Raw genomic sequence first — 72089 nt, 5'->3', positions numbered from 1 at the left:
TTGTGCACCCTCATTCTAAACCTGTATGACTTTCTATTAAAAAAAATACATTACTTAAAATATACTTTGTTCTACATAAGAAAGTCATATACGATTTAGAACCAGTATTAGCTTCCATATCGTTTGCTCATGGTGAATTGTCAGCTATTTAGTTCTTTTCTGTAATGTGATCCTTTGTGTTTGGGAGATGGAACCATTTTGGACTTTAACACTTTATTCACAAAGTTCAACATTTCAGCGATTTATTTACTGAGCTGTAGACATTTGGGTGGGACTGCTTTTATATGTAAAATGAAACCAGGGTCCATATGGGATCGCTTTGAGAATGACATTTTAATGTTGACGAGAGACTGAATATTTAATCCACACACAGATGCAAAAAGTAGGTTTCACACCAGCCAAACAAAAGTGGATTTAGAGAGCAAACTCTGAATCACAATCATTACCAAATGTGTTAGCAGATGATTTTAGGAAACACTCAGAAAAATATATTTGTAGAAATTCTCCTCAATAGCAGATTTTTACACAATGCTCCTGACAAATTTACAGAATTTATCTTAAAAGGTTATACATTCAACACATCATACATTTTTAACCAGTGTTTAATTTTGGATTTCTTGCATTTGAATAGATTTAACCTCTTGTTCCCTTTCAGTCGGTCACGTTCGACGTTACGAATGGGATCTCGCCCGAGAGCCCAATCACCTTCGAGTGGTACAAAACGAGCCAATGGTACACAAAGTACCTTGGTCTGCGGGATTTGCATCACGAGCTCCGCCCCGCAGAGCGGGTATATAAGGAACAACGCGAGCAACTCGCATTCAAGCTTTCGCTTCGGAGCCGAGCACATCGTGTGCTGCTTTCACCGGAGTGCTACAAGCAAGAGCTGGTGTTGGTGTGACGGCGTGATTCAGCGGTTCGTCTGGGTTTCCTGCGACAGCTCCCGCGTTCCCCTGAGCGCTTCAACACCTCTGAAAGAGCAAATTCTTTCACAAAGAGAAACGGGCCGATTTGCGTCTTTATAAAGATGTCATTTCGCCCGTGTGTTTCTGGGTGCGGTCGATACATCTCTACTCGTGACGGCCACGATCGTTGTGTCACGTATCTGGGCTTCCAGCACGCTGAGACTGCTTTCGTGGATGGCTCATGTTCTCATTGCGGGGACATGACCATCTCGCCATTGAGATCGAGACTCGATTACCTTAAAAGGTATAGAGTCCCCTCTGCCACACCCCGTTCTAGCTCTTCTTCTCGTAAGAGGGCTACTTCGGCTGGTGGCCAGGGTGATCTGAGGGTTACTGTGTGGGCTTCCCCGACGAGCCAACCTCCTCGGGCCACACCCCCCTCACATACGTCGCAGCCGGTCGAGTTTCCGGATGAGTTTGCTGGGCCCTCTCAGGCTCCTGACATCTCATTCGGGGCTCGCGAAGAGGACCGTATGTCGATCGCCGCATCACAAGGCGGGCTTGAGTCCTCGGGAGATGAGGATTCGGTTGTGTTGCCTCCCTAGGGAGTGCCAGCGTTGTCCGAGTCCGATCCCGAGCTGATGGCCGTGCTTTTACTTCCTCTGCCTTCACTGCCCTCGATAGTGGGGCGGCCAAGGAGTATGCTGGGATTCCCCCGGTGGAGCGTTCTGTTGCGATGCAACTGTGTCCACAGAGCACCTCCGCTTGGCGTGGCGGTCCCAAGCTGCCCTCCAAGGCCTGTAAGTTCTCATCAACGCTTGTGACCAAGGCTTACAGAGCTGTGGGCCAGGCTGCTTCTGCCCTGCATGGCATGGCCTCATTTCAGGTCTATCAGGCCAAGCTGCTACGGCAGCTGCAAGAGGGCAGTGCTGACCTAGGGGTTTTGCAAGAGGCGCGCACTGCTACCGACTTCGCTCTCCGTGCGACAAAGGTCACTGCGCGCTCCTTGGGTCAGGTGATGTCCACTTTGGTGGTCCAGGAGCGCAGCCTATGGCTGAACCTGGTAGACATGAGGGAGTCTGATCGGGCTCAGCTCCTCAACTCCCCGGTCTCCCAGGACGGCCTCTTCAGCGACGTGGTAGAGAGCTTTGCCCAGCAGTTCTCTGCCACCCAGAAGCTGTCTCCACCCTGCCGCCGGCGCAGCCGCCTCAGCCTGCTCGTCGCTGAGGGCGCCCCCCTAAGGGATGCTATGCCTCCCATGCCGGGGCTGTCTGCTCCACCATGCTGCCCCATTGTGGGTACGCCTGTAGTCCCCTTGACCCCGCTGGTTCGGTTCCTGGGAGCCTGGCTAGAGGTCCCCAGGCCTTCCCGCTGTCTCATCCGGATGCTCATGCTCGGTTACACGATTCAGTTCGCCCGGTGTCCCCCCAGGTTTGGGGTGTCCACGCGACAATGGTGGGCAAAGATGCCCCTGTCATGCACGCGGAGGTCGGTCCCTTCAGCCAACATGAAGTCCGGCTTTTACAGCCCTTACTTCATAGTACTCAAGAAGACAGGTGGGTTACGGCCAATCCTGGACTTGCGTGCCTTGAACCGAGCTCTGCACAGACTCCCGTTCAAGATGCTAACGCCCAAGCGCATTTTCGAATGCATTCGTCTGATGGATTGGTTTGCAGCGATCGACCTGAAGGACGCATACTTTCATGTCTCCATTCTTCCGTGACACAGACCGTTTCTTCGATTTGCTTTTGAGGGGCAGGCATATCAGTACAAAGTTCTCCCATTCGGGTTGGCCCTGTCTCCCCGCGTCTTTACGAAGGTCGCGGAGGGAGCCCTGGCTCCTCTCAGGGAACAAGGTGTCCATATCCTCAACAACCTTGACAACTGGCTGATCGTAGCTCACTCTCGAGAGCGGTTGTGCGAGCACAGGGATCTGGTGCTCAGACACCTCGCCCTAATGGGTCTTCAGGTCAACTGGGAAAAGAGCAAGCTCTCCCTTGTGCAGAGGATCTCTTTTCTCGGTATGGAAATAGACTCGGTCGGCATGTTGGCACGGCTTACGAACGAGCGCACACAGTCACTGCTGAATTGCCTGAGACAATTCGAGAGCAAGAGAGTGGTTCCACTGAAACTGTTTGAGAGGCTCCTGGGGCATATGGCATCCACGGCGGCGGTCATACTGCTCATATGGCTACTCCATATGAGACCGCTTCAGCACAGGCTTCACGACAGAGTCCCGAGATGGGCATGGCAACAGGGCACGCTCCGAGTGACCATCACTCCGGCCTACCATCGATACTTCACACCGTGGTTGGACCCCTCATTTCTACGATCCGGCGTGCCCCTAGAACCGGTGTCCAGACATTTTGTTATGTCAACAGATGCCTCTGCCACGGCTGGGGTGCCATGTGCAACGGGCATGCTGCGTCAGGCTCCTGGACAGGACCCCAACTTCAATGGCATGTCAATTGCCTCGAGTTGCTAGCAGTACGGCTTGCTCTGCACCGCTTCAGGGCCCTGCTGAAGGACAAGCATGTTCTGGTCCGTACGGACAACACTGTGACCGTAGCATACATCAACCGTCAGGGTGGTCTACGCTCCCGCTGCATGTCGCAACTTGCTCGCCATCTCCTCTTGTGGAGTCACAAGCATCTGAGGTCGCTTCATGCCATTCACATTCTGGGCAGGCTCAATCATGCAGCCGACGAGCTCTCACGGCAGCAGTCTCGCCCCGGGGAATGGAGACTCCACCCCCAGTCGGTTCAGCTGATTTGGGAACAATTTGGAGATGCTCAGGTAGACCTTTTTGCCTCTCCAGAAAATTCCCACTGCCAGTTGTTTTACTCCCTGACTGAGGGCACTCTCGGCACGGACGCCCTGGCGCACAGCTGGCCGCTGGGCCATACTTGCCTGCGCAAGTATGCGTTTCCCCCAGTGAGCCTTCTTGCGCAGACGTTGTGCAAGATCAGGGAGGACGAGGAGCAGGTCCTCATGGTTGCGCCTTTTTGGCCCAGCCGGACTTGGTTCTTCGAACTTGTACTCCTCGCGACAGCCCCTCCCTGGCCAATTCCTCTGAGGAAGAACCTTCTTTCTCAGAGATGGGGCACCCTCTGGCACCCACGTCCCGATCTGTGGAACCTACATGTGTGGGTCCTGGACGGGTCACAGAAGGTTTAGGTACCTTGCCACCACAGGTGGTAGCTACCATCACTTCAGCTAGAGCCGTGTCCACCAGACACGCCTATGCTTTGAAGTGGAACCTCTTCATCACTTTGTGTTCTTCACGGCGTGAGGACCCCTAGAAATGTCCGATTGAGTCAGTGCTTTCCTTTCTTCAGGAGGGGTTGGAACGAAGGCTGTCTCCTTCCACCCCTCAAGGTCTATGTGGCCGCCATTTCGGGCTCACCATGACGCTGTTGAAGGTAAGTCTCTGGGGAGGCACGATCTGATCATCAGGTTCCTGAGAGGAGCAAGGAGGCTCAATCCGCTTCGCCCTCAGCAAGTCCCCTCTTGGGACCTCGCAGTGGTTCTATCGGCACTGCAGAGGGCTCCCTTCGAACCCTTGCTCTCAGTTGAGCTAAAGTTTTTATCTTTGAAAACTGCGCTCCTGACGGCTTTGGCTTCGGTGAAGAGGGTCGGGGACCTGCAGGCATTTTCAGTTGACAAAGCGTGCCTGGAATTCGGGCCGGCTAACCCTCACGTTATCTTGAGACCCCGGCCTGGGTATGTGCCCAAAGTTCCCACCACTCCTTTTAGGGATCAGGTGGTGAACTTGCAAGCGCTGCCCCTGGAGGAGGCAGACCCAGCCGTGGCGCTGCTCTGTCCAGTACGTGCGCTCCGCACCTACATGGACAGAACTCAGTGCCTTAGGGCCTCAGACCAGCTCTTTGTCTGTTACGGAGGCCAGCAGAAGGGAAAGGCTTTCTCCAAGCAGAGGTTATCCCACTGGATAGTGGATGCTATTGCCCTGGCTTATCAGGCTCAAGACCTGCCATGCCCCCTAGGGGTGAGAGCTCACTCAACTAGGAGTGTAGCTTCCTCCTGGGCGCTGGCGCATGGCACCTCGGTAACAGACATCTGTAGAGCTGCGTGCTGGACGACACCTAACATATTCGCGAAATTTTATAATCTCCGTGTAGAGCCCGTGTCCTCCTGGGTACTCGCCCCTTCGGGCCAGTAAGGACCTGCTCGCTGTCAATCCGCTTGCTGCGCCATTCCACTCCGCTGACTGGATGCGTGCGCTATTCCCCTCAGGTGAGTTCCTCAGTCAGAACCCTGGGTTCCTCCAGCACTGTTAATGTCCAACACTTGTGTACATGCCCTTTGGTCAGCCCTGTGTGGGACTAGGTGCCTCCATGTGTTGTGATTCCCCTTTCTGGGCAATCCCACGTGTGTATGTCCACAGTAAGTCTCTCCGCAGCATGTGTCTTTCCCTTGGCAAGCCCCTTGCCAGCTCTTTCATTGAAACTTCCACCCTGCGGACTGGGTACCTAAGAGTTCTTATGTATCACCACCTTGGTGGATACCTGCCTTCTGTAAGTCCTCCCACGGGCAGGCAGCCTGCTAGCATACGTCCAGCTGGTATATACTTCCCAGTGTATTCTGTGTAAGTTATGGGCCCTCACTCGTGCTGGCCTCACGACAGGGTGCTATCACTCACACAAGTCGCTGGAAGACAGCCATGTGGCGTTTTGTAAGGGACCCCATTCGTAACGTCGAATGTGACCGACTGAAAGGGAACGTCTTGGTTACATATGTAACCCTCGTTCCCTGAAGGAGGGAACGGAGACGTTACGTCCCCTTGCCACATTGCTGTTCCGCTGAACGGCCGGGTCACTGGCTCGGCTCCTCAGCGAAGACTTGAATGCGAGTTGCTCGCGTTGCTCCTTATATACCCACTCTGCGGGACGGAGCTCGCGTTGCAAATCCCCCAGACCAAGGTACTTTGTGTACCATTGGCTCATTTCGTTTCGTTTCATAATTGCAATAACATAATTTTAAAAGCATCCTAAAACATCTACTTTAATAGATAATCAGAAACCCAGATAAAAATAAATAAATAAATAAATAAAATAAAAAAGATAGTGTATCCACTAGAGCATTTAACTCATGTTTACAAATGTATTACTTTTCTGTCAGGATACACACAAACATAATTTACAAATTATGTCTGTCTCTCCCAACTGTAAATGATCTGTGTGTGTGAGAAAAAGAGAGCAAATGAAATTAGACTTCGAGATGTCAGGCATAACTCGTAAATATTTACAATGTGCAAATTTCCCAAAGGAACATTTAAACACATCACAGTTTGGAAGATTTTGTTTAACTGTGGAAGGTTTTTCATAATGTGTTTACTATCGCACAGAGGTTTATAGATTTTAAAGATGGAAACTCTTACTTTCTATAACTGATTATAAATATGTGTATATATTGTGTTAGATGGAGAGATGGATGGATGGATAGATAGATAAATTATAACAGAATTATTGAAAATCAAGATGCACAGTCACTTCTAAAAAGCAGCATCCATGTCATTTGGGTCTCAAACTGTATTTATATAGCTGTTAGTGCATCTGCTTACTGTGTCATTTACTAGACTAAATCGGTCTAAGAGACTTCTGCCTGGCTCAGAACCGTGAACTAATTTGAAATTATATTTATTCAGTCTATGACAGACATGTTATTATGAGTCTTCTAAATAAGTGTTTGTATGTATGTTTGCAGTCAGATGTGTATTTGAAAGAACGAGTGTGTGTGTGTGTGTGTGTGTGTGTGTGTGTGTGTGTGTGTGTGTGTGTGTGTGTGTGTGTGTGTGTGTGTGTGTGTGAGGAAGAGTGTGTGGTTACATGTTGCTCTCTATTGGGATGCCACGTGGGCGATTCTAAGACAAGTCACATCTCGCAGACAGGCTGTGTTTGTGGAGAAGCCAATGCATGTGTGTGAATACTCACACACACACACACGCACGCACGCACGCCGAGAGCTGTGATATTTCTTCATGCAGTCCAACTGACATGGGCGGAATGTAACATTCTCTCTTTCTCTGTGTTGTTAACACAGCTGTGTGAAATAGGCTGGAACTGAGGCGTAATGTGGACAGCTGCTCTTTTCCTACAGTCCTAATGAGAACACACACATGCACTTGCACTCACTCACACACACACACACACATTGAGATTAATTTGCAGCAGTATTCATAATTGTAATTCATTGTAATTGTGCATAAAGCTTCATGAGATGATAGAAATTCAATAGTTAATCAATAATTAATTTATGTCATACTGGTCTGTGGTTATTAAATAAAAACTTAATACAGTAATGATACAGTGTGTTACTTCTAGAGTGCCCCAGTTCAATCAATCAGCAAACACACACTCTCGCAGCATAACAGATGAACATGCTGGATTTGATTTAGAAACCACAGCATGAATACAGAGGAAAGGAATCTGAATTGCTCTGTATCTTTCTCTCTCTCTCCCTTTAGTCATTATGGGCTCAGTTCAAAATGAAACAAAAGAATATAGAGAAGAAAAAAACCCACAAATAATGCACGTTGGCAGTCTCAGCCTCAGCAACGGAATGCTAATTATTCAGAGTAACCTGAATTTGTCTAAATCGAAACAATGACCTGAAGCTTCCTTTTGTGAAATACCCATATTTCACAAAAGAAATGTTTGGGTTACTTACAATAAGGTAAACATGGTGAATTTGGTCTAAATCATGGTCTGTTACTGTAACACACCCTGACATGTCTTCATATGTCTATTACTTTTTGTGGCATGGTGAAAAAAAGTATGTATACTCTCTCTCTCTCTCTCTCTCTCTCTAACACACACACACACACACATACACACACACCAACACACACACACACACAGTATCATTATAGTCTCTTGTGCTCACCATCCATAAATGTATTTGATACAAAATACCGGTATAAATAAAATGTAACATAAAATGTAAAGTTTTAGGTAACTATTTTTTATTGTAATATGTTTTCAAATGTCAATTATTCCTCTGTCAGAGATGAATTTTCAACAGCCATTGCTTAAATGCTAAATGATCCTTCAGAAATCATTTTAAAATGCTGATTAACATTTCACATTATTATTAACAGCGGCTTAATATTCTAGTGGAAACTGTAATACATTTTCAATCAAGATTCTTTTATGAATAGCATTTTTTTATGGTTTTTGTTACATATTTTTTTCTGTAATTTCTGATAAATGTAATGAATCTTTTCTGAATAAGATAAAATAAAAAACTTACTGGCCATTTAAACGGTAGTGTACAGTATATACAATAGATGTTCTAGCTTTATATTATTTTTAAAATAAAAAATAAAATAATTTAATGATTATAATTGTATTTTTAAATCATAATAATATATTAATACAGTTAATGTTTTGTTCTATGCTGGAGTCAGACTAAGTATAAATAATATGATTGTTCAGACTAGCTTGTCCATGTTATTCTATGGGTGTTAATATCTGTTAGATCCTTCAACAATAGGAGGTTAATTTGTAATGTGAAATATGTATGACCTTAAGATCAGTAGAGGAAACCTTTCATCTCACATCTCCCAAAGATCCTGGTGATCACACGTCAGACATTTTTGCGTAAGCGATTTTCAGATGCTACATTAAAGGTTCTCAGCATTTTCCTTAACAATCCTTTAGCACATCAATGAGCAAAAATCATTGTTATCCTTTAGATTTCATGGTATTTGCACACTGCAGTCCAAATACATGAAGGACAATTCAAAAAGGCATAAAACACTCTCTTACTGAGACGAAACGGTTATTTTCCCACTGAGAGGATTTTTGGTCCACTGTGTGTAAGGTGATTCCCTAACGCATAGCCAGTGGTGTGTGTGTGTGTGTGTGTGTGTGTGTGTGTGTGTGTGTGTGTAATTCCTGACAGGAAATTGTTCTCTGTGGAAATGAAACCACTCTATCGCTGCTCTCAGTGAGGAATGTGAGGCTTATGGAAGACTTCCTCTCCAATCTTTCTCACTTCGCACCCATCGTGGACATGTGGTAAAGTATGTGAATGTCTTTGTGTAAACTGTCCCCATCAGGGTATGAGATACATGTTAGACATCCTCATTGTCCATGTCTGTGTATGTTAGTGTCTGTGTATACATTTACATGTGCAAGCTGTCATCAGCAATATATTAAAGTTACCAGCTTGTGTGTGTGTGTGACCCCTCTGGTCGATTTAGTGTTGTGATAGCACCCTATGGAGTGCCGTGAAGTTTATGGCCATACTGAAGAAAAACACGTCTATATTATAGCCTCTGAAGATTGACAGGTGACATGATATGCCTGTGTGTGTGTATGTTAATATAATTGTTCAAAGAAGTGAAACTGTGCGTCTTTTTAAGCATGTGTTTGCATTGGCCAGTTGAAATGACTCCCTTGAGTGTGTTGTATCCTATGTGACTAGAATCTACTCATCTGTGGTGTAGTGAGGAGAGAAAGGTCTCAATTTAGTGGTGTTATTTCTGACAAGAGAGCATTTTAATGAAAGGACTCATCTTTGAACATTTCTATATGTTGGTTTATCCAGCGTTGCCAACTCTCACACATTTGGCGTGAGACACACATTCAGCCTCTGGCTGCATCTGAAACAGCATACTTCCTTGCTATACAGGAGGCGAAAACAGTATGTGACAAAAAAAAAAAAGTATGTCCAAATTCACAGTACTCTTGAAAGAGTTGGCAAAAAGTACACCAGATGACTTAATACTTCTAGAGTGATTCTGAAGTGTGCATAGTAGGCTACGTCCGGATTAAATTTATGACTACCTAATCAGATTACATTTATAAGTAACTACTCAGCTGAGTATGTGATTTTGGACACAGCCTCTGTCTCACACTCTCACGCTACCCAAGCAAATCAATATCATATTGAGTCGCGAAGAAAATTCGTTGATAACGATATGCTCTGGACATTTTTGACACAATATGGATTAATCTAACAGTACAAATAAATGTGACAACAACCAGTCACTTTTTGTTGCTTTTAGACTAGGTCATTGCACTCTGAGTCCCAAATTTTTGTCTAAATGACCTCACGTTGTGTCAATCACGTTAACACACTGCCTCCAAAACATTTGTCCGTAATAAAAAAAATTTGGATCAGTTTCGATTTTCTGCGTTTTCGCATCAGTAGCAAGCATTTTGATAGGAAAAGATGACGAATATGGAAAATACTTAAAACTCAAACGGGAATTTCGGACTCGGTGTGCAAGGACCTTACCTCTGCATGTTCCGCGTGTCTCTGTGTGAATGAATGGCACAGTTTCGTCTGATACACAAACACACACAGCCCTGACATTGACTTCATTGTCTGCATCTCAATATATGAGGACATGAACACATTAACTTAATTTCCAGTTACTTAAGCAGCTTGATAGCGTTTACTTTGAGAAAAACCACCAAGACACACTGAAACTGAAAGTAAAACTGAAAGAACTTCACGACAACACGTCAAAATGAAATTCTGATTTAACTTGGAGAAATTATGACAGAAATATATTACTGTTGTTGTATACTAATATGTAATTCTCAAGTAATAATAATAATACAAAAAAATTGTAAGGAATATATACAACCAAGGTATTTTTTTGTTAAAGCCTTGTTTTCACACTGCATGTTGATCCCGGAAAATTGCCGGAACATTGCAGGACTGCCTTCTGTGTGAACAAAAGCCAGAAACAATGCCGTAAAGAGTGTGTTGTAGTGATGACGCATTTTATCGTGCAACTCTTTTACGGGTGTTTTGAAGATAGACAACGTTCGCGATGAAAAAATATGTGCAAAAAAAAAATAATACAATTGCCAGGACACATTACCCAAAATTCTTTCATTAATTTATAGTTATAAATATGTATAGTGCTGTTGTTCAGCATCTTATTTAACAAAAAATGAAAATGAAATGTTTTGTTATGAATAAATTAAGTTTTCAATACAATTTAAAAGATTGATTAAATTGTTAAAGTTTTATTAATTTAATTAGACATTCATTTTTTTATGATACATTTGTATTGAATCATAAAACACAGAATCCAGAAAAACTAAATTAAATAAAAGGGAAAACAGAAATGAGGGAAAAATGTAATAGATTACATGGGCCCTAAATTAAAAGTTAGCTCCGTGTCAATTCACTGTCAATTGTGTGGGCTAAGTAATGTCACTTACAGTAGGGTTTGTACTGCATGAGAGAAAAGGCGCACTAATTAGTTTTTAAAAAGTGCATCTAGTACCACATTGATCATATGGATCCAGCCAGGAATATTTGATTCAGTGACTAAAATCTCACTCCAGCTGAGCAACCAAAGCTGGCAACCCTGGTTTATCCTCCAAGCTCCTCAGTCTGTCATGAATTTGATCCTTTTTCTCTTTCACATCTACAAGAAATTATAACCCATCTTAGGCCTACAATTTGTTCATTAGACATTATTCCACCTCGTAGTTTAATACAACTTTTTGACACATTAGGACCAAGTTTACTCACCATTGTAAATAAATCACTTAGCTTAGGGATCTTTCCAGCTGATCTCAAAAATGCCTTAGTACTTCCATCAATCAAGGAACCAGATCTTGATCCTGCTGTTTTGAATAACTATAGGCCTATCTCTAATTTGCCTTTTATTTCAAAAATTCTAGAAAAAGTTGTATCAAATCAACTACATTCTTATTTAAATTTACATGCTATATATGAGAAGTTTCAATCCGGCTTTCGAGCACTCCACAGTACCGAATCAGCACTACTGAAGGTTTTTAATGACATCTATCTGACAACAGATGCTGGAGATTCTATCATTTTAATGCTCTTAGATCTTAGCCTTTCTTTTGATATGGTGGACCATGATATTCTTTTGTTGAGACTCGAATATGATGTGGGGCTGAAAGGAACAGTATTAAATTGGTTTAGTTCATATTTAAGCGATCGAAGATTCTCTGTCCGTTTTGGCTCCTCTGTGTCCTCTGTTGCTCACCTTCGATGGGGGGTCCCCCAGGGCTCAATCCTGGCCCCTACGCTCTTTTCCCTATATATGCTCCCTTTGGGATCCATATTTAAAAAATATGATGTGTCGTTTCACTGCTATGCAGATGACATTCAGATTTATGTCCCTATTAAACGGGCAGAAAAAAAAATTCATTTGAGCACCTGTTGGCTTGCCTAGACGAAATAAAGGAGTGGATGTCTGCAAATTTCCTAAAATTAAATGAAAATAAAACTGAACTTATACTCTTTGGTCCTTCTAAAAGTAGTTTAAACCACCTCCCTGAAGCATATACACTTTCTTTGCCGGTAAATACCTGTGTGAAAAATCTTGTTAGATAGTTTGTTGAAACTGGATAAGCAAGTGAATTCTGTTGTCAGATCTTGTTTTTTCCATCTACATATGCTGACTAAAGTTAACCTTTTCTATGTCCCCAAGCTTTTAAATGGGTGATACATGCATTCCTGTCATCTGGACTGGACTACTGTAATTCTCTATACTATGGAATAAATTCAACAACTCTAACACGTCTTCAAATAGTCCAAAATGCAGCAGCGAGACTTTTAAAAGGCATTCGCAAACGTGAACATATTACCCCGATCTTAGCATCCCTTCACTGGTTGCCGGTTCACTTTAGGGTCAATTTTAAAATTCTTTTATTTGTCTATAAATGCCTAAATAACCTAGCTCCCCTCTATCTATCTGAGCTCCTAGATCATTACAATCCTTCCAGAGATCTTAGGTCAGGTACACAGAAACTTTTATCTATACCACGGTACAGGTTAAAACACAGAGGTTATCGTGCCTTTGCCATTGCGGGCCTAATCATGTTCGCTCTGCACCTGACTTGTCAGTTTTCAAGTCACGCTTGAAAACACACTTTTATTCAATTGCTTTTAATAACTTGTAACTTGTCTTTTAATTTTTATGGCTCTGTCTGTCGTGTGATATTTTATTGTTTTGTAAAGCACATTGGTCAGCTTGTCTGTATAAATGGTGCTATATAAATAAATTTTGACTTGACTTGACTCTTTCTGCACAAGGCTGTGGTGAGCTAAACATACTTCAGTGAAAGGTTAAGTTTTTACCTTCACATTTAACTATACTTAAGTGTTTAAATAAAGTTAATCTGATATAGTATTTAAAATTACAAATATACACTAAATCTAGGGTCAGTTATATTGTATATGTTCTTTATTTAGCACTGTAACTACTGTAAGCATTAAATTGATCAAAAGTTACACTAAGGGCATTTATACTGTTATAAGGGCATTTAAACGTTTTAAAGCTCAAATAAATTATTTTCTTTTGAATTACATATTTACCAAGGCATGACAAAAAAGTATCATGATTTCAAAAAAAATATTTAGCAACTCTTACGCAATACAGATCTATCCCCTATCCGTTCCCGAGGAGAAGGCCATGGAGGATTACATCAGGGAGGCGCTGGCTCAAGGATACATCCGCCCATCTACCTCCCCTGCTGCTTCGAGTTTCTTCTTCGTGGCCAAGAAGGATGGAGGTTTGCGGCCATGTATCGACTACAGAGCCCTGAATAAAATTACTCAGAAGTTTCGCTATCCTCTTCCCCTTGTCCCAGCGGCCCTAGAACATCTCCGTGGTGCCACTGTATTCTCCAAGTTGGACCTCCGCAGCGCGTATAACCTCATCCGGATACGCGAAGGGGACGAGTGGAAGACCGCCTTCATCACCCCTACTGGCCACTACGAGTACTGCGTGATGCCGTATGGGCTAGTAAACGCCCCCTCCGTATTCCATGATTTCATGCATGAGGTGCTCCGGGATTTCCTCCATCAATTCGTCCTAGTGTATATCGATGACATCCTGATATATTCCCGGAGCCAGGCCGAACATCGACGCCACGTTGCGGAGGTCCTGCAACGCCTGAGGGACTTCCAGCTCTACCTAAAAGCAGAGAAGTGCTCATTCCATCAGCCCTCGGTGCAGTTCCTTGGCTATACCATCGACCGCAGTGGCATCCGGATAGACGAGGGGAAGGTAAGCGCCGTCCGGGATTGGCCCGTTCCTACCACCATCAAGGAACTACAGCGATTCCTTGGCTTCGCAAACTTCTACAGACGATTCATTCAGAACTTTAGTACCATCACCAGTCCTCTAACCAACCTCCTTTGTCAGAAGCCCAAGTCCCTGTCTTGGACTCCAGCCGACACCGAAGCCTTCCAGGCCCTGAAGCTGGCCTTTACGACCGCCCCACTCCTCGTACATCCTAACCCTGATTTACCATTCGTCGTGGAGGTGGACGCCTCTACCACCGGAGTGGGTGCGATCCTGTCTCAGCAGCAGGGGACACCCAGCCGCCTCCGTCCATGTGCCTTCTTCTCCAGGAAGCTCAACCCGGCGGAGGTAAACTACGACATTGGCAACAGGGAGCTACTTGCTATCAAGCTTGCCCTGGAGGAGTGGAGACATTGGCTGGAGGGAGCCAAACACCCCTTTCAGGTTCTCACTGACGATAAAAACCTGGAATACTTTAGGGCAGCCAAGAGACTCAACCCCAGACAAGCCCGCTGGGCGCTATTCTTCACCCGCTTCCAGTTCTCCATCACTTACCGCCCTGGGGCAAAGAATGTCGAGGCCGATGCTCTGTCCAGATGTTACTCACCCGAAGAGAGGTCTGAGAACCCCGAACCCATCCTCCCAGACAAAGTTATTGTTGCCCCCATCACTTGGTCTGCCGAAACCCTACCTCCAGCCGAAATTCCTGCCAACGCTCCGCCGGGTTGCCCACCAGGACACCAGTACATCCCTAGGACACGTCGCACTCCTCTCATCCACGCCACCCATACATCACTTGGCACTGGTCACCCGGGGGTCAATGAAACCCTCTCTTTGCTACGGGAATGCTTCTGGTGGCCCAACATGGCCTCGGATGTCAGAAGGTACGTGAGTGGATGTAACAGCTGCGTCATGTCCAAGAGTCCTCACCATCTATCATCTGGCAAACTCCATCCTCTGCCCGTCCCCAACCGCCCGTGGTCACACCTGGGAGTGGATTTCATGACCGACCTTCCTCCCTCTGATAATAACACATGTATTCTGATTGTTGTGGATAGATTTTCTAAAGCATGTCATCTTCTTCCTCTGAAGGGTCTCCCCACTGCCATGGAAACGGCAGAACTGATGTTTAACCATGTCTTCAGGTACTTCGGCATTCCAGAGGACATAGTGTCGGATCGGGGCCCCCAATTCATCTCCCGGGTATGGAAAGCATTTCACTCCCTCCTAGGTGTGGCCATCAGCCTGTCCTCCGGCTACCACCCGCAGTCCAATGGGCAGACGGAAAGGAAAGTCCAGGAGATCGGACGCTTCCTCCGTACCTTCTGTCACGGCCACCAGAACTCCTGGAACCAATTCCTGGGGTGGGCCGAGTACGCACAGAACTCCTTCCGTCAACCCACCACTGGACTCACACCCTTCCAGTGCGTACTCGGCTACCAGCCACCCCTGTTTCCCTGGTCTGGAGAGCCCTCTGACGTTCCCGCGGTCGACTATTGGTTCCGGGAGAGCGAGAGTGTCTGGGACGCGGCCCATCACCAACTTCAACGGGCGCTCCGTAGACGCAGGACGGCAGCCGACCTTCGCCGTTCCGAGGCTCCCCAGTACCAACCCGGTCAGAAGGTCTGGCTGTCTACCCGGGACATCCGCCTGCGTCTACCCTGCCGCAAGCTTAGTCCCAGATTCATTGGCCCGTTCACTATCACTCAGCAGATCAATCCGGTCACCTACAAACTGCAACTTCCTCCCGAGTACCGGATTCACCCCACATTCCATGTCTCACTCCTGAAACCTCACCACCCTTCTGTTCTTCCCTCCACAGAACCTGGCGAGATGGAAGCCCCCCCTCCTCTCCTCCTAGATGACAGCGCAGCCTACTCGGTCAAGGACATCCTGGACTCCCGGCGGCGTGGTGGGCAGCTGGAGTACCTAGTGGACTGGGAAGGATACGGTCCAGAGGAACGCTCCTGGGTCCCACGCAACGACATCTTGGACCCCTCCTTGCTGGATACCTTCCACTCAAGACACCCCAACCGACCAGCTCCCAGGGGTAGAGGACGCCCACCACGACGTCGGGGTCCCCGGCCCAGGAGTGGGCCCTGGGGAGGGGGTTCTGTCACAAACACGCCAGGTTCCTCCTCCACACAATCACGGCGCACACCCTCACCTGAGTACTAATCATCACCACCTGATCCGCATCACCTATCATCCACCTCAGCACCACAAAAGCCACACACACGCACCCAGTCATTGTCCGGTCACGTTCGCGACAAGATCATTCCTGCGCTATTAGGACTAACTCCTCTTTACCTTCTCTCCAAGGATAACCTCCGAAGTCTCTTCTTCCGTCTTCTCTCCAAGGATTACCTCCAAGATCCTCCTAAGGACTCCACGGTGCGGGTGTGTGGTACCCTCCTTCCCGGCACGGATCCCAACACCCATCCACTCCTCACTTCCCGCTCCTCTGCTTGTGTCCATTTAATAAACTACATCTTTCATCTGTTACTCCTCTGTCTCCGAGTGATCCGTAACACCTATACAATAATATTATTTGACATTGTAATTATTTAATTGTTAATATTTGGCATGCTTGTGTGCTGCTGTGCGTCCCTGTGTGTAATAAGCAGTATAAGTATGTGCATTGTGGACCCGCCTATACTAACGCGCTCTTTAAATAACAAAGAAAAAACATTGCTTTAGACCAGGTTTGAGTTGATCTGTTGCACAGTCTATTTTAGTTCCACAAAATAACAACTCACTAATAATGTGCATGAACATACCTCGTTTTCAGACCAGCACACCGCTGAGTGCACAAATGCATTTGCTATTTAAGCAAAGAGGCGCTGGACAGGAAAATGAGAACTGTGTCAGGATAAAACTAGCAAAAACACTTGCACCGTGCCTTGCGCCGCATTGATAGTGGCCATATTGTTCAAATTGGGATCTAGGTTTTAAAAAGTATTTTCTGCTCAGCAATATATTAATAAAAAAAAATTTAATTGTGCTTTGTTGGTATAATGTCTGCTAGAATGTAAAAAAAATGTTCAATGTTAAATATTTTTACATTGTTGTTTTGTCATTTATTTTTATTTGAAAAGTAGGACAAAACAGTTGGCAATTTCATTAATGGAACTGAAAAAAAAAGGCAAAATAGGGGGCCTACATGGAAAAAAAAACATGTTCGGTATTCGGCCTTCGGCCCAGTGTTTCATTTTGTTCGGCTTCGGCCAAGAATTTTAATTTTGGTGCATTCCTATTTGTTATGTCCATTCATCTTCAGCATTGTCTTCAATTAAAATGTCTTACTTGACTGATGTTATGTCTCTTCAAAATGACAAATGAGTGTAGCTTTTTCCTAGTAGAACTTGCAGTTAATTGAATGTCATTGGCTATAATTTCAGCTGGGAGTGTAATTAGATTTGTTTATTAGTTCAGTAAAATTGACAAAAAGAGATTCAAGTCATGTAGAACTTCAAAGAACGTACTATGTACTGTACTTTGGAGGTTTTGGAAATTGTAAAGAAGTTGTATCATGTTGGCCTTGGAAATATAATTGAGCAGAATACAGAGTACTTCAGGAACAGGCCTACTTGAGTCAAGTACATTCTCCAAAATATAACTGAAGGAATAATGAGGTACAATTATTCAAGCACTTCGCACTCCTGCTTGTTCACAAATCTTTCTGAATGTTTGTGCTGACTTTATTGTTCGTGTTTGTTTATTTTTAGTTCATGGTTTCTTTGCTAGTCAGCAAACTGGACTTCCTGGGTAGTGGCCCACACACACTCCCACACACCGGCTCTGTTCCAAAAACCTTGTGTGTTGCCCTCACTGTCTACTGCCTATAGCTGCCTTCTAGGGCAGCATACTAACTGAAATGGAACCTCACAAATGACCTATTTGGAGCATACTACATAAACAGCAGCAGTACTTCATGCAAATAGCGCTTTTGACACTTCCAGTAGAGTTTGTCATGCTAAAAACGTGAAACTCTACTAAGCACAGATATACAAATTTTGAGTGAAATTGTAATTTTTTTAATAAGACCAAAATATTTTTATAGGTAATTTTCGGTATTGAATGAATTCCAAGTATGTCTATGACATTTCCCTGCAATTTTGGATGGATCTTTTTAACTGCAATGCCTAATGCATTTTTATAAAGTGCTTAATTCTTAATTTAATTCTTAATTCTAAGTCTAATGGAGTTATCTCTGAAGCCTGCCTAACTTTGGTATGAGCCTTTATGTCTAAAGCGTTCCCATGATGCCTTAAAGCGCTGCCTACACAGGCAGCAAGCTGAGTTTTGGAACAGAGCCATATGCACATACCTATTATGCATGAACAGTTTAAAACATCCTGCATTTACAAGGGCTAATGGTAATTCATAACACAACCAAAACCTAACCCCAGCCCTCTGGCTGCTGGCTCAGCCCTACATGAAACAGAGCCTACAACCTTTGAGTTAGCTGTCCAGACCCTTCACCTTCAAATCACCTTGACCCACAGCTCTAACAGCTGTTTGCTTTCTGCTAAAGTAACAATGGTGTCATAAAGTCCGCATCCTGATTTCTGTTTTACTAGTGGTCTCTGGGACAGTTAACATCTTTGTTCCTGTAGAAACCATTGAAACGGGGGGTAGGGATGTAACCAAATGAGAGAGAGCATAAACATTAAAGAAAACATCTTGCAGGGTTAGGCAAGTTTTCTTTGGCTGTAGTGGTCAGCACTTGCTGAGAGCAGTAAGCCCCCACATAGAGGCTGGACAGGCTCTTTCTCCCTTGCTATTTCTCTCCCTCTTCCCTTCTTTATTTCTGTCAGCTCTTCTCTTCACAATCCCAGTGTTTTGCCCATCCAAACACATAAAGTCCCTACACAAACAGAAGTTGTGGCAGAGCAGGACTGCATTTCTGGAGATGAATGAGAGTTGTATGCACAAACGTCTGTCCATGTGCGCTCTCACAGTGAACCCTGACAGATTAATGTTGTTTTCCTGCAGTAAATAGCGGCGATGGCCTTAGGGTCTGTGTTTGATGAGGACTGAAATAGATGGGTCAAAATATTTGATTTTATAATATTATTAAAGGCATAATATCACAAGGGAAAGATTTATATCAGAGTTTAATTTTGACTAATAAAATATGTCATCCTCACTGATACTCTAAGATGTGAGTGAATTCTTCTAATTTCATATCATTAGGATTCTTCGTCTATGTCCGCGGGAGACCGGACAGAGAGCGGTTATATCACTGTCCCACCACAGAGATTTAAAATGCCTTTAGCATCTTGCACGAGTGTGTACGTGTGTGTGTGTGTGTGTGTGTGTGTGTGTGTGTGTGTGTCACATATGTTCGCAATAACTCTGTGGCAAAGCAAACAGTCTAAAGCCTCTCATGCTCCGTGAAATCTCACTCCCATTTCTTAGGCATGCAATGGCCACCTTCGGCTCAGTGAGGACCCTTAGGGGCCTCTGACCAAGACTCATATACACACTCTCAGCGCTTTGATCCGCTAGTCCACATTATAAATGTGGAGGGGAGCCAGTGACCGACGGCTTAGAGCCGGAATGGATCTGTCCGGATTCCAGTTTCTCTGAGCTCAATTGCGTTGGCAGGAAAACGAGAGTGAATATAGTGAGCTGAGGTGATTCGTTCTTTATGAACTGAATTGGGCCAAGTGTTTTATACAATACACCTAGCCATCCATCCATCCATCCTTCCTTCTTTCTGTCATTTAATCTGTCTCCTCCTGTGACATGGTTATGAACAGTAACTCTTCGGGGCTACCACCATTATCGAAACCGAAATTTAGTTCATCCATGTTGATTCATAACAGGGATGATAATGTGCTGCGTAATATCTCTTTATGCCCATTTAGACATCAGAGAGCAAGAGAATGGGGGCTGATTGCTTTGTTAACTTATATGCCTGAAGGCAGATGGGGTTTTTTTTCTGTCGCTGTGCTAAACGCTAAAGCAGTTTAAACGTTACTGAATCCAGAACCCGGGAGAGAGAAAGAAATTATCATATTAGAAATGAGCTGCATTTTTCATGGGCTACTAATGAATGCATAGATTTCTTCCTCTACTCGTCAGGCTTGAGTGCCTTGTAGAATTAAATTTACAGTGGATTTTAAATTCTATCTCAATTCCTGAATTTGAATTGAATTTGAATTGTGCTGGTAGTAAACAGGATTGAGAAGAGTAATTTGAATTTAAAGGGGTCATGAACTGCCTTTTTTATTATTTTGTACTGTTCTCTGACTTACGATATTATCAAGATTTTTCATTAAAAAAAAAAACATTATAATTTAGAAGTAATTAAGGCTATTTTCTGTCCTGTTTTGACGCCCCTCATCGAAACGCTCCGTTTGAATAGGCGTAGACTCGGTAGTAAACGCCCACCGCTATGATTGGCTAACAGTTGTATATGTTTGACAGCCTACATCCAGCCTACATCATAAAGTGGCACATTGCACAAGCTTTCATTTTGACAGATTGGCTTCAATATAAGCTGTTTTTAGACTAACAAGAAAGTTTTGAGTTCTGAAACTTACAGGGTGTTTTTAATAGTACAATGACCTCTAATATGTCAAATGATTAAGTGAATTTTGATTTCTTAGTTTATGTTAAAATGTCAAATATATTCAAATACAGGAAATGTATTTAATAATAATGCACGTTATACCTGCTCATTGGCTGGTCTAGCGTTTAAAATAAACTTTATTAACACTATTTGAGTATTACAACATTCATGGGGCAGTTAATTTCAAATTTGTTGCTGATTTAAACTATGTAATTTAATTGCGACTTCAGCAAGCAGTTTTTGAGAGTTCAGGATCCCCCATCCATTTAGATAGGACTTGGTCTTGTTTGAACTACCCAGAGGCATTGCAAATATTGCTGCCATGGCATGCTATGCTGAAAGGGACTTTGTTCTTAATTCAATTCTTAAGGCACACAATCCTGTCTCCCTGTTTTAGCTTGTACTTTACTTAATAATGTTTGAAACTTGTTGCCTCCTTAGGATGAAACACTTGTTATATTCTTCATCTGCTAAATGAATAAATGTAAATTCTGGATTTTGCATTATATCTGGAATATCACAGAATTAATGCACTACTTGTTTATTATTGGTACACTTTAGTGGTATATTGCACAATATGTTATGTGATGGAAATTGTTTAGTACTGGAAAAATATGCATTTTGATGGTTTTGACGGGATTTAATTTAGTTTTAAGAAACAGCACAAATCAGTTGAGAAAAAAAACATATTCTAAATATTAAAATGAATATGAAAAAAAATCATTTTTGTTTTGCATTGCTGTTTAATTTCAGTTTTAGTTAATCTTCATATTTTTAACTTATTTATTTTTTTAATCTATTGGTTATTAACCACAAATTTATTTCTCATAATACCCGTTTTTTTAAATAGTAGTAAGTAAAGTAAGTAAAATTTATTCATATAGCACTTTTCACAGATAGAAATCACAAAATGCTTCACAATAAAATGTAATACAATAACAATTTAAATACATTCAACAAAAAAATTCAAAACGAAAACATAACAAAGAACCATAAAAACCCTCGACTAACCAAAAGCCTGCTTGAAGAACAAAGTCTTTTGTTGTTAAAAAAATTCAAATAGGCCTAGTTTTTGTTAACATTTAAATTATTGGTACATATCAGGGATTATTTAAATGGGCATAATGAGTCAAAATGAACCAGTCAGTAAATGTTGCATCTGGCCATTGAGATGCCATTCTGATTTAACATCTTGTGAGGTCAGTTCACATAATATTTAAAGTCATGAACTGAAAGGAAGCCAGTTATTCAGTTCTGGATGTTGGCCGCCCCTGTTGTGTGTACAGACGGTTAATTAAACATACCATACCTTTTTATGCAAATTTCCAATTTCTGCTTCCATCTATTTGTACATCCGGCGATGAATCAAGGGACATATGTTAGTTTTTTTTTTTTTTTTTTTTTTCTCATTGAGGTTCAGAATGTTTTATCTTGGAGCATTCAGACTAATCTTGGATCAGAACAGAGCTGAGCTTAATTGAATCATTTATGAACACACAGCTGGGGAAACAGATCTAAATGGCAGGCCTCAGAGCAGTGAATGGAAAGAGATTTTCATCTACAGGTTAAACCTCCTGCCAACAGGGTTCAGATTAGTCAGAGATCTCAATCTCTCCTCCCTTAAACCTATCAGCTTTACACCTTCCCAAGTGGCTGGGCCTCATCATGTGTGTGCGAGCATGCAGGTGTGGAACACAATCTGATTATAAACAGAAGCATAAGCCTCTTTATTAAAAATACATGGGAAATGTGAAGAAAAGCTGTATGGCGCTATAGCAGTCATCAGCGCTCTGGCAAGAGAAAGATTGAGAAGAAGGTGAGAGAGATGGAGAGTGACAGAGGACAGTAAACAGACACACACACTGGTATGCATAGACAGTTGAAAAAGGAAAGGGATAAATAGAGGGAGAGTGAAAATATGGCAGGGAAAGGGCAAATGCATACACACACACACACACACACACACACACATACCATATCTTAGATTCACATCAGGCCAAGAGGAGATGGAGAAATTGAATTGGATAGGCCTTGAGTGACTCCATCAGTAATTACCATTGCCAAAGTACGCACGCACACACAGAGATTGTTTTTTGTAAACATTCAAGTTCAGGTTAGTGTTTTGTTGCCCACAGGTGGTTTTGATCAGTAGAAAGACAGAGATGAATCAAACTGATGAAGCATATTTATTCACTGAGAAAGAAAAGAAAAACTGAATGAGAGGAACAGAGGAAGAAAAAGAAACAACACCTTGTTTGAATTCAGACTTTGTCTTGATCAATTAACCCTCTATTGTCAGTTAAAATAATACTTATTGCTTATTAAATTTATTTTAAATGTACAATATACATCACTTTAAAAATTAAATGTAAATATATATTATATAAATACCATTTTAATATATAGTACCATATTAATATATAATGGTTATATATATATATATATATATATATATATATATATATATATATATATACACACACACACACACACACACACATAACCATTTGAAATAAATTATAATTTTAAATATTCTATAAATAGTTTTTAGAAATGTAAAAACTATTTCTATCAATTTTAGTTCTATTTTAGTCTGTATTAGTTCATTTTAGTTATACATCCTTAAATTTCATTTGCAATTCTGCAAAGTTTGCTACATCAATTTCTGCCCACTCTCCATCCTGGTCCTATCAGAGTCAAATGTTGGACCCTGGCTGTTTTAACTCTGTAGAACTCATTAGCACCTGCTGATATGATGAAGAGTTCATGTGTGAGAGCTGAGGACCTGTAATGAAGAGTTAATGTAAAACAGAGTGTCTGTGATGAAGGGTTCGTATTTGAGAGGGCCCGTAATGAAGAGTTCATATGTGAGAGGCCCTCAAAAAAAAAACATTTCTTTAGAAGAGCGACCTTGATGAAGAGTTCACATGATGAATTTTTACCTCTTCTACATTCACAGTGAACGTAAACCTCACATTCCTTTGCTCTGGATTAAATACTTTATCTAGTCATTTGAGGAGTGCAGTTTTTCTTGCATGTGTTGACATATTTGCTGTTATATAAGAGTCCCTGTTCTTGAATTTAATTGTCAGAGGCTTGACAGTACATACATCCATTCCCTGACGGTCCAGCTGATGCGGAGATGATTCGGAGCCGCTCAGGTAGACCTGTTTGCTTCTCCAGAGACCTCTCACTGCCAGTTATTCTATTCCTTGTCCGAAGGAACTTTCGGCACGGACGCACTGGCACACAGCTGGCCGCGGGGCCTATGCAAGTATGCGTTTTCCCCCAGTGAGCCTTCTCGCACAGACACTGTGCAAATCTGGGAGGACGAGGAGCAAGTCTTGCTAGTGGCACCATATTGGCCAACTCGTACTTGGTTCCCCAAACTAGTGCTCCTCTCAACAGCCCCTCCTTGGCCGATTTCTCTGAGGAGGGATCTACTGACTCAGAGACAGGGCACCATTTGGCACCCATGTCCAGACCTTTGGAAACTCCATGTCTGGTCCCTGGATGGGACGCGGATGTTCTAGGTGACCTATCCAAAGAGGTAGTGAACACCATCACTTCGGCAAGAGAACCGTCTACGAGACACGCTTATGCCTTGAAGTGGAACTTGTTCGTCGAGTGGTGTTCTTCTCACAGAGAAGACCCCCGAAGATGCCCGATTGCGGTCGTGCTTTCCTTTTTGCAGCAAGGGCTGGAGCGAAGGCTGTCTTCCTCCACCCTCAAAGTCCAGGTTGCCGCTATTGCTCTGTACCACGACCCCGTGAATGGGAAGTCTTTGGGTAAGCATAACCTCATCATCAGGTTTCTTAGAGGGGCTAGGAGGTTAAATCCTTCCCGGCCCCCCTCTATACCTTTTTGGGACCGGACTCTAGTGCTTAAATCACTACAGCAGGGCCCATTCGAGCTTTTGCATTCAGTTGAGATAAAGTTTCTTTAATTGAAAACTCTGCTCCTGCTTGCACTGGCCTCCATCAAGAGGGTAGGGAACCTGCATGCATTTTCGGTCGACGATTCGTGCCTAGAGTTTGGGCCGGCTAACTCCCAGGTAATTCTGAGGCCCCGTCCTGGCTACGTGCCCAAGGTTCCCACTACACCCTTCAAAGACCAAGTGGTGAACCTGCAAGCGCTGACCATGGAGGAGGCAGACCCAGCCCTGGCTTTGCTCTGTTCCATCCGAGCATTAAGATGCTACATAGACCGGACACAAAGCTTCAGGACCAGCTCTTTTGTCCATCCCCCTAGGCAGCTGGACACGGCGGAACGTCCGGCGCCAGGCATTCATGATGAATCCGTGGGAACCATGGAAGGCTGGGTTCCGTACTGACACCTAAGCAGTACTCGTATGAGTCCACGGTATAGCCTTAGAGCCCGTGTTTCCCCGGCAGACTTCTGCCTTCCCAAGAGGGTTTTAATCACCTCAAATTTCTCCATATACACCTAAACGGATTCTATATGTGTATTTGCTCCCGAGACCTCCTTCGGAAAGGATGGGGCTTCCGCAGCATCCCTGTTCCAAGCAGAACGGGTATGTTTTCAAAGTGTTATCCAATCTCACCCAGTGAAGTATTGCTTTGACAATGGTGAGTGGAACGATTAATCGAAAAATAATCGAAACCGAAATTTAGAACCTCTTACCAACGTAATTTTCCCATGTCGGTTATTTCAGTTATTTCCTGTTAATACTTCCCCCTTAAAAGCGTGTGTAGCCACATGATTCTGCGAGTCAGTGGCATAAAAGCAAAACACGGAGGTGAACGCCGGTTCAACACATAGTTATGGCACGCGAGCAGTGAGCCTTGAGTCTTCACTAAACTTTGTCAGTTGTATTTGTTTTATGGTTTGGACGTTTAAGCGATTAAACGATCGGATGTGTATTATTAAATCGAGCTACCATGTTCGCACAGCTGCATTGTGGCGACCGACGTGGCGTCGAGAGTGACCGACTGAAAGGGAACGTCTCAGTTACGTATGGTAACCCTTGTTCCCTGAAGGGGGGAACGGAGAAGCCACATCCCGTCGCCATGGTTGCTGTACCGCCTCTGAGCTGCCAGGTCTCCGGCTCGGCTCCTCAGCGAAAACCTGGTATGCATTGCACCTGCTGCCTTCTTATACTCACGCTGTGATCAGTGGAAGCTGGATGCAATAATTACATGCCAATGTGCATTGGCTCGTTTAGTTTACACTCAAAGTAGATTGGTCTATCGAAGTGATATCCCATTTTGCGTCGGTCACCAACGTGGCGTCTCCGTTCCCTCCTTCAGGGGACAAGGGTTACCATACGTAACCGAGACGTTTTTCCACAGTTTGTGTCACTCTACTTGACTGTTTGTTCCCAAAAGACTTTCAGTGTATTTATGATGAGATTTTTTCAGTGACTCTTTGTGCAGGATACATACATAATGACATAAGTGTCCATCTTTAAAGTCCACATGAAATCAAAAATTACAATATTTATTTTGTTACCGCACATTGCTAGTCCTACAGTGAACAATTAATCCATGCAAGTTAATCAGCTGAAAAATAAATAAATAAAATAATCCAATTTGGAACATTTTCTTCTGCTCTGGAATGGCATTCCTTCTATGATGATGCAAGTTTGGCGGCTTGGGCAGAATATGCCTAACCACGCCCCTCCAACCGTTAGTTTGAGAGAAAACCCAGCCCTCTATTCAGTGTTCCGTTTCAGTTGGAAATACGTCGCCATACTGAAATAAATTTAGCAGCAACTTTTTCTCAAAGTTTAAAACTAGCTTAAGGAATTCATTCGGTAATGAAACAAGGGACTGTCTTTATAAGTAAGTCATTGAATCATTTGTGTAGATGGTTAGTTTATGAGCACTGAGTTATTCAGGAATGAAACAATGGACTGTTTTTCTAAGTAAGTCATTAAATAATTTGCTTAGATGGTTAGTTTACAAGCACGGAGTTATTCAGCAATGAAACAAGGGACTGTCTTCATGAATGACTCACTTGAATCGTTTACTCAGCTTATTCATTGAAAAATATATATTTTTTCTTTTTTACTAATTTATATATATTAGTTTCTAAAAGTAATTTTTGGCTGTATATAACTGCCAAAAGTGAAAAGAAGAGAAGCATATACTAACATTTGTCTCATAAATAACTAAGACACAAAACTTAAGGGGATAGATCACCCAAAAATGAAAATTCTGTCATTGATTACTCACCTTCATGTCGTTCCAAAACCATAAAGCCTTTGTTAGTCTTTGGAACACAAATTAAGATATTTTGGATGGAATCCCAGAGCTATCTGACCCTAGACAACAATGGAACTATCACGTTCAAGGCCCAGAAAGGTAGTAAGGACATTGTTTAAATATTCCATGTGACATCAATGGTTCAACTGTAATTTTATGAAGCTATGAGAATACTTGTTGTGCACAAAGAAAGCAAAAAATAACCACTTTATTCAACAATTGTCCTCTTCCATGTCAATTTACGAGAGTACCACATGTAGGTGGGTAATTAATGAGAATTTTCATTTTTGGGTGAGCTATCCTTTTAATGTCATAAAATGTTTGCTTTTGATTAAAAACCCCAATAATTTATTTTTGTAAATACAAAATACTTAAGTATGAAAAATGGAAAATAAGCATGTTTCTGGCAGTAGTAGGCTGGGTTAAGAGGGAAACTTGTTTAAAAAATCGTTACTTCTTATGTCTTTAACACACACCACCTTCTACAAGCTGTTATTGACTTCCACTCGTGTTTACTTCAACTGAATCTGATCTGCATTCTGATGCCAGCAAATCCACTGCACCATATACAGAGAGAGAGAGAGAGAGAGAGAGAGAGAGAGAGAGAGAGACCTTGAGATTCTCACAAACAAACTTTCAACCAAAAAACATTCAGTCTCGCCCATATCTGATAGACACTCCTCAGTTTTAATTTATCTCTGACAGGCAGCCATCGTATGTGTTTGCACTGAAGTATAAAAAAGGTTTCCTGTGTGTAATATTGTATTTTGGGTCTGAAGGCTCCGCTGCCGACCAGTGCCAGCTCTAATGTTATTTTTGGAGAGGAGTCAGAGCATTAATTTACTATGTGCAAACAATGTGATCATCTAAACTACTGTTTCCCAGCTACACAATTAAAGCCATATGGGAAGAACAAAGCTTATTTAGATGCTGTCTCTTCTATTCACTCTCACTTACTCTCTCAGAACTCTTAGATCAAATCATTTGACTGCTCACTGTTTCCCCTCTCATTTGTGTGGAGGGTGAAAGTAGTAAAGCTACTCTGTAGTTTTGTGTTCTTCTGTGGGAGGAATAGAGAATTTCAACTGCTCTGTTTTCTCCACCTAACTAAAGGAATGAGAAGGAGAGAGAGAGTCACATTCCTCGGGCGGCATAAGGACATGCTGAAGGATGTCAGAGGGTGCATGTTAGAGCGGTGCTGAACAGTAGCAACAGCCCTGGGCTAAAGCTAAATAGGTCAAAAGTGACTCATCAAAAATATTTTTGGATTGCAGTGGGGAAAAATTGCATGCTTCAAACAGTTAAAGTAAAAGATGATGCCAGGTGAATATAATCTGTGAAGTTTTCGTTTTAAAACAGATACCCAGTATCCTGTGACATTATAAACATCTTGAATAGATTATCACAACGTTAATACTGCTGATAAAAGAAAACTGGCAGACCTGTCGATTCTTTTGGAAATGTGAAGAAACTCCAAATTTAGGCAGTAATGTGGGGACGGATAATAGCCTATGGGTCAATTAAGCAAGGTATTCAAAAATGCATAATATAATGCAATGCATACAATGACTTAAATAGACATATTTTAGTTGAGGGAGTAGTTGTTTAGAGATTGGAAACAAATAAGATGCTGTCTCCTTAAATGGCTAAAACTGAGACAGAAAGAAAAATGCTTTCACATAAGTAGCTTGGCATGTTGTTTTATTATCATTACTTAAAAAAAAAAGAAAGAAGCAGTGAAGCAGTTACATGGGAACTTTTATCCACCAAATCAGCAAGCCATTTTGTTGTCTTTTGACAGTAAAACCATAAACAGAAAATTATGTCACAGAGAGGACCCCTGTAGAGCATCATGGCATTTTTTTAAATGTGAATTAGATATTTTGACCTTTGAAAAGGCAAGGACAGTTTAGGTGGAGTAACCAGAAAACTCATAAAAGTAATGATACTTGCTTTTTTTTCCCATAGGTATAATTTATAAATGAAAATAATGAATGTGTACTCTCAAGTCTGTTCAAGGTGAAAGGAAAATAGTCCTATTACTTTTTATTTGATAATTACGCCACTTAACATTGCGAAGTCATGAAAGAGTCATAAAGTTTTTATGATATAAACATTCTTTCACAAATTGTGTTTCTGAGAAGTTTGAGCTAACACTTTAACTCCTTTTCATTATCTCATCCAACCTGGTTTGTCATTGACCTCTATATTAAAAGAGTAAAAAAATAAATAAATAAAGATGCTTCCTTACCAATGCTATGAATGATAAAGTATACACATTGGGTTAATGGAAATTACAAGCACAGGTAGCTGAAAAAAACAAACAAAACAGAGGTTGACTTCAAATGACAATAAGAATGCCATTACAGCAGCAATCTCACTGCTAACAATCTAAACATTGATAACCGTCAACCATCAAAGAAATCTAGCACTGTTTCGTTCATGGATTTCTGTTCCCTTTTTTGGTCACCTTCCTTTTCTTGTTTTGGTTAATTGATTATTCCCCACCTGTCTCCAGTTCCCTCATTACCTCCTGTGTGTTTAAATACCCGTTCTGTTCAGTTCTTCCATGTCCGTGATTGTCTATTTTAATGCTATATTGGTATATGTATATTTGTGAGTGTTAACATAAGATTGTATTGTAAATGTAGTATATTGTCTGTAATCTCCTTCGTCATCCAGTAAACTCCTCATTTGTTCCAGATCCTCCTCTAGCACTTTTTCCTTACGTTAGCACACACTCTTATTTGTAACAGAATTACGGACCAAAAAAAAAAAGTTTATTTAACGGCGTTCTTTCTTTCTTTTGATTTTTTTATTTTCCTCCCTCTCCCGGAATTGCCATTCCAGCATTCCGTTTCCTATGCCTGGAGCAACTGGACCGTTCGCTGGAGGACCATACCAGGGACTTTCTAGATCTGGCGTGCCTTACCCACTTCCCCGACCGCTCGCTCTCTAACTTCTTCTACACCGGCCTGAGCGAGCAGTGTAAGGCACGCCTACCAGCGAACGGTCCCCGAGAGGATTTCGCTGCTTTCGTGGAGTGGGTGCTGGAGAAAAATGGATCTTCATGGACCATCTGCACCGCCAAAGAGGATATCTCCAGCCCCACTCCCGACCCAGAGACCAACCAGCACGGAGCCAGAGCCCACCGCAGCCGCAGAGCCCGAGCCATTCACAGACAGGAAGCAGGACCTCGAGAGCGCAACTGACCAGGTGTGTGAGCCGTCAACACCGTGCGTCGTGGGAGTCTTAGTGGAGATCGAGGGCGTGGAGGAAAGCCCTGCCCACACTTCCGCGACTGAGGGTGAGCTGTATTCAGTCTCGGGAAATGATATGGAGCAACTATTGGATCTAATGGGCTGGTCTATGGAGGTAATTCCTGAATCCCCTGTTTGTCCGCTGGTTCCATCCAGCCCTTATCCCCCTGTATACCCTCTCAGTCTCCCACTCCTACCTCCTCCAGTCAGTTCCTCTGCTCCATTTCCGCTGGTTCCGCCCCGCTATGAATTTTCTGTTTCTCCGCTGGTTCTGCCCAGCTCTGAATTTTCTGTGTCTCCGCTGGTTCCGCCCAGCCCTAAATTTGCTGTTTCTCCGTTGGTTCCGCCCAGCTATGAACTTTGCTTCTCCGCTGGTTCCGCCCAGCTCTGAATTTTCTGTTTCTCGCTGGTTCCGCCCAGCTCTGAATTTTCTGCTTCTCTGCTGGTTCCGCCCATCTCTGAATTTCCTGTGTCTCCTGTATTCCCTCCCAGCCTCCCTCTCCCACCTCCTCCTAGACCTGCCAATTCCCCTGCTCCACTTCCGCTGGTTCCTTCCAGCCCTGATCCTCCTGTGTTTCCTCCTATCCTTTCTCTCTCTCCTCCTCCTAGACCAGCCAGTTCCTCGACGTCATCGCTGCTGGTGCCAGTCTGTCCCGCAGCTCACCCTCAGTCCGTGCCATCTGGGCGCGATGGTTCGCCGCTGGACTGCCAGTCTCCAGCTCCGCCTTGGCGTGTTAAGGCCCTGTCTCCGCCTCCAGCCTCCGAGCCCTGGACTCCTCCTCGGTCCTTCGACCCAGCGGCTCCGCCTTGGCTCTTAGCTCCCTCGTCTCCACCGTGGCCTGGCATCCCACCTGCTCCACCGGGCTCCCTCGTCCCTCCGGCTCCACCTTGGTCAGTCCTCGACCATCCGCTGCCTCGGGACTCCATTACTCTGGCTTCACCTCGTCACTCCATCCCTCCGGCTCTGTCAGGCTCCTCCTTCCCTCTGGTTCCACCTCCATCCTCAGTCACTCCAGCTCCACAGCGGTCTTCCAGGACCCCGCCGTCGCCTGAGCCTTCTGCTCCACCTAAGCCCTCCGGATCCTCGACGTAACCCTGGCTCTGCGGTTGCGCTGCTCCATCTTGGGCTCCTCAACCACCGGTGCAGTCTCCACCTGTCGGCCCCCTGCTGTCGTCAGCTCATTCTCCACCATGGCTCCTCCCCCCTTTGACTCCTACATGGATCTCCGTCCTGGCTGGTCTCTGGAGGACCATCTGGCTCCTCCTGCTCCGGGCTCCTCCCTGGCTCCTCCCTCCATCCACTCCGCCCTGGTTCCATCCTCCTTGCTCCCTCTTTGCCTGCTCCTCGCCCGCCTCCAGAACCCCCACCTTCCCTCCGCTGGTATTCCTCTTGCGGTGCGAGGACGCACCTTTCCGGGAGGGGGCGAACTATTACGTTCATGGATTTCTGTTCCCTTATTTGGTCACCTTCCTTTTCTTGTTTTGGTTAATTGATTATTCCCCACCTGTCTCCAGTTCCCTCATTACCTCCTGTGTGTTTAAATACCCGGTCTGTTCAGTTCTTCCTCGTCCGTGATTGTCTATGTTAATGCTATATTGGTATATGTATATTTGTGAGTGTTAACCTAAGATTGTATTGTAAATGTAGTATATTGTCTGTAATCTCCTTCGTCATCCAGTAAACTCCTCATTTGTTCCAGATCCTCCTCTAGCACTTTTTCCTTACGTTAGCACACACTTTTATTTGTAACAAGCACAAGTTAGAATTAACTTAATTTGTAATCCTCGGCCCTGACCCCTAACCCTGACCAGACCAGCTAACCAAACAGATAACAGTTGCAGAAAGTAAAACTATCCACTCAAAGTAGTAGCATTATATAACATAATGTATATTATATAACATTTCAATGATGATTTTCTCTCATTCTTTGTCTTAGTGTTTTAGATAAGCCACATAGAGAGCATGATTGTAACACTGTACCTTTTGGTTTTTGCTTATTTATTCAGAGAATATTTAGCCTAAAATGCAGAAAATTTACCTTAAACATTGTCAAATATACTTAAATGATTGTGGAAGTACAAAACGGCAGATGTTACAGTCATAACAATAGGATGTTTAATTGTAACAGTAACTGAAAAAACTTTGATGTAAATCTTTAATGTTTAATTATCTTTAATGTTTGATTTCTTTAACTATACCAAAATGTGCCAAAGACAACATATTTAAGAAAACATATGCTATTTTGCCACAGCTAAATTGCAACAACAACAACAATAAAAAGAAAATTACATAAGGAACACTTACAGAACAATCCAAACTTTTTTAAATATCCATGTTGATCATTACTAAACAGTCCATTATACTGTGATAGAGGACTGAATTTCTCATACGTGATGTGGTTATAGTGCGTGAATTGTGCTGTAAGTTATTACCAATGTACCAATTTGGTGAAAATTACTGCTGCTTTCTGCATCTGACTCTGAATAATTTGTGATTTACACAATATAAAAAAACAAGCATAATGTAGTATTTTCACTTCACTACCCCTGAGGATAGGGCACTCAGAGGTAAGCTTATCCAATTTAAATCCACTTATTAGAGCTGCGCACACATACACACTCACACATACACACATTAGACTCCATTATTCAGGCTGAGTGTCTGGACAAAAAGATCAATCAGGTTCAATGGATCAACATGATGAACCTCATCACTCCATACTTTCATCTCTCTGTCCCTTTTATCCTCCAACTCTGCATTTTCTCATGCTGTCTATCTTTATTTTGTTCCCTATTAATGCTCTTTATTGTCTACATCCTCTTCAATTCTTTCCAGCCGTCTCTCCCTCTTGCTTGACCTTTTCTCTGGTGTTTTAATGGCGGCTCACAATACATCTGGCCATGTGGGCACAGAGATAGAGAACACACACACACACACACACACACACACACACACTGATAGAATCTTTGTCCATGATTACTCCTGAAGAGACTTTTGTTGTGTCAGATAAACTAATCCAGATTGGATCACAAAAGAGCATGTATTATGATTCCAAAGCTTTCACTGGAAGATTTTCAGGCATTTTATTCCAGCTTATATAAATGATAATTGTGAGTTGTGTGTAATTGTGTGATTCTTTACTCCTACCCAGCCATTTCTCGGCATGAGTGTTTCAATATGGCAGGGCCTCATGCAGTGTGTGTGTGTGTGTATGTGTGTGTATGTGCTAGTATTTTTGTGTATAATTGGAGTAATTTCTTTATTACACTAATAAATCACTCAGTAAGCGGCATGTCCAAAATGTCACTGTTTAGTGTCTATTTGTCCAGCACTCCCCCTCTCTTTCACTCTGTCTTTCTTCACTCCTCCTCTCTCCACCTGTGAACAGCACTGACATCTGTTCCTCAAATACTAAACCTTAAATCAGTGACTATCAAGCAGGGGTGTGTGTACACCCGGGGACATTTGGAAAGATACTTATATAGATAAGTATCTTTCCAATATGGATAGATTACTCTCTCTTTGATATAAAACAATTTTCAAATAAAAAGAGAAACGTATTATTTATTTATTTTTACAGATAAGATGTGTTGTAAATGTTGCTTTATGCAAATGATGTGGTTAACACTCATAGTAAAATATGATCGGATATATATAATTCACAATTCCAGTTTTAGTTGTATTGTCTTGCTGTCTCATAACTTACAAATGCACTGGTGAGATAATAAAAAAGGGCTTTTTATTGACTTGCATACTGTGTGTGTCAGGTGTTTTTGGCACTGCCATGCTATTGGGACCCTCTGATGGTCATCTAAACATGCATATAATGGTGTATTTACCTTTTTGTCATAATTCATACTTGTAGAGCTTTAGTAATAATTACATTCCACCAAATAAAAAAAAATGTTGCAAATGTTAAACATCCATCTGGGTTTTATTTATAAAAATATATTTATATAATAAAATCAAAATATCTCAGAAAGTTTATATGATGGGTCAAAACTTGCAAAAGACAAACAAGCTCAGGTGTTTCATAAAGAGAAAAGCTACTTAAATAGTTGTTTATCACTGATGAATAAAGTTTAAAGTTTAAATGACTTAAAAGTTTGATTATGATGATGTTAAATGATATTCAGTACGAGTTACAATGAACATGTTTGTGTTTGAACATGAGCTTGATTTATTGAAGGTGTACTTGAGCATTACTGATGTTTTTTTTTTGTTTTTTTTTCTAAATGATTTAACTCAGAAGAAAGGGTTAAATCATTAGATAAAGCTCAGATAAACTACGAAAGGTTGCACAAATATCTGTTCTCTTCCTTGGTCAAAGATTAGAAGTCAAAGATAAAAAGTTGAAATACTTCACTCACGTTCTTGAACTGCTGCTCTTAAGGTAATCATCTACATCAACTCCTTCACTGAGACAAAGCTTGTGAGATTAACACCTCAAGGGCAGAAGGAGCAGATAAACAGAGGTATCTGCATTTGGGCACTTTCTGCTTTATCTTGCAACTGATTTATCTGATTTAAAGCTCAAAATAAGTCATTGTGTGACGTATTTAGATGTCGCTTGTGGTGTAGTAGAAGTTTTTGGAGTTATTCACTGAAATCTATTTCAAATCTCTTAATATGTATTCGAAAAATATCTCGAAAAGAATGCACAGAATTTTTATTTCTCCGCTGAGTGTTTTTTTTTCTTCTCATTATAGTGTGTTTGTAGGAATGGCAATGTAAAGAGAAAACAAGACAAAAAACGTTTGCATGTGTGACAGAATTGCAAAATTAACTGTGCTTCCAAACTGTGTGAATTTCATATTGTATTCTGCCTGAAAAAAAAGAACATTCCTAAGATACTCTCTGTCTCGCTCTCTTTCAAGCAGTGTCTATTTTATGAGGTGAGACCTCATAGATGGGGTGAGCAGGCAAATGCCAAATCAGAAGAAGAGAGTTTGAAGGAGAAAAAAAACTCCTTCATTTATATTCAAGGAGGAAGAGGGAAGCAGATAATTCTAGGCACACATCCTTGGCAAAGGAAACAGACAGAAACATCTTAAACTGAGCAAGAGTGAAAGAAAAGCATCATATCCGGATGTGTTGTTTCCTTTTATAGAGGTAGAACATAATCAGTTGATAAAGATTTGTAGCTTTTGTTTTTTTTCTCCCCTGCATGTGGTGGGATTCTGTGCCTCAGTTTCTGAACTATGTTGCGGCAGATATTCTGAGACTGAACCTTTAGTATTCAGCACTGCAGAAATGGCTGTTATAAAATATGAACAAATCTGCAAATAAAAAAGTAGATTAATATTCTGTATGTGGATATTGTTTATGAACATTAAATATCTAAATATTGTGTGCAATATTTTGTTACAAAAATATTAAACATTTACTAAAATAAGTAAATATACTAGGAAAATACTAGAAATTATATTATCGTTCACAATTTGGTGATTTTGGTAAGCCCATGAGCTGAATTCATTTAATCAAAACAGTACAAGTGAGGTGTTTAATAAATCTTCTCCATTAATTATTCAAAATGTGTAAAACATGTTACATGTTTAATGTGTTCCTATAATGGAAAAGTTGAATTTTCAGCATTTTAGCAACATTAATTCTAATATTCTGATCTGGTGCTGAAGAAACATTTCTTATTATAATCAGTGTTGAAGACAGTTGTGCTTCTTGATATTTTTGCAATAGTGAAGTTCAAAAGAACAGCATATATTAAATATTAAATTATTTATACATATCTTTACTATCTATTTTTATGAATTTAAAGGGTCCTTCCTTTGTAAGGTGTTAATTTCTTTAAAACTATTATAATATTTGATTAAATATTTTATCTAACATATATTTTTGCCTTATATTTAGAAGCACCTTTGGAGGTTTATGTTACATTGAGGTTAAAGAGTGTCCGAGTGCCCCAAGCGATGTGACTGCTCAGCCCACCCTCCCTATAAAAACACATTCATCTCTAAAATCAAACACTCATCACCAAGGGCAAGGCTGTGTGTGTTGTGGTAATAATAGCTCAAATAATAAGTGTTTTGCTTGTGATTTGAGTCTATCTTGTTGTCAGGAAGGGCTGATTAAAAGCTCTATTACACTCATTTAGCCATTACCTGACTCTGACCTGTAGATCAACACACACACACACACACACACACACACACACACACACACACACACACAGCTAAATGGTTAGCTAAATATTTCATGGTGAACACTACACAGGAACATTTAATTAACCTAATTGGTCCTTTCCCTTCATAGTGAAAAATTGTCAATCGTGAGACAAATGACAAGGCTTCTCTCTTTCTTTCGTTCCACTTTCTACTTCCCCCTCTTTCTTCTCTTTTTCTTTCAATCTAACTTCACTTCTCACCTCTCCATATTTTCATCTGGATCCTTTGCAGTTCTTTTCTCTCTGTGTCCTGCTTTTATCTCTTTCTGTTTTAGTGCATTTCTGTTTTATTTTAATAATTCTGCATCAAATTCTTATTTTTGCCCATACTGAGAGCACACACACACACACAAACACACACACAGTCAGACTCACTCACAAATGTTCGTAATGAGGTGCACTGGTGCTTATCCACTGAGTGAAAGGTGTTTCTCTCCATATTTTCCTCTCATTTGATGTTGAGAAAGTCATTTCACACCTGAGAAAGTTCACTGACAGAAACTCATATGCATGCATGTGTGTGAATTATACATGCCTCTGAAAAATGATGTAGAGTTACAAGAGTCAGTTTGCTACTGAATACATTAGACCCTTAAAATATAAGTGTATAATGCATAAATTTATCTGATGGCACACTCATGTCGAAATCTGCACTCTGTATTTAGGTCATATACTGTATGGGACTTTGTAAGTTTCCTCCTAACCTAAAGGAATAGTTCATTGTTAAATGAAATTACTGTCATGACCTTACTCAACCCCTCATGTCATTCTGTATGCGTTTGATTTTCTTTGTTCAGTGGAACCTAAATAGTTGATAAAAGTAGATGAGGATTTGGGCAGTTAAGTTTCTAAAAGAACTCTAAAGCATAAAAATATTGTTAATCTAGCCCATACAACTCATACTTCTGAAGTTTAGGATAGAACACAAAATCTTTTTTAAGAATTTAAGAATATAATTTCCAGTATAAAGAAAGTGAATTCATGACAAAGAGCACCATGTATGTACTATAAATTTTATCCATATGACTCAAGTGTTATATTCCAAGTCTTCTTGAGTTAAAGAATAGTTACTGTACAGACTGAAAATTAAGTTGTTCACTGTTAATTCTACTCTCCAGTGAGCTGTAAACACTGAACCTGTACTGAATCTGTGAGTTGAATTTGAGAACTGAATTATTTAGAGCAAACTGATTTATTGAAAAGATATGACTTGAAAAGAACAATTTGTTCATGAATCGGACATCTGTCATGACACAAAAATAGTGTTCTGTATGACTTCAAAAGACTTCAAATATAGCACAGTATGAATCACATTTTAATACTTTTAAGGTGCTCTTTGTCATGCATTCACTTTCTTTATACTGAAAAGAGTGACCAAGATATTCTTCAAAAGAATCAGGAAAATAATAAATATATATAGTGTTCTATTAGAAAACCAGACTTATCTCTGCTCATAACACAAGCACTTCTCTGTGATCTATAACCCAAAGTTGTCATTCATTTTTCGATGTCTTCATGACGTTGGGTCTGTATGCCTCAGCAATATGATTTCTAAATACTCCTGCAGATCATTCAAACCATCAAGCTACCTAAAACACAAGTGAAAGATGGCTAATGAGCTTTTAGTAACTATAGTGCCAAAAGAACATTTTCATAGTTTCTACTACTATTGGTGGAAGTGCCTGCTTTTTTGCAGTGTTTAGAATGTGTTCCTATATCTGAGCTCCTATACCCAGTGTGACAGCTTTTTATGAATTGAAATTGTAGACCTATGAGAGCTACGAGCCAATCTCAATAGGAATAGGAATTTGTTTTTTTGGGCATTTCCACAGGCAACTTAATTATCTTCTGCCTTACTTACTTTAGCATTTTATTTAAATTTATTACACTTTTTATCCTTTTTTGTATGAATGTGCATCTTTATACTATATACTGTATAAATACTATTTTAGTGATGCTACTGTATATAAATTACATTTTCATTTGCTTACTAACATTTGACTCTTTAAGTTCAAATAACATGTCAACACTCGTGGTAAGACATGCTATTGTATCCTTCTCTCCACTGGACCTATACAGGTGTTTGGCAGCTGTGTGTACAGTCAGATAGAAACGATTATTGGGGAATGATTAAGCAGAGCAGCATTATTACAGTAATACTTTCATTTATTCAGATACATCCCCCGTCCCTGCCTCTCCAACCTCTGTAGTTCTTTATTGTCTCTTGTTGATGCAGCCATATTAAGCCTGATCCTCATCTAGCATCATAATCACATTTCTCTCTCTCCATTACACACACAATCAAACAGAAGCACACAGATGCATTTCACACACTCACGCCATTCCTCATCTGGAAGATGTCATTAAAAACCCTCTCTCACTCCACACAGATTAAACACTGATGAGGCTGGAACATAAAAAGATAAAAGAGAATTTGTTTGCAAGGCCTGAATATCACACACACACACACACACACAGCATTCACACTCCTCCACTCACACATGCTCAGAAATTACCACGGCACTGATTGGCTCTTGGTTTACCCAAGATGGCCCTGTTGTCTGGTGTCTGAGGTTCTCTTAGGACAGTGGTACAGTTTAGTACTAGTCAAATAAATCGATTCTTTATCTTTCCATTTTCTTTTCATTCCTTTTTTCCATTGATCAACAGACAATAGAATAGACAGTTTAAAACTGCTCCTCTGCTATTTTTGAATGAAGCTTAATTTGGTAATTAATGTCTGTTACTGAAGTATTTGTTATCAATTGTTATACATGTTAATTATAATAACGCATTTACTAATATTAATTAGTGCATATATGTGAGTGTATGTATTCAAATGAATATAGACCTGCTTTCTTTTGATGCTTAAAACCCCTCATTTCAAGAGGAAGAGAAATGCATCATTTTTAGACATGGTGCGAATGATAAAAAGCACCGTGAATCATGCGAGGAGCCAAGACCCTTGAATCCTGTAATGCAGACATCCCATTACGCCATATGAAACAGGATATTAATGGTTATGCTTAACTAGATAGAACTCTGGAGATTTAACTTGAGAGCTTGTCATCAGCTAGCCAGCAGCTGCACACTGCACTATTAGCAGTATGAATATACAATAACTTAGCTTGCAGATCAAATGCTTCTGTCAGGATCTAAATTGTGGGGGTTTTAAGTTTCTTTGCATGTGGATTTGTCAGCTGTTTTGGAAATGGAGAGTCTAAAAACCAAAGCAATTATAGAAGATTCTTTTGACTACGAGTGTGAGAATGTCCAATGTGAAGGGACAGGACATAATACTGACTCACACAGGCCAATTTGATTCACTTTTCTATTCCAGTCTACACACAATCTCTCTGTAACTTCATGCGTGAGTCATTTCTTCAGAGAGAGAGGGGACAAAAAAGGAAAAAATGGTCAAACGTTATGTGCACAGCATGTAGAATTTATAATTATTTCAAGTGCATTTGTGTGCTTGTGTTTTATGTACCTATATATATATATATATATGTGTGTGCGTGTGTGTGCGTGTGTGTGTGTGTGTGTGTGTGTGTGTGTGTTCTATTGTGTGTATGTGTGTGTGTGTTGGCCTCTGGTGTTGGTTCAGACAAAAGCCACTTTAATTCTGTTCCATCAGATCAGGCTGGCATCCCATAGAATCAGTAACCAGGGCAACCTGGTATTCTAGTGCCTCGGGGAGAGAGAGACAGTGTGTGTGTGTGTGTGTGTGTGTGAGTGTTGTGTGTGGCATCGTGGATGAATGGAGTTGACCAATTGTTTTTAAGCCATTTTCCAAAAATGGAACACAAGAGCGCAGGAGGCAACATTTGTGCTCTTGCTGCAAGGAGATGCTGAGTAAATCTGAAATGATCTAATTTGTGTTAATTCCTAGTGACCCGTTTGTGTGGTTGTGTGTGTGTAAAAGTGGGTCAGTAGTCAGTTAAAGAGGAAGCGGGTCAGGAGCATACGTCAGCTCTGGAAGAGATTACTAAAGAAATCTGTTGGACAACTGTAAGCCTTTTATACAGAAAGCTGGAACATGATGAACTCTGGCTAAATTTGAGTTGATCCATAATTCATCTGTTAATGTTGCATTTTCCAGATAAAAAGGAGTGGTTTTTGACTTTGATGTGAATTAATATTCATATCTCACCTCTCCATAGCCACCAATGAGATAAAACCACATAAAAGAGTTCTGTTTAGTTCACTTTTTCATAGGGAAGTGGCCTTCATGAGGCCCGTTTCATCTGCCTCTCGTGTTCTGTGTGCTTGTCACACGAATTTAAAAAATGTGATGACTTCATAGTTGAATATTTTAGCATATTATTTGCTTGTGGTGAGTCATTATCACGACATGAGTCGAAAGATGCATTAAATGTTCTGTTAACGTTCCTTCTCCCAAGCACTGAATTTCAAATTAAAAACAAAATCACATGTTCTCTGAACATGGAACATGAGAATCTATCCGGCCACAATTAATCGAAGTAAAAACATACCCAGTGGCGAGACATTTGAATCGCATTTGCCAGGCCCTGAGCGGCTCGACAGGAACAGTCGTTGTATTAGATTAGACAGACCGAAAGCATAAACGCATCAAACCTAATTGCATTATTTGTATTGTGTTCAAGTGCCAGAGTAAAGTACAGAAGATGTGCTGAGCACTTGCCAGCGGGTGCAAAAAAAACGCTCTGCCTACTACTTGTTCGTTTATTTGGGGTATTAATCATTCATCTCATCTTGAAAGATATTATCAGCTGCAGTGTTGTAATACTGCTGTGCTGCTGTGTGTTTGTCAGCCTCTGGCCAGCGAAAAGCAATATCAAAGCGCTTGTGAATTCAAGTACATTTATCATGGCTTATAATCTTACTGTAGGTGGATGGAACGGTAAGACAAAAAAGAGAGATGAGCTAAGAGACATTAAGGGTACACAAAGGTGCGCTGCTCATGTGAGAAGGGAACGAAGAGGCAGATGAGTTTATGTGGTGATGAATGTTACGTGAGACTGTTTTTATTTGCCTTCATCAGTTTGTGTGTGTGTGTGTGTGTGTGTGTTTGTGACATACTTTCCTCTATGAGTTCCTATAATGACTCACAGACTTTATTCCCTTGCACTTATTTAGAATAAATTAATCTTTCCCTCTGAGTCCGAGAGATGATTTTTGGCAAATGCCAGCCATAACCACAGTAGTGGGCCATGTTCCTTCTCTCCCAGAGCAGAACAGGAGCGAGGGAGCGCGGTGGTCTGGCAATACTCATTTATCTTCATTATATGCTCAGAATCATTGAGATACACAGAGAGAGAACAGCGCCTGACTCTACAGTAGCCACACGGCATGTGTGTGTGTGTGTGTGTGATGGATATTGGGTGCCTGAAACAGAGGCATATCTGGGTTACATAAAGACCTTGATTAGGCTGAATGTACTTTTAGGCCTACAGTAGAGGGTGTGTGTGTGTGAGTGTGTGTGAGAGAGAGAGAGAGAGAGAGAGAGAGAGAGAGAGAGAGAGAGAGAGAGAGAGAGTTCAAGGGATTTGATTAGCTGATTACAGTGTTTTCATAGTTACCCATCATTATAACTTCCTGTAGCACTAACACAAATACCTCTGTACGTGTGTGTTCATGCTTAACCTGTACTTGCTGACACTCTTAAGTCAATCAGCCATCTGCTTTTCTCCCTTCTCGTATGACAAATATTCATATTCCTCTCAGTTTTCTATGCAGTGCTAATGGCACTACTGGCTTCCAGGATTTTGCAAACACCAGCAAGAAATGGAGCATAGTGGGAGTCTTTGTGTGTAGGCCTATATCGCTGTATGTAGGGCCCAATAAAATCTGTTTTATTTTTTCCCAAATGCAATTTTATTTTTCCCAAATTCCTTTTTTTCTTCTTTAATTTAAGTTTTTTAGACTCTTGTTTTAATGGTTAAATTAAATGCTATTATCTAAAAGCATGTCTAATTAATTGAAATCATGAAACCTGCACATTATTAAACAGCAGTTTATTAAAAGTTTAACAAAAATGACATTTTAGGGTGCTATGAAATGTTTTATTTGTATTTATTTAATTTTTAACCAAATTCTTTGTTGTCCATTAATTTTATGTATTCCAATTTTAATGGTTTCATTAAATTTCAGTAAACAAAAACATCTATAATTAATTGATTTTATTACAAATAATTAATAAATAAAATAATTAATTAATTATTATTATTGTTATTATTTCAGAAATACTGTGTTGTGTATTTATATTTTTCGGGTAAATATATTTTCGTAAATAATTGTCTGGCAGTTGTTCCTTAAAAAGTATGTTTTAATAGTAAATTTATTAGTAGTAACAGCACTATCATTAAATTAAATAATATATTTCTGTCACAGTATAAGGACATTTGGTCCTTTTATGTACATTATGTCAGACAAACAATTACGAGAAATATAGTTGTGAAATAAAAATGAATTTTAAAATAAAAGGTTTCAAATGTGAGACGTCACAATTAGAATAAATAAACAATTTGTTATTTTTTTTTTTTTTTTTTTTGTGGTAGGAACAGGAAAAATTTATTGGGATTACTGACATTTTGAAACTCTTAAAGTATTTAATTCGTTTGTATTCTTTTTATTAATTTATATTAATTTATACACGTGTAAAAAAACAGAATAAAAAAAATAACAGAAAAAAATAAGAAATTATTAAGTATTTTTAGGGAAAATCCTCAAAAAAAAGAAAGAAAGAAAGAAATTGAATATAGTGATATTTTTTAATAGTGTCTCTCTATGTTTCTTTTAAGTGACATGAGATTCAGCCAAGTATGGTGACCCATACTCAGAATTCATGCTCTGCATTTAACCCATCCAAAGTGCACACACACACACAGAGCAGTGAACACACACCCGGAGCAGTGGGCAGTCATTTATGCTGCAGCTCCCAGGGAGCAGTTGGGGGTTCATTGCTCAAGGGCACCTAAGTCATGGTATTGCTGGCCCAAGTTTCGAACCCACAACCCTAGGGTTAGGAGTCAAACTCTCTAACCACTATGCCACGACTTCCAAAATATCTGGGCATATGAGGGATCATCAAAAGGCGATGAAACAAAAAAGTTTTATTTTAGGTTCAGGGTTTAAGTCTGATTTTTTAGCTTTACTGCAGCGAAACAATTATTTATTTTTATTTTAAAAATCCAGGGAATGTCCTCATTTACATAGCTCAGATAGCATATATGTGTGGGAGTCAGGTTCTGCCTACATTGTTTGAACCAGCCAACAAGGAAAACAGATTAACAGAAAACATACCAAAAATGTAAAAAAGATAAATGGTTTATTGTGCGGGATACATGTTAGGGTACAAACAAAGGAAATCAATGGAAAGTCCCCACGGCCCCATGTTAGATTCACTGGCATGCTAATATCCAATTCAAGCAAGCAAAAGATGATAATTTCTCTCTCTCTTTATTCTTTCTGTCTTTCTCATTAATTAGTAAATATCAGTCAGAAAAGGAAGTGATAATACCATATGCTGATTTCCTGGAGATAAACACAGCAAGAAGTAGAGAAGAGAGTGTGTTTTGTGTGTGGTTTAGAAGCATATCTCCTCTTGGCTGGCATTAGAAGCTCAGAGAGCCATAAAATATTCACATCGAGAATTAAGTCTCCGTCCAGCACTGCTGAAAGCGGAAAACATTGCCTGCGTGTGTGTGTGTGTGTGTGTGTGTATTTGGGCCTGTTCCATATAGGGTCACTGTCTCTAATGCTGAAAGGACATATTTCTGATATTTATGCAGAGAGAGAGAGAAAGACATGTGTATAAGGCTCAGAGGATTTTAGAGGTGCTGCTCTGATGTAACATTGCACTCACACAGTTGTTATCAAAATGGCTTTCAAGGGAAAACCTTTATGAAGAAATATCTGAGCAGCTCTCAGTGGAGTTTTATACATTAACTCAGCACAAATGTAGCAGTGATAAAGGGCTTCTGGTCTGCATGCACTATACACTGTGTGAATACACTAGCACTACATTGAGACATAATCACATTGTAGTTTGTGTTTATAGTGTCACAAACCCCTGTTGCACCTGTCTAATAACTATACAACTGCTAGGTCCTCCAATTACTGCCTGGCTGAAAATATTATTTTATTTAGCTTTATTTATTTGTGTTTTAGTGTGGGTAAATTAAGTACTTCAGTTAAATTAGTTAAAAATTTAGTATGTTATTTCTAAATACTGGGTGGTCTACTCCAAAAGCATCTTCCTGCAGGAGAACTGCTCCAACTTCTCGCAGTTTGTTGGCAACATCTCTGATTTTTAAGTTTTTAATTTTTATTTTTATTAATATTAATATTTTTTTCTGCTTTATTTCCATCCATCCACCCATCTTCTTCCGCTTATCCGGGGCCGGGTCGCGGGGGCAGCAGTCTAAGCAGAGAACCCCAGACTTCCCTCTCCCTAGACACTTCCTCCAGCTCTTCTGGGGGGACACCGAGGCGTTCCCAGGCCAGCCGGGAGACATAGTCTCTCCAGCGTGTCCTAGGTCTTCCCCGGGGTCTCCTCCCAGTGGGACGTGCCCGGAACACCTTCCCGGGAAGGCGTCCAGGAGGCATCCGGAACAGATGCCCGAGCCACCTCAGCTGACCCCTCTCGATGTGGAGGAGCAGCGGCTCTACTCTGAGCTCCTCCCGGGTGACTGAGCTTCTCACCCTATCTCTAAGGGATCGCCCAGCCACCCTGCGGAGAAAGCTCATTTCGGCCGCCTGTATCCGGGATCTTGTCCTTTCGGTCATGACCCAAAGCTCATGACCATAGGTGAGAGTAGGAACGTAGATTGATCGGTAAATCGAGAGCTTCGCCTTGCGGCTCAGCTCTTTCTTCACCACGACTTTGCATGTTATACTAATTCCTTCCTTAATTGAATAAAATCTTACCCCGATTGAAGTGAAATGAAGGAACTACTGGAAACAAATTGAAATTCATGGCCACCATTTCTTTTTTTTTGTTTGTTTGTTTCCCACTCATCAAGTGTGGGGCTCTGTACATCTGTGCATCAGTGGTTTTCAATGATTTTTGCACATTATACATCCTGTTCTGATTCCTGATATACTTTCTTTTGATCTGAAAGCAGTATTCTGTGGCAATTGAACTAAATGATGAAATAGCATGTGAAAGTTGTGGTTTGTGGTAATCTAAGTCATCACCTACGTAAGTTATTTTGGATAGAAACCTATCCAAAATTAGTTTTTGCAGTTACCTTCTTGCTCAAATGCTACTTCATTGCTAATCATTGCCAGTCATCCCTTTTTACAATATGTAAAATAAGTCTCAGGGGTCCCCAGAATGTGTCTGTGAAGTTCCAGCTCAAAATCATTTGATCATTTGTTATATCACTTTGAAAATGTCTATTTTGAGTGGAAGCAGAAACACACTGTTTTCATGTATGTCTCTTTAAATGCAAATGAGATGCTCCAATCTGAAATAATTTACATCAGTGGAACAAAAACAGACAAGGTAACTGGCAATGTTTTGTCTAAACTGTAAGGTAATAAAGTTCCTGTTGTATCGAAGCGATATCAACTCACAATCATGCTGTTGGTCTGAATATCAACACAGCCGATTCTGCTGAATCACAGCAGTCATTCTGCTGATTTTCTTAACAACAGCGCTCCTGCTTGCATGATAATGCTTAAACATATGCGTGTCATTGTAACAAGTCTGTGTGCAAAACCCAAGTCATTTTTTTGGCATAATCAATGTATAATGCATGATTTAGTTCTGAGCCAGATTCAATGTTCAGTGAGGAAAACGTCCCACAACAAAAGCCCCTAGAATATTTTATGTAAAAAACAAACCCTAACTGAACCCAGGCATCAACTAATCCATTATGATTTGAGGAATATAGTCGAGAAGCAGCAACCCATGTATTCTGATATACTCAAGAATCATTTTATGTTTGTATCTTATGCAACAGCCAGGTGACCTTGACAAGCCAGCGCTGCACATAGTGAAATTCACTTTCAGGAATGCAGCTGACATGATGCCTAATCCAGATCAAAATCCAGATTGGCATGCCTCTAGGATACCGCTCCATGGTGGGACAGAGCCAAGCTGATTATCAAGGGTATGAAATATATGCTGGGAATGAAGGCTTTGAGGTAGACTTCAAGCACCTTTACAGTGCAACTGAGTTTGTCATGACACATAACATAGCCAAATTCTCTAGCCATATTCTGTTGTATTCTATTCATATCAACCATGAAGGTGTCCATAGAGACACAGTCAAACTGAATTAATTCCTTCACGTTCACACCGTTGATACTTTAAAGCAGGTGCTGATTATTTTAATCAGTCTACAAACAGCAGTTACTGCCCTTATTTGATAAACGCGGAGAGCTGATTTGTTTGTGGGTTTGTGTCAAAACAAGTTTCACCTTTTAGAGGAATACGGTGGAAGACATGAGATTAAGGGCTTGATTGTCGGTAGGAGGGTTTTGGAGAATGTGCTTGTTTCTCTGCGAGCGTATTAAGGAATGTTTTAGCGGGTAAACACACTGTCAGTATCTGTTTGAGTGTTTAGAGCTGACATCCCTCTCTAGGGCACTTAGGAAGAGAGATTATGCACCCTCACACACACCGACCTTGAGACAAAGCCTGGAATGCTTAAGCCCGACAAAATATCTGATGACTCCGGAGATGTTTTGATGGACAATATTCTGAGCGCTGCGAGATTAATGATATTTCTCATTGGAGATGAAGCCTAAAATAATGTACCGTCAAAGCCAAATCGCATGACGGGTTGACGGATTCTGTCGTTAATGGATGTGTCTGGATTTGGATATTTTGAAAGCTTTTCGGAAGAAATGCCCCCATCTCCGCCTCTTCACGCAGCTGGGCTTTTATAAGGGCTCTTTCACAGATGGGCATGCTGGGTGTTTGTAGACACATATTTGTTCTCTGTAATGATGATTAGGATGATGAATATGTTGCATCTGTATAGAAATATCTGTGTAGAATTGATTAATGTTAAAATAATGAAATTCAGTCAGTGTGTGTGTGTGTGTGTGTGTGTGTGGTTTGGGATTTTCTAAGTGCCCTGCAGTGGATCCTTAGCTGTTTATGCGCTGTGACAAGCGAAACCAATTTAACCTTCATTTAGCATAACCTCTACAGATTCAAGCTCTTTTTCAATCACCCTCTCTCTCTTTTTCTCTTTTATAGATGTTTTATTATCATAAAAAAAAATCATGCAAATGAGAAGCAAAACGTTTTCTAGGAAACAGTCGGGGCTGGTGAGGGTAGGGAGAGTTTTCTGATCTCTGCAGATATTTTTCTCTGCAAGCTGCTACAGATCTCTGACCTTCTCTTTCTAGAAGCAGTTTTCAGCACGATTTCTGTCTGTCGGATGGTTCAAGCAGAAAGGCCTGAGGCGGTGTGGATTGCATTCAATTCTAACATATGAATATGATTTTCTTTCATTTATTTACTAAATAAAGGTCTTAGCAGAGAGAGCGAGGACACTGATACAGTGGATCAAATTTGTGTGTTATGGTTATAAATAAGCATCTATGAGGTTTTAATAATTAATAGCTGAAGTCATCTGTGTATGTGTGTGTATGTGTGTGAGTTAGTGTCTCTGAGAAGGCTATTGCTGATTTGACAGATCATGCTTTTGGCAACATTAAAATTGCAGTCTGTTCATGTTCGTTTGAGCAGGACTCTGCTTGTTGCTTTTGGCAAAGAAATTTAATATTTCTAAGAGTGATAATATGTGTTGGGCAGCAGGGCAGATTCTGAATTTCTCTGTGATCCATAACAAAGTGAGCCTTGTTTAGTTGCCTTATCATCTCGTTTTACATATCGACTAGTACTTAGTAGTATTTCAAATATTTAGTTCAAATTCATTAGTTGCGCCGTGACTTTTGCACTCAGCACAAAACAAAGAAAATCCAGTTAAACCAGGCTGCACTGAGATTTTAAACCTTGTCATTCTTTTGGCTGCAAGCACATTTGCTTTCTGTGTAAATTAGGTTCAATACTGTTATGCTGTTAAGAAAAGCAGTTTAACAGAAAACAGGTGCAAACAGACCCTGCAAATAAAAAATATTGTAAACAATACAAAAAATATCAAACAAAATATTGTTTATTGCAGATAATAATGCATGCAAATCTTAATGTATTTTATATATATTTTAACAGTATTTAAAATCTAAATAGTACCTATAAATACCTTGTTTTTTTATTATTTAAATTAAATATCAATAAAGATGCATTAAATGAATTCATGCAATTTATACATTTTGTTACAGAAATGTAACATTTTTTTGAACGTTATGTTCATTAAAGGGTCTTGTAAAATGGAAACTGTTTCAAACATTGATAATAATAGAAAAGGTTTCTTGAGCACCAGATCAGCATATTAGAAGGATTTCTGAAGGATCATGTGACACTGAAGAGAAATTCAGCTTCTCCATCAATGTAAATAATATAAAACACTTATTTGTAATTGTAATAATATAACAATATTACGGTTTCCACTGTATTTTTGTTTAAAGGGGTCATATGATGCTGCTAAAAAGAACTTCATTTAGTGTATTTAGTGTAATGAAATGTGTTTATGCAGTTTAAGGTTCAAAATACACATTATTTTCCACATACTGCACATGATTGTTTCTCCTGTATGCCCCGCCTTTCTTAAACATGTAGATTTTTATAAAGCTCATCATTCTGAAAAGTGAGGTGTGCTCTGATTGGCCAGCTATCCAGTGCATTATGATTGGCCGAATACCACAAACATGTGACAGAAATGTTGTGCCTCTTACCATGCTGTGATGCCCTGTCCGGTCGGAGCAACGATTCGAAAACTTTAAAACTCATGATAAACTATGCATTTGTTGCGTCCAGTGGGGACATAAATACAGATTATAATGACTTATACTGTGTTTTTACGTGTTGCGTTGTGTACCGCACCACATAAACATGAAACCATGTTTGCATTTGTGATCGGAGAATTGATGAGCATAAGAGACTTCTTTTAGAAACATTCACAAGAAAACCTACCAAACTCAAAGTTGTGAATGTTAGTGTATACACTCCATATAGTCTAGCTTCATTCAGGTGTTTTTGAGAGTGTGTGTGAGTGTATGTGATCATAGTAAGGTAGAGGTGGTAGTTGTAATGTCAGTGGGACAGTGGTTTGGCCTGGAGGCATTAATGAACTGAAAGTGAGAACTGAAGGGTTAATATTAGAGAGGATGGGGTCTAAAAAGGGTTAATGCAATATGGCTCTGGCATGTGTGTCTATGTGTCCTTGTGTCTGGAGGGTGTACTGGTATAATTGAGTAGGGATTTCATTGCTCATGTCCAACAGCAGGACAATCCCAGAGGCCCTGCATGAACAGACACACAGACACACACACACACACACACATACCATGTTCCTTAAAAGCACACCAAGCATACCCTCTCAATGTCAGGCTTTTAGCCAGAAGCATTAAGCTTGAAAGAATTCATATCAGATTTGGGAATAGACCCACCTAGAATGCAGAAGGGAATGTAGGAAGTTCACAAAACCAATTGAAAGCCTTTATATGTGATATGTCACTGGTGAACAATAGATTTGTGTGTTCAGTGGCACTGGAACAAAACACAAGTTCATCATCAAGTATTAAGGTGACAGGCTCCCTTGAAAATCAATAGGAGCCACTTGTGCTTCAAGACAAGTGAAGAAAGGGAATGTAATGACCATGATTAGCACTGACTGTAGATTATGTGGTGATGCTGCCTTTGCTAGCCAATGAAAATACGTCTTCCAGAGACTCAGACAGGGCTGAGAAAGGAACATGGAGGATCAGTGTACAGATGTCTTTCTTCTTTATTTCTGTTGTTCTGTTCTCCCACCCTCTCTTGAGGTTAATTATGGTAATTACACTGCCATTAGTTCTCAAAATAGATTAATTGATTGACAGGCGAAGTGTTTAAATGCTGGCAGGAAGTGAGGGGTTAGGGGGCCAATCAGCACCGAGATTAAACACGCATAATTACCCTACTAATGAGCAACTACATTAAACAAATTCCATCCTGATGGCTTAAAATAACAATAATGAAAATAGACAAAGAATTGAGTCTATACAACACAGAGCTAATCAAAAACATTCAAAAGTCTAGCCATGTCAACGAGAATGAAGACGATCGGGCTTTTGATTTTAATCTGACAGATTTGGTTTATCACATATGTGAATAAACTCAAATGAATTTATCTCATCATCTCGTCGTGTTTTAGCTAATTTATGTTAAGTTAACTCTTTCTTTCCATTTCTTCCTTGCCCTTCCCTTTCTTTGCTCTTCATTTGAAGAAAGGTCAGTTTCCCCAGGCTGAAAGAAATCACAACATATTAGAGACTGGATCTTCTCTGCCCAACTGATTCTTTAAGAAGGCTTGCATGACTAAAGAGAAGTGTGTGTGTGTGTGTGTGTGTGTGTGTGTGTGTGTGTGTGTGTGTGTGTGTGTGTGTGCGTGCGCGTGCGTGTGTGAGCAGGGCTAGGGTGTTGCTGAGTTGGTGTCAAAGGAAATTTCAATAGCTTTCAATGTAACTAAACTAAAATTATGTTTGAGTGCTGGCTAGTCTTTTGCTTAAGTTAAAGTAGCAAAGGTCAGTGGAATAAGTTCATCAAAAATGTTTTTTACTTGTTTTTTGTTTTGTTTTTTTTGTAAATTGAATTAAAGTATTTATTGAGATTTGAATTCATATTTTATTGTTTATTATATATGAGAGGGTTGTTAAATAAACCTTGCCTTTTAACAAACAGGATTCAAAGCACTTGTATGCACACAACACAGAGAAATTAGCTCTGAGGTACCTCTGAATTTTTTTTGTACAATTCTGGACCTTTTTGACATTCATTGTAATGGCAAAAACAGCTGAAACATTCTTCAAACATTCTTTTGTGTTTTGCTTTTAAGGATGAAAATGAAGAGTTTAGTATGAAATGAAGATGAGTAAATGATGACTGAATTTTTGTTTGAAGGTGAAAAATGAACCCTCAAAGGAATGATGCACTTAAAAATGGCACTTCTGTTTTCATTATTTTTCATACCCTCATGTTCAGAATTTTGAAGAATCTAGGCCAGACGGCTTGCAATATTCCAAGTCTTCTGAAGCCATGCAAAGCGTAATGTGACAAACAGACCAAAGTGGTAGCTTTCAGCATGTGCATCAAGCAGCGAGTTGTCTGGCCTAATTTTATGGTGTACTGCACTTTTTTTGAAGATCACCTGATGTGACCTGATCGCCATGAACTTTTTATGAAAATAAGCTGCATGAATATTCTTTGAATTCTCAAGTGAGAAAGATAACACCATAAAGTTGTACAGACTTTTTAGGCATAGAAAATGTCTGCTGACACTGTAACGGTGGTAATATGACATCCCACTCTGTGAAAATATTCAATCTAATCAATTTTAAAGCAACACTACATTTCTGCCAATTTAAAGTTCCCATTTTTTATCAGTTAAGCTGTCTTCACTTGATACAAATTCGGTGAAGAGTTCACCAATCCTCAACTTTGGAAAGAATTTGCATGCATGTGAATGAAAAGTGTTGTACGACCTTGTCTTTAAGATTTAAAACAAAATGAGGGTGAGAAAATAATGACAGAACTTCCATTTTTGGCTGAATTATCCTCTGCATCAAACTTCTGCAACCAGACATGCATTTGTATTTTGAGTTTAAGCCAGGTGGTGAGCCAAAATCCCTGGGAAATATGGAAAATAGGGTGACAACGGGTATTGGCATGCCTGACAATCTAACATCCTCCATGTAATATACACCAGTCATAAAGTTTCCACAGTGCAAAAGCACACGTAAGGCTAGTTTGATGGCCAGAGACTGGGGACTTAATCAAGACTGAGCGATCGTAGATGTAGTTATGACAGTGCAATGTTCTCTATAGAATCCGATGTTCTTTCCTCCTGGGGATGAGGATGTAATCATTGAATCTAATTAGGGTTCAGGGAGTGCATAAAATACCTTAGAAAGGCTTATTGAATAAGGCTGCACATGTGCTTTAACATGGAGAGCATTCCTGAACAACAGGTCATAAATGTTTTCTATCGATGGAGTAAGAGAACAAAGTAGCGGTGCCTCCACAGCACACCTCTTAACCAATTGAACATCCCCATTATTTTCACACTGAAATCAGCCAGGAACAAAGAGGATAAAATCTCACAAGCCCTCGCTCACACTCAAGGTTGTTACTTGGGCAGTTAATTGGCATTCTCACACACCCTGGTATTAAAGCCCATGGGGGAGTAATTTTCTGCTGCTTTGTTTTAATTGGCTTCAGAGAACGATGCAGCAGCAGAAGCAGCACAGGCCTACAGTAAGTGTTAAAACTCTCCGATCATCATTTAATCGGTCCTAACACGGAGCCAAGAGCCACGGCATGACTCTTGGAAGAGTTAAACACACATTCTCTCGACACATGCAAGTCTTGGGGATCACATCAAAGTAAGCGAACGCAGTGTGGACAACCCCAGCCCGACAGACCGCTCCATTTTTTTCTTGTTTGCCAGAATCCCGACTGGGATGTTTGAAGTTTGGGAATTGGTCCAGGACCAACAAATCAAACAGCTAGTGTCGTGCCATGTTCTTTTTTTTCTGTTCGTGTCACCTCCGTGACTCAAACGCGCTGGCGAGGTTCTTAAATGAATCACATCCCTCTTTTAATATTTTACAGAAATCTGTCACTTTAATTAAACACCCTCTTGAGTGATTACTCAAAAGATTCTGTCTTGTTCTCTGTCACCATGGCAACTCCAGTATGTCAAACTGTCAGTCACATTTCAAACTGTAGTTTCAAGCTCTAATAAGAGTTTGATGTTACAAAGACTCACACAGTCCTCTCTCTCTCTCTTTCTCGTCTCACCTTTTAGGTTTGTAGCATTCAGGCAGATCAACTTGTTGACTGAAATTGGAGAATTTATCTCAGTGGCCTGAATTAAGAGGTAAACAAGCTCAAAGTGGCATCTGTTGGCTTCCAAAGCTTTGGAATGACATACTCATGAATATGCAAAGCTCCAATTAATTATTAAATGAGCGATGCCATATTGGGTCCCACTCAGGCACGCAAATGAGTGTATTAATATTAATGGAATATGCATTCACCTAGAACTGAGTGAGCAAAAATACTCCTGATGAAAGCGAGTTAGCGTTTACACACGCACCTGTATACATTGTGTGCCAGAGTGCCCAGTTATCCAGGTCTAATGAGATCTTCCGTATTCACACAGGCAAACAGACTGGGGGAAAAGAGGTCTGTGTGTGTGTGCACGAGATATCCTAGTGTCCCTCTAGAGAAAACGATCAGACTTTTGCAAAACTGTGTCAACTATTCTTACCTCCTCATCATTGCTGCAGGCACAGTATAACATTCCTGCAACACTTTCTTAATAATGGAGGAGAAGCTTTTCAGTGCTGTCAGATATTTCTGTTTCCAGAGTTAGGAAGTTCAGATTTTCCGTTTAATGGGCATTACATTGTGATTTTTTTTGTGGCAGCACATGTGTCACTAATTTAATTATTTTGTAGATTTCATAGATCAAAGTTATTGACAGACTTGGCACAGTATTGTACAGGTTAGACAGCTTTTTACAGACCTTACACAGCATGTGGAATCGCATGACAGCGGGTCTTTTGTAACAGTCTCCTTGTCCTTCTGTCCTTTTCTTGGCTTGTTTATCTTGTGTGTATTTTGTATTTTTGGGCTCACTCGTTTGAAGTCAATTGAAGCAAACAGTGGCTCTGAGGGAGCAGACAGAAGCCTGACACATTCTCCTGACAACCCAGTGGTAAACAGAGGTGTCAAGTAACGAAGTACCAATACTTCGTTACATTACTTAAGTAGAAATTTGGGGTATCTATACTTTACTTGAGTAATTATTTTTTAGCCGACTTTTTACTTCTACTCCTTACATTTTCACGCAAGTATCTGTACTTTCTACTCCTTACATTTAAAAAATAGCTTCGTTACTGCTATTTCATTTCGGCTTGTTTTCATTCCGGCTTGTCATCATTCAAAAAAAAAAAAACTATCCAGACAAATCGCGCCATCCGGATGAAGTGAATTTGATTGTGGTTGGATGAGAAGTATAAACAGATACCATTCCGACACTCTATTGGTTTGTACGCGATCCATCGCACCTGCACAAGACAAAAATCACATCACTCTCCAGCCAGGACATAGCCAGTTTTGGGTTCGTTTATCAAAAAATATATTTCTTAAAAGTAGGGTTGGGTATGGAACCGGTATGCACCGAACCGAATAAGAGGAAGCAGATTTCGGTGCCTTTTAAATGCCTGAGTGATCGATTGAAATATTTGTCCTGGTTCTCCGAAATGTACACAAGAACCACGGGCATCGCTAGGCTTTTTTAGCGGGGCTGTAGCATTTAGCTCCATAAACCGTACACAAATTTGTGATAGCCTCAGAGTCATTCCCCTTAAGTTTCATATGAAACCGGCGTCAGACCGGTCTCCTCTCCGTCTTTCAGCGCGCTCTTCAATCCGCTGACCGCGGCAGAGCAGCGCGAGCGGAAACAAACACAGAGGACACAAGGTATGTGTTTATCGAAAGATTGTTAGAATATCCGTATCTGTTCAGTTCTTTGTCATAAATGCAGTTTACAAAAGGTCACGAGGGAGCAGTCGGTTTCTCATCTTCTGTAAAGTTTTCGCTGCGTTCACCGCTCATCACTAAACAGCTGTTTCCTCCAGCGAAAATATAGCCCTTAACACATATGAACGAACACTTAACACTTATTTAAATATACTTAATTTAATCGTACGTACTTTATACATACACCAGCTACTGTGCAAAAGTATTGGGCACGTTAGTATTTTCACTAAAGAATGGTGTTCGGCCAGTTATTTATATACTTTGCTGTTTCAGTATAAAATATCAGTTTACATTTCCAAACATTCATTTCGCCGTTGTCAGACTGCTTGTGCATTCAAAATCTCACTAGATTATTAATAAAATTAATGGCAAACTGATATTTCCTACTGACACACTACAGCAAAAGATATAAATAACTGGCTTAAAACCCTTTTTTGGGGTGAAAATACTAATGTGCCTTAGACTTTTGCACAGTAGTTCTACCTTACTTTACAAACGACTGTTGCTACTTTATAAAGAATGAGCATGCAGTCATTCACAGAATGGATTAAAGACAGTGACAGACAGCACTCATCTTAACTAAATATCAGAGTGAGTGACAGAGATACAGTCGAAACATAATGTGTGGTTTTTGTATTAAGTAATGTCCCAGATTATGAAATACATTTATTAGCCTTAGGCCTTAGATTGAGCACAACTTGGGAAATTAGAGCATCCAAGGTGAAAGCTATGTATTTATTTTAAATATTTGTAATGTTCTTTAATGTTATCCATAGTTTTTTTGTGGGTCTTTTTTTTAAAAGTATCGAAATGGCACTGGATTATTTCTCACTGGCTCATTTACCAAATGGGTGCTTTCTCTTCGTCCTCCACAAATTAAGCTACTGTAGGTAGTTCGGTAGCGAGACGTTTTAATAAATTATCGTTTGCGATTGACGACGCGATTGACAATGTTGTGATAAGTAGGCTATACCAACTTTGTAACTCGTTACCCCCCCCCCCCCCCAACACACACACACTGGACATAGCAAATACAGGAAGCTATCAATCAAGAAGGTATCAGGATTATGAGTTATTTTTCATTTTTAGTTTTTGATTAATCAATTGGATTAATCATTAATTTTGACAGCACTATAATCTTTATTGTATATAGACAACCATACAAGGCTAATTGTTTTTTAGCCTCCACCAATGTTCTTGTCCATTGCCCTCGCAGATTCCTGCAGCTAAACTTGGATGTACATTTACATTCCATTAAAGGTTATTGATGACATGCCTCTGAAGTTTGACTTTTTGCACCATAACAATACTTATAGGCAACTATAGGGTGACCATATGAGCCATTTTCCCAGGACACGTCCTTACCAGTGTAGCATTCCCGGCTGAACAGATGCGATTCACTCTCAAGAACTGATGTTAAAGAAGAATTTATTTTCCAAAAACACCTTCCAAAACACCGTAAGAGCTGAATAAAGCAAACAAAGAACAAACATCAGACATGTGACAGCAAATTGTATACATAAATGGCTACACCATAAATAGCATTATGCAGGCTCATATAAATAGATGCCTTACAGTAAATATGAATATGAATTATTTATCTAACAATAACAATATTTAATGCAGTTAAAAGCACCTGCCATAAATGGGTTTTAAACAATTAACAAGCTTATTTAAAAGTGCTATAAATGTTACATATGACCTGTATGAATTTATAAATTGTTTTAATTGCAACAATCTCCTTTTAAAATGCAATAAGGACTAAATGACAACAGAATTAATTTATCTATGAGATATTTTGAAAGCTGACGATCTCAATTCAGAGAGAAAAGGCTAAAACATAAAAATGACCAAATAAGGGCCTAATTTCCTGTGAATAATCGCTCAGAAGTTTAAACCTAGAGAAATGGGCAATAATACTACACTGTGTTATGAATGTGACCGTAACAATTAATCACACACTCTATATAACATATCGCTGATTTACCATCTGCATATGCTAACAACCCGCTAACAACTTAGAGGAGATCGATACAATAAACACAGTCTCTCAAAGATTAGAAGACAATGGAATAAAAACGATACCTTGTGCCCTTCATCAGCCAGGAGCTAAAAGGTAGAAATCAACTCGTTTGTAAAACTATTATTCAGTCTGCAACCGTAAATTCGTCTCGCTTCACTCACTGGTAGCATTTAATGGTGCATCACATGAAAAGTGCGCCAACATACACACAGCGCACACGCCCGCTGAACTTCCCTTTTTTGATGTTAGGTAGTCCATGACAACACTGCCCTCTATGGCTGGAGGTAAAGATGACGGCCCACTTCAGAGATAGGGAGATTTAATGGTCTTTTACACTCCCACCAAATCATGAGTGATTTGTATAACGTCAAGGACTATAAATTATGAATGATTTTCAAAATTTTTTTTTTTTTTCTTTTTTTACCTTTAACTCAGAAACGGACAAAGTGTCCATTCTATGGTAAATGTATATCAGCATTTAAGTAATACAATAAAAGGATACACGTGGTTGTTCTCAGAAGCAGCTAGATGGTCTCTAGCAACAGGATCAGCTTCTGAACTGGGCGTTCAATGACAGACAGCTTGTGGAGTCGACGACCATCCTTCCCCAGATTCCGGTCACCAAGGCATACCTTGACTCGTCTCACAAGCCCGTCTTTATCTGTAGTAGTTTCTGTAACTCTGGCCAGCCGCCACTCATTTCTGGGCAGATCTTCAGCCTTTTCCATGACAATATCTCCCACTTGCAGGTTTCTTTTTGCTGTGTGCCAGCGCTGCCTGGTGGCGATGTTGGATAGATACTCCTTACGCCAACGACTCCAAAACAAGGTACTGAACATGACGCCACCTTTTCCTTGCATAAATGTCTTCTCTGACGAACCTGCCTGGAGGTGGTAGTGCTGGAATGGATTTCATAGTGAGCAGGTTATTTGGGGTGAGAGGTGCAAGGCTCTTGGGGTCGCTTAAGTTGTCAACTGAGAGTGATCTACTGTTAACGATCGCCATAGCTTCATAGAAGAATGTCCGCAGTGATGCATCGTCCAGTCTGTCAGAGGACTGTGAGAGAGTTGAGCGAAGAACGTTTCTCACTGTTCTGATTTGTCTCTCCCATACCCCACCTGCATGACTTGAATGGGGTGCATTTAGGACAAAGTCACACTGCTTCTCCGCTAAGAACACTGTCAGACGATTAGTGTCAATTTCCTTTAGAGCATTTTTCAGTTCATTCTTTGCTCCTACAAAATTGGTGCCTTGGTCGCATTTGATTTGGCGCACTGCTCCCCGTAATGCAACAAAACAGCGCAGGCCATTGATGAAGGCATCTGTAGACATGTCATTTAGCATTTCTATATGAATAGCTCTGGAGCTGAAGCATGTGAAGATGAGGCCGTACCTTTTATGTACCTTCCGACCCTGTTTAGTGGCAAAGGGACCAAAGCAGTCCATACCGCAGTATGTAAATGGCGGGGATGGATTTATACGTTCTGAGGGGAGATCTGCCATTCTTTGTTCTTCTGCTGGTCTCCTGAGCTTACGACATGTCACACAGTGATGCACATGGGATGCTACTGCTCTGCTCATTCCTGGAATCCAGAAGCCTTGTGATCTGATCTCATTTATTGTGAGGCCCTTTCCTTGGTGCTTGACATTCTCATGACATTGAGAGATTATCATCTTTGTTATGTGGTGATCTTTAGGAATGACAACTGGGTGTTTGACTGAACTGGGTAGGAGCGCATCGCAAAGTCTTCCTCCCACCTTGATCACTCCTAGATCAAGAAAGGCATCAAGATGATACAGGTTGCTACGAGGTGACAGCTGGGCCCCCTTTCTCAAGAACTTGATCTCCTCTGAATAGGTGTTTCTCTGCAAGTCCTTAATGATGATGCGTTCAGCATCTTGTCGTTCAGCTACTGTACTGTGATTTCTGGACTTATCTCCTTTGGCTCGGCGGACGAGGCGAGCTACAGCTTGCACAGCTCCAGAAAATGAAGATAGCTTTGCCAAGCGGTCTGAGAGGCACTGATGCTTGAGTCCTGCTGTTTCTGCACTCATTGTCTGAGCCCGTCTTACTTCAGGATCTCCAATTGTTAGTGCAGTGTCAATATCCGCAACAGGAGGAATATACTTGTTCCATAAGAATTTTGGCCCTGTCAACCAATTGGATGTAAGAATCTCACCAGCATTTAAACCTCTGGACGCATGGTCCGCAGGGTTTTCATTGGTGGGAACATATCTCCACTGTTGAGAAGTAGTGCTGAGGTTTATCTTCTGCACTCTGTTCGCTACGAACGTGTGAAAGCGGCACGCTTCGTTGTTAATGTATCCCAAAACCACTTGGGAGTCGGTCCAGAAGTGCTCTTCTATGTCTAGATATTCCAGTTCCTGTTTAAGCATATTGCTCATAGCAACTGAGACGACAGCAGCTGTGAGTTCAAGTCTGGGAATAGTCTGAACCTTAATGGGAGCAACTCTAGATTTACCTGCAACAAGTGAACAATGAATGTTTCCTTCTTCGTTGGTAAGTCTCAAATAGGAACATTGGCCATATCCGCTGTTGCTGGCATCAGAGAAGTGATGAAGTTCTCTTTTGATGACTTTTCCAAAGTTTGCAGGCACATAGCAGCGGGAAATGTTGATCCTTTCCAAGTTCTCAAGATCAGCTTTCCATAGTTCCCACCTTGGCTGCAATTCTTTAATAAGGGGTTCATCCCAGCCTGTTCCTTTTCTGCACATTTCCTGTAGTACTAATTTTCCACTGAGCAAGAAAGGAGCAATAAAGCCCAGTAGAGAATAGAGAATCTGAATCTGTCAGAATCAATGTGCCAGTGGATCCCTAAAGCTCTTTCTACAGGTGTGTCATCAAAGTTGAGGTCAAGTGCCTTTACATCAATGGCTCGTTCAGAAATTGGAATGCTATCCAGGACAACTCTGTCATTTGAAATAAACTTGTGTAGTCTAAGACCACCTAAGGCACACAGTTGTCGAGCTTCTCTTGCTACTTGGACGGCTTCTTCTGTGCTGGCTACACTGGTGACACCGTCATCTACATAAAAGTCTGTCATGATGAATTTTGAGCCAAGAGGATACATGCACTCATTCTCCTTTGCGAGGTGTTTCAAACCATAGTTGGCGCATCCAGGTGATGAGGTTGCACCAAAAAGATGGACCTTCATGCGGTACTCTTGTGGCTGTAAAGCAAAGTTTCCGTTTTTCCACCAGAGAAAGCGGAGATAGTTTCGATCTGCTTCTTCCACATGAAATTGGTGGAACATCCTTTCAACATCGCACATAAGGGCAATGGGATGTTTTCTGAATCTTAAAAGAACACCAGTCAGCTTATTCATTAAATCTGGGCCTTGGAGCAAGTGATCATTAAGGCTGGTTCCCTGGTACTTGGCAGAGCAATCAAAGACAACACGGAGCTTGTCTGGCTTCTTAGGGTGATACACTCCATGGTGAGGGATGTACCATGTCTCTCCACCCTTTCCTTCATCATGCACTTCTTCTGCATCACCTCTCTCAATGACCTCTTCCATAAACCTTACATAATGTTGCTTGTACTGTTCATCTTTCAGTAATTTCCTTTTAAGATGATTGAGCCTTATGATGGCAAGCTGCTTATTGTTAAGGAAGTGAGGTCTCTCTTTGAAGGGGAGAGGTATCTCGTAATGCCCGTGGTTGTTCTTCCTTATGCCTTGCTGCAGTTTGGTTAAGAAGAGGATGTCATCTTGTGAGACAGTTTTATTATCTTCACCAGCGTCTTTGAAATCATACTCCAATACCTTAATAACATCCGCTGGAGTCACTGGGGGAAGCTCTTTAATGCTGACTCTATGACAGATGGTGTTGAAGCTTTGTGATTCATGGTGTGAAGACAAGCGACCAACAATGCTCCATCCTAGGTCTGTATGGACTGCATAGGGTTCATCATCGCCACCTAATATCACCTGTTTTGGTGCCAAAGCCTTTGGGCAGCTGTAGCCTATCAGGAGACCAACCTCACAATCCTGCAGAGGTGGAATTTTGTCCACTATTGTAGAGAGATGTTTCCAGTGTCGTGCTGTGTCACAAGTAGGGATGTGAGTGCGGTTCACTGGAATGGAGTCCTTAGTATAAGCATTCGGCAGGTTGAGGACAACGGGGGAGCTATAGCCTCTTACTTTGAGACCTGACACTCTTTCACTCGGCATGACAACATCCTTTGCAGTCATTGTTGTCAACTTCAATCTCACAGGACAGGAGTCAGCTTGTAGCTGGTTGCTTAGCTCTCGATCGACAAACACAGTATCACTCTGGGTGTCAAGCAGTGCATAAACAAGTTTTTCAGAGGTTGGATTTCTCTCAGTTGATACCCACACTGGCACAATCATTGAAGTATTGGTGGATGACTCACCATTATCTACTTTGTGAGACGTAGTAGTAGTTGTCTCCGTGTCACCTGGGTTCGAGGCTAGTGCAGAGTTTGCTTTCCTTCTGTAGTTTTCATCATGTAGACACGTTGGATGTCTACCATTGCAGGTGTCACAGGATAGACGGTGACGGCAGTCTTTTGCACTGTGGCCTGGCTTCATGCAACCATAGCAGAGATTGTTCTCCTTCACATATTTTCGTTTCTCTTCTACTGACTTTGCCACAAATTTAGTACAATTGTGAATCATATGCTTGATGTCTTTGCAGAAGAGACACATTTTGAAGCTTCCTTTAGGTGGCCTTTGTTTGTTGTCATCATTTTGTTTGTTTTCCGTAGCTGTTTGGATGTGAAAGACGTTAGCTCTGTTCCGTTTGCTGTCTTTGAGGTTCCACCTTTCTGAAGTGGGGTCAGAGGCACGGAGAGCGCTGAAGGAAGTGACTGGATTACAAGCAATCTCTGCTTCCATGGACATGAAGTTCACAAAATCTATAAGCTTTGGAAAGTCATGAGTCTCAATCAGCGTCTGCGTGACCTGACGGTTCCACCGTGCCGCTGCCCAATCTGGTAATTTGAGTACTAATTTCTGATTTTCATCACAGTCATTTAGTAACTCAAGCCCCTTGACATGAGGCATAGCTTGATGACATGCATTTAAGAAATCTGAGAATTCTCTAAAACCTTCAGAATCTTTGGGCTGAATCTTAGGCCATTTGGCTAGTTTTTCTCTAAACGCCTTCTGTATGACAAATGGCTGTCCATACCGTTGGTTCAGTTTGTTCCATGCATCATTATAGGCCTCATCATCATTCCTATAGAAGATGCCATCAAGAGACTTCCGAGCTGGCCCAGCAACATACCTTTTTAAATAGTGCAGCTTGTCAGCAGAAGAAATGGCCTTTCCACCAATGAGCGACGCAAATGCAGCCTTCCACTCAATGAACTGGATAGGATCACCACTGAACACAGGTGGTTCTGTTGTTGGCAGTCTGTTCAGGGCTATGCTATCTTGGACAGCCTGAGCGAGATACGATATATCAGATTTTGGAGGTGAGGATGTTGCGGTGATGTCAGTAGGGCTTGTTGCTGTGATGTTGGTAGGACATTGGATGGGAAATGGAACCATATGCTGTTGCGCTGTTATGCTTACATCCTGCTTTTCCCTTGTATTCGTGTCTGAATTATGAATGCTGGCTTCCTGTGCCATTTCTTGATCATAGGCCTGCAGTCTCGCTCTAGCTGCTTTTAGATCCTTCTCTGCCTTTAGTTTTTCTAATTCACACTTTCGAGCTTCAATTTCTGGTATAATTGAGTACTCTGCTTCTTTGGCTGCTACTTCAGCTGCTGCGTCTGCCCGCTTGGCTGCAATTGACATAGCGGCAGACCTTGATGATGTGATGCGTGAGACTGTGGATCCATAGACAGAGCAAGCATAATCATGACGGAGTAACTCACGAAGGCTGTGTTTCACATTTTCTTGATCAAAGTCCTCAAGGCATGCTATTCTGTCAAAGATGATCTTTGAAATATCTTTCGTCACAGCTTCACAAGTATCGATTCTGCGTCTTGTGTCACTGGAAGGAGTGATGTAATCTCTAATTTCTAGGTAGACGTGCATGACATCATCTCTTCCCTTCTCAAGTGCATTAATAAGTGCTATCAGTTGGCTCTCATTAACGTCTGTTTTAAGCTTTTCCCTTGTGTTGCGAGCACAGTCCTTCCATTGTTCGTATAGCTGAATCAATCTTTTCTCCTTTTTCAGGGACTCCTCCTTTTTATATGCACGCATCTTCTCCGTGGGGTTGCGTTGTCGACCAGAACGGTGAAGCTCCTCCTCTTCCATTCCGTTATGAGGCGCATCCATCTGCTGGTCTGGGTCGTTATTTTCAGAAGCGTCCATTTTCTTTACAGGGGGACAGATAAGGAGAAGCTGTTGATCTTCTGGGTGAAGCTCTTACTGTAGCATTCCCGGCTGAACAGATGCGATTCACTCTCAAGAACTGATGTTAAAGAAGAATTTATTTTCCAAAAACACCTTCCAAAACACCGTAAGAGCTGAATAAAGCAAACAAAGAACAAACATCAGACATGTGACAGCAAATTGTATACATAAATGGCTACACCATAAATAGCATTATGCAGGCTCATATAAATAGATGCCTTACAGTAAATATGAATATGAATTATTTATCTAACAATAACAATATTTAATGCAGTTAAAAGCACCTGCCATAAATGGGTTTTAAACAATTAACAAGCTTATTTAAAAGTGCTATAAATGTTACATATGACCTGTATGAATTTATAAATTGTTTTAATTGCAACAATCTCCTTTTAAAATGCAATAAGGACTAAATGACAACAGAATTAATTTATCTATGAGATATTTTGAAAGCTGACGATCTCAATTCAGAGAGAAAAGGCTAAAACATAAAAATGACCAAATAAGGGCCTAATTTCCTGTGAATAATCGCTCAGAAGTTTAAACCTAGAGAAATGGGCAATAATACTACACTGTGTTATGAATGTGACCGTAACAATTAATCACACACTCTATATAACATATCGCTGATTTACCATCTGCATATGCTAACAACCCGCTAACAACTTAGAGGAGATCGATACAATAAACACAGTCTCTCAAAGATTAGAAGACAATGGAATAAAAACGATACCTTGTGCCCTTCATCAGCCAGGAGCTAAAAGGTAGAAATCAACTCGTTTGTAAAACTATTATTCAGTCTGCAACCGTAAATTCGTCTCGCTTCACTCACTGGTAGCATTTAATGGTGCATCACATGAAAAGTGCGCCAACATACACACAGCACACACGCCCGCTGAACTTCCCTTTTTTGATGTTAGGTAGTCCATGACAACACTGCCTTCTATGGCTGGAGGTAAAGATGACGGCCCACTTCAGAGATAGGGAGATTTAATGGTCTTTTACAACCAGGATTTTTATATTTCCTAAAATATCCAGATTTTGGCTGTTTGTGCTTTGCAGATCGATCATTGTATGGCATTCATAAGAGCTATAGAGAGCAGAGCAGACGGCTCCTTATGCATTAAAACCACTCTCTTGGTACTTTGGTGTCATACAATGATTGGTGCGCAGCGATGCTTCAAGTTGAATGAACGAACAAACACCTAACATGTACGTGTATTTGCGTTACTCTGATCGTTCTCTGTAGATCTCACCTTATCACACGCCACGATTGGTTGATTATGTAACATACCTGCATGTTATTGGTCAAACTACTTTGGATGTTTTAGGCAATATAGAAATTCTTGCAAGGACGCGTCCTGGGAAAATGGCTCATATGGTCACCCTAGGCAACTAGTCATCATATCTCTAGTTCTTTAATGTATTTGCATTGTACTAAAGTACATTCATTTTCAATGGGCATATATGCGGCTGAAACAGGTAGCCTAGTGCATCCCAAATTTTTCAACATGAACATTTAAATATAACATTATAGTCATTATGGCCTATGGCTTTTAGAATAATGTTTTTTTGAGGAGGTGGGGTAGTGCACAATAGGCCCCTGTGGCGCGGCCTAAGCTTTTGTTCTTAATGGCATTTTTTTCCCTTACATTACTTTTACTTTTATACTTTAAGTAGTTTTTTAAACCAGTACTTTTACACTTTTACTTGAGTAAAAAGCTTGAGTTGATACTTCAACTTCTACAAAAGTCTTTTTAAACCCTAGTATCTATACTTCTACTCAAGTAATGAATGTCAATACTTTTGACACCACTGGTGGTAAATATCAAAGCAAACTGCTCCCAGATCAGTAACAGTAGCCCTTCTGAGTCCAGTTCAGCCCTGACAGGTTCTGATAAAAAAGTACAAAGTTTAAATTTTCTGATGATTTCACTGGGTGGCAACACATTCAGTTAAGGTAGTAAACCTCAAAAAAAATATTCACATCACCTGGTATAAGGGATAATATAATGTCCACTTTATGTTTATTATCATGCTTACAAGGCTACGCGACAGATCAATAAATACATGGGTATTACATTTTTTTTTTGTTTAAATAATATAATAATATCTTAAAGATTCTTCTAAAAAATAAATAAATCTATTACATTGTACTTGAGTTTTCAAAGTATCAGTTTTACACTAGAAGGTTATTGTGGCCAAAAAGATTTAACATTAAAGATATTATCGCAACATATTTACACATTTTGATTTAACAAAACAATGATATATAAGTCAAATATATCTAACTTTGTTTATTTGAATCAAAATAAGAGCGTATGGAAGTGTAGAGAGTGTACAAAAAAACGTTTCGTGCAGACTGGAGTGTTTAACTTTTTTTAAGCTTTTGTTTTTGCACTAAATAATCTTTTATCTGCACTGTTGTTCACTTCATTGATTTGCACTCTATCTGCCTTTTGACTTGCGCTGCTTTATTTAACTTTATTTTTAATTTTATTATATGTCTTTTTTAACATTCCCTTATTGTATAGTTGTATCTACATTTTCTATTTTGATCTAGATTTTTAGGCTTTAATGTTAATGTTATCTGTGTGCACCGGGGGTCTGAAAGTAACGCAATTTCGATTCTCTGTATGTATGTACTGTACATGTGGAAGAATTGACAATAAAGCAGACTTGAACTTGAACTTGAACTTAACAACCTGTCTTTTTTACACAAAGATAAAAAGGGGGGGGGGGGTTGCGTTAGAGTGTCTCACTTTCGTCTGTCAACTCCTCCAACATGAATATGGGCAGCAATATTATCTATACACTCACCTTTTTCTATTTTACCAGTGTTAAGGTTCAATATCACTTCCTACAATGCTGGAATGCTGGATTAATTATGTTATTATTGCATGTACAGTATTAACACTATTAATATTAGTATTCAAGGTTGCGTGTAAGTTTAGTCCAAGTTCATCACTAAAGTTTGCTTGCAGATTTAGTTGCAGTAAACAGCTCAAACAAGCACATGAAAGAAAACAGACTGGCTGTATTACACTTTAATTTAAGCAAAATATCTCCAAACTTACATGTTTGCTGTTGATTTCAGATCATCAAATTCTTGATTTCTGGCAACCACGATCATGAAAGCTGGCTTGTTACCAGTACAAGATGAAGAAAATGTCAAATGAAGCATTTTTTACGATAAATAACCAACGGGTAAACAATTATGTTTAATAAAAAAGAAAGTCAGAAATTGTGATCATAATAAAATGTGATTTATCATGCAGCCCTACTGCAACAGTTGATTTTCACTTAAAATTATGACTGAGATGCAAGATTGTGATCATAATAAAATGTCATTTATCACGCAGCCCTACTGCAACAGTTGATTTTCACTTAAAATTATGACTGAGATGCAAGATAGTGATGGTTGCATTTGTATGAAACGAGACAGAGTGTATGAAATGCGTTACAAAAGATGAAATTGCCATGGATGACAGTGAATTTTAAGAAATATCTGAACACTGAATGCAGTAATTAACCAATCAGAATTAAGTATTCCAGTGAGCTGTTAAATAACACGAAGCTACCACTGTAACAGAGTTTCACAGAATGAGTGTGTTAACGAAACAGTGTGTTTAGGAATGTCTGTACATGTGTTCGTCCTTTCTGCTTCTGATTAGGAGATGATTTTAGGAAGCGCTCGGTTCGTAAACACCTCTCTGGGCACAGACTCTGATTAGCTCAGTTGGTGACGTGCTAAAACTGAGCAATTGTGGGCTGAACTGAAGCAGGTGTTTCAAAAAGCTTTGAATTCTTTATCTCTCTCTGTGGGATAGGATGTTTTTGAGCCATCTGTTTGCAGGATACTGTGGTTCTCATTACCCACCGTGGCCTTTCATGTGAATTTATTACTGCAATGGCTGTCTGAGTAAAGTCTATGTGTCACACAGAATCTACTTTTTATTTTACTAGCTAATTTTAGCTCATAGAAGCAAGAAATCATTAGTACATGTTGGAAGCCAGATTCGAGCCGGATGATATCTTCTATGTTGCAGCTATGACAGACATTTCTGATTCTGGCACGTGTTAAGTTGGTACATTAAAACACTGCTCTCCATTGACAGATTTCCTAGTTAAGCAGGAACATATTCATTAATCACACCACACATCAAAACACATTTCTGCAGTGATGTAAACAAAGTGAAATTTGCAGCAGGCTGAAGCGATGTAAACAAAGTTTTGATGATATCAAAACTTTTGATGAACTCCGTAGCAGACTGTACTATAAACTAAGTTTGCATCACTGCTGCATATTTAATCAAAAGATCATCATAAAGTTGTTATCGGTCTCCTCTGTATGCGAATGCCACTGTTTCACTGACAGTAAGGAAGTTGTGCTGGTTAGATCTTCTTGCCACAGATGTTTCTAACTTATGCCGCTCTGATTTACACAGACAATTCATCAAGACAGACTCCTGAGTGTGCCGTAAAGTGAGAACTCTCCCGTGCAATGGCCATATCACATACAGACGCACCACAGGTGTTCCACAGCCATCACTGCACTTCTTTTATTTGGCTCACAACTGTAACTAAAAGGAAACAGACAAAGCTGAATGTGGATTCTAATGTCACTTCCTCCTAAAGGAACCTTATCTATTTTAGTTAGTTTGTCTGTTATGACCCAGTGTATTTTATACAACAGTTATTTTTGAATCTTAAAGTTGATCGATTTAAAGGGTTAGATCACCCAAAAATGTAAATGTTTTACTCCCCCTCAAGGCATCCTAGGTGTATATGACTTTCTTCTTTCAGACGAATCCAATGGGAGTTATATAAAAAAAATATCCTTGCTCTTCCAAGCTTTAGAATGGGAGTAGGGAGGTTTTTTTTTTTTCAACAGTCTAAAAGACATTAAATAAAGCATGTGCATCCATAATAAAACATGCCTCATATGGCTTTGGGGGGTGAATAAAGTCCTCCTGTAGTGAATCATGTGTTTTTGTAAGAAAAATATCTTATATATTTAAAATTGTATAAATACTTTTATCTCACTTCCGCTAACTGTCATGCGTGCAAGGCATTCCGGGCGGATTAACTTAAAACTTTAAGTTTTCCATATGTGTTGTCTAGTTGAAAATTCAGGAGAAATCCATCTGGCAGAAAAATCATAGGAGGCATGTGAAAAGGTATGACACATGTGATTTTTGTTGACAGGTGTTTAGTCCTTGGCAGCAAGCCACCGTTTATGATACTTCAGTTTCTCTATAGACACCATTTACTAAAACAACAAAGTAAATGTGCAGTGCAAGTTCTGGATTTCAGGCAAGTTATTACAAAGCAGAGTGTGAACGTTTCCTTTTTAGTTCTCTATTTCAAACTAATTACAAAATTGCAGGTTCAGTTAAGACGTGTCCGATTAACGGTGACAAACAGCAGAGGAATGAACAGAACATGAGTAATCCGTTCGTGTTCACACACACACGCGTTCAATAATTTCACAGATAAAATGCACAAGTGCTGACTCAACCTGCATACACATACTGTAGTCTCTCTCTGTCGCTCTGTTTAAATAACCTCTCCCACTCTCCCTCCTCTCTGTGATATCTCAGAAGATGCAAACTGTTGAAGATAAAATACAAGCACACACTCTGAGCCCACCAGGCGGGTCAGGGCTGATTGATGTAGTCCTAAGAGAGAGCATAACATCCATGAACTCCCATCACACTCAGAGGAAGAGAAAGAGAGAGAGAGGGGTGATATATTTGATGATGGAGAATGATGAGGGGCATTTATTTTCATTTAGTCTTAAGTTATTTCTGCAGTGGGTTCTGTGTAGTGTCTGGCAAGCAGATGGGTAAAGGTGTGTATTATGCACACACACACACATGCACACACACACACACACACCTATGTGACAGTGTAAAGAGCTTCCAGACCTTTTTATATGCGTTTAGGAGCGAAGACTGATATTTCTCACTGCCGTTGAAGTGTCTGCCGACTGCAGCCAAGGCCGAGGCAGGGACTGTGTGTGTCTGTGTATGTGTGTGAGAGGGACTTTCAAACTAGGTAAGAGCTCATTATTCTGCCACCTCTGCTGCTTTCTACTTGGAAGAGATTAAGATCGAAAGGGAGGGAAAGAGAGAGAGAATCATTATGATTTTGTGCAATGGAACTCATTTTCCCTTTTATTGCCTCGGAGAGTTTCCTCAAATATCATCACTCTGTCATACTTGTCGCTTTGTGTAATTGTGTGTGTGTGTGTGTGTGTGTGTGTGTGTGTGGATGGGTTCAGATTTTGGCTACATTGTATAGGACCAAATGTCTCCACAAGCATATTCAAATCTGAAATCAATGTGAGGCCCAAAGGAAAATGACTTAATAAACACAATAAGTGATATTTTAAAAAGCATGTAAAATTCAAAGAATTGTCTGTGCAGGTTAGGTTAAGGATGGAAAATATGATTATCTCCATAAACAGAAGTCAATGGAAAGGCTTCACTTGACAGAAAAAAATTATATATATTATGAATGAAATTGTACCACAGGTTTCTTTCTTTGTTCTGTGTATTGTTATATAAGAATGTGTAATCTTATTATTATTATTATTTTCAGACTAACTTTATAATAAGTTTCAAGTCAGATTTTATGTAATGCAAGCATTATATAATAATGGTAATTATATAACTATTTTAACCAATGAGCTGTTAAGCATTACATAATGTACAACATTTTTTTACTGTTATTAACTTTTTTTATAAAGTTTCATCATTTAAAAATTAAAATAATGAACATGCCTAGATGGAACATTTAACATTGTAACCATAAGCTTTCATTACCACCAGATGATAAGCTTGTGAGAAATGCAGTTTATGCAGTTAAAGCTCCTGTAATCCAGGCAGCACAGTCATTTGTGGTGATCTGAGTGTTTCAGGGCCAATCATAAACTAGTTTTTATTGTCTCTTGCTGTTTTCCCATAGGAGCTCAGTTAGCAGTTTAGGATGGGAGACATACGCTCTAATTGGCACGTTGGCATTAATGACAGGATTTACGCTTGTTGATAGCCTGCCTCAGTATAATTATAGAGTTTTGAATTAAACATCCTTAAAACTTTATGCATTGTCTTCATAAATGCTGCATACAGCAATAGGATTGCAGTTTAAATGCATATTGTGTCGTGAACTCATTTTTCATCCTTCCCACTTTTCTCCAAAATGAACAATGACTCACTTGAGAGATAAATGATGAGTCACTGAAGACATCTTTGTCTTCTTTCCACTTAGCACAGGTTTGTAGAAGTGTTTTTATTCTCATTTTGGCTCACACACACACACACATTTACATCACAGCCAGTTCAGAGATATTTAGCAATGCTTGCCACTACTCTTTGTCATTGTGGGTGGAGGCCACTGAAGAGCTCTGGTGCGGCTGATGGATGGCGCTCAGCGTGGGGTAAACGCAACGTTTGGCATCTGTGTCAGACACAATCACTGGGTGCAACCCAGAGTCCTGCCAATCCTCTGTTGGCTTGCCGCTCCTTTGATATCAGCCGAGGGACGTCTTTCCCACGTGGGTGTAGTCTCATCATGTCAGCCTTTTGTTTTCCCAATGAATCTATTAAACAAACCAATCAAGAGCTGTTGTGTTTTTACACTGCCGGTTGCGTCACGCTAGTGACTTAGATCAGCCTCCTCGTTCTTCATATTATCCCCCACAGCTGCATATTTTGAAGGGAGGGTGTGAAATCTGTGGAAGATTTAACGGAAGAGGTCTTATGATATCTAGGCTCTGAATCACTGACCCATCTGGAGAAGTCGTTCAACATAAATAAGCAGTACGCCCATTACAACACCAAATCAACTGGTGACTGTAAAGCAACTAAAAACGCCACATGAAAGTGTCTGTTAGTGCTGGAAAGAGTGGATCTTAAGACTTTAACCATGGTGGAATAATAGCTAATAATTCCCCAGACTGTAAGTTGTGATTCATGGGCTGTGGGATTATGTTCATTGTCTGTTGCTTTAAGGTGTTACGACACCTAAGGGCTGGATCACATGATTGAACATGTTTTATGAGTATCTCATTTTACATTAAAATTATTAAGCCTGAACACGCAGGGAGAGTTTTGTCTTGCCAGACTAGTTGAAGTAACAGATGTCTGCCTGAATCTCCTGTATAATATTCAATTTTATTATATTTATATTTTGTTGGTGTAATCTAATGTATTTAAATTAGTTTTGTTATTTTTTTATGTATATAAAAAAATAATAATAATTCACGCACCTATGAAAATAATATTAGCTTTTTTATATTAAGATATAAAGTCTTCTCAAGTAATTCAAAATGAACATGAACTGAAATAAACTTGTCATAAAAATTACATTACTAATTACTAATATTTGATACAACCGAATCAAATATTAAATTGTACCAACAGTCATTTTAACAGAACACTTTACAAACATCTTGTCACTTTCAGTGTAAATTCATTTTTAATTACTTCTATTTAATAATAAAAATGCTCTGTACAAGTGGTGTTTAGGAGGTTTTAGTATATTTGTAAGGACATTTTCAGAAATTTGGCCTTTTCATATAGTTAAACACTCTCTCTCTCGCACACCCACACACAGACATATCCTGGGGATCCACTCAGATTCAAATTCCATCTTTATCTTTATGACTGCTCCTCATCACACTGATTTAGGTCAGCATGAGGCACTATACCTCCTAACCCTCCTCCTGCCGTGTGTGTATGTGTGTGTAAATGTGTTTTGTGTCAGCATACATGTGTTGGTGGCCATTATTTCCATTACCCTGTTGAAATAACCTCTTTGCTTTCAGTAACAGGCCACAGATGT

Source organism: Carassius carassius, chromosome 5, assembly GCF_963082965.1.
Source record: "Carassius carassius chromosome 5, fCarCar2.1, whole genome shotgun sequence".
NCBI lineage: Eukaryota > Metazoa > Chordata > Actinopteri > Cypriniformes > Cyprinidae > Carassius > Carassius carassius.
This window is presented reverse-complemented; position numbering follows the sequence as displayed.